Source organism: Mytilus trossulus, unplaced genomic scaffold (genome assembly GCF_036588685.1).
Source record: "Mytilus trossulus isolate FHL-02 unplaced genomic scaffold, PNRI_Mtr1.1.1.hap1 h1tg000463l__unscaffolded, whole genome shotgun sequence".
NCBI classification, from domain to species: Eukaryota; Metazoa; Mollusca; class Bivalvia; order Mytilida; family Mytilidae; genus Mytilus; species Mytilus trossulus.
In genome coordinates, this window is record NW_026963372.1 from 80,738 (window position 1) to 152,826 (window position 72,089).

General features: G+C 32.1%; 2 protein-coding genes across 2 annotated transcripts; both read left to right on the plus strand.

The window, feature by feature from the left end:
- Window positions 1–15,386: 15,386 nt before the first annotated feature.
- Window positions 15,387–43,268, plus strand: LOC134702454 (magnesium-dependent phosphatase 1-like). Its single transcript, XM_063563357.1, has 6 exons — window positions 15,387–15,869; window positions 34,464–34,530; window positions 37,776–37,886; window positions 40,352–40,459; window positions 41,183–41,274; window positions 41,889–43,268. Exons 1-6 carry the CDS (start codon window positions 15,827–15,829, stop codon window positions 42,212–42,214), a joined length of 747 nt encoding a protein of 248 aa, XP_063419427.1. The 5' UTR covers window positions 15,387–15,826; the 3' UTR covers window positions 42,215–43,268.
- Window positions 43,269–54,332: 11,064 nt separating this feature from the next.
- On the plus strand, window positions 54,333–60,766 carry LOC134702437 (ciliary microtubule inner protein 1-like). The gene is made up of 3 exons (XM_063563340.1): window positions 54,333–54,628; window positions 56,043–56,124; window positions 59,923–60,766. Exons 1-3 carry the CDS (start codon window positions 54,546–54,548, stop codon window positions 60,172–60,174), a joined length of 417 nt encoding a protein of 138 aa, XP_063419410.1. The 5' UTR covers window positions 54,333–54,545; the 3' UTR covers window positions 60,175–60,766.
- Window positions 60,767–72,089: the final 11,323 nt, after the last annotated feature.

The following is a 72,089-nucleotide window of genomic DNA, read 5'->3' on the forward strand; positions in this document are numbered from 1 at the left end:
CTTTTACTCAAATTGTATCATAATATAATAAATTATGCTTGTTCATTTTCTGTCAAACTTTGAATCTACAGATGCATATTCTACTCAGACTACTTTTGTTTAAAGTTATAGAATATTGTACGGGTTTTTTGTTTAACATTTCTGACATGGAAAACATTTTGTTTTCTGCGTATCTGGAAATATTTTGTAGAAAACATCCGATACTGAAAGTATCCAATATACACATATAGAAACTGTTTAAGATATGTTCTTAATCACATTTATATGATAATTTTAAAAAAACAAGAATAATATTTGTTTTCTTGATTACGCTAGTCTCTGACAGATACAAGGTACTAAGAAACCTTTTAACTATGCTGTATCTGCACTTGAAGTTCTAAAGCCAATATAATACCACTTCCGTATTTTTGTGTTATTTTATTATAAAATTATTAATTTGTTTTGAAATGCCAATTACATATTAAACAAAACACTCTCTGCATCAAACACTAAAATGCATCTTTCATCTTGCACTGATGAATACCCGTTTTAATTATTTGTACGAATGTACATACGTGTAGCTCCAATGGTCAAAGTAATAGTACTAAATGAAAGAAAACTAAATAGAAAAGTAGCAACAAGGATTCGTCAACGTTACAGTTTTATTTCAAAAATAACTTTAACCGATGTCACTAACTAAGTTCAAGTTTGTTTGGTCACGGGAATCGATGATAGAGACAACAGTTCTTCCGACATGAGAATTTTTAAAGGAAAGTATTCAAGGAACTACACACTGAAAAAGACAATTCAAAATTAGATTAGGAAAACATTTTTAAAATCTTAGAAATAAGAAGAAATAATAGCATTGAAACAAACAACCATAAAAAAACGGAGTTTATTCTAGTTCTCCAGACGAGAAATCAAATTATATTTGAGCATTTAAACAGTCATAATAAAATCTTCATAGATACCAGGTTTTCATTTTTATATTTACGTCAGACGCGCATTGTGTCTACAATAGACTTATCAGTGACGATCAAATCCAAAAAAAAAGAAAAAAATAGAGTACGAAGTTAAAGAGCATTTAGGACCGAAAATTCCTAAAAGTTTTGCCAAATACATCATATTTGTTCCAATGAACATAATATTGCAGAATATTTCTTCTACTCGGAACTTATATTATGAAGTAGCTTCTATTTCATGACAGCACTATAAAAGTACGAATATGAATCAAGAACTGTTTACTAAAATAGGAAACTGTGATTTCTAGATGTTCAAATGTCAAACCCGAGGGAACCGGCTGAAATCCAAAAGGAGCATCATAGAGCGTCGACACAGAATAGTGTCTTCTGCATCCAGACACATGCATAATCTCAAAGGATCCGTGGTGTATACTTTTTTTCTATACACGTCTCACTCATAAAAGATATAATATGCTCATTCACAATTCAAGCCGAAGAAGCAAAACACACAGCAGAAGTTTCGACTTAAAGTAGTGAGAAAAAATTTCCATTGATTAGAAAGCTAACTGAAATAACGATATGTATAACATGTCATACTTGTATTTATTTGTAGAGAAAAGAGATTAGTAAAAGCATATTTTTATTATAAGACGATCCCCGAAAAACCTCCATGAAGGCATAGTGTGCTTCAAAATCCTTGACTTACATAATAATTATCATGTCAAAACATTACCCCTTATGTTTAAGCGCTGTCTTGTACTTGAAACTTAAACAATGCAACTGTAAGTTACAGTGAATGAACTATACAACACATAATGTGATCTAGGGATTATAAAGTGATCATTTCCGGTTTTTAAAGTTGATATTCAGCCTGATTCTGAACTCGAGTGATGATTCGACAGTAATTTAACTGAAATAGGTGTTGATACTATACTTGCATACGTTTTGTTCGTAAGGAAAACTTGGACACATGAACTGTATTTTACTGTCGTACAAAGTGAGAGGTTTAGCGCTATAAAACCAGGTTTAATCCACCATTTGCTACATTTTAAATTGCCTGTACCATGTCAGGAATATGACAGTTGCTGTCCATTCGTTTTTGATGTGTATTGTCATTTGACTTTGCCATGTGCTTAGCGACTTTCCGATTTGATTATCCTCTGAGTTCAATATTTTTGTGATTTTAATGTTTAGTCATATTGAACCGTTATCATAACTGTCATAAAAGTAGAAAGTTTAGCTAGCCTCAAAATCAGGCTTATACCAACCATTTCCCTCGAAAACTACATGTACCAATACCGGAATATTACACTTTTCCCCATTTGTTCCATATGTCGATACAGAGGAGCTTTTATTGAGTTCCCACTTTTTGAATTTTGAACCTTTTTTTAATATAAGTATGTTAATGTGTCGAATAATGGTGTACGATGTTATATATATAGAATGATGAGGTTCATTAAATCAAGATACTCAATTCCTACCTGCACGCGTCCCAAATCTAATTATTAGCTTAGATAACAAAGTAACTTCATAAATTCAAGGGCAAACTCTCACATCCTCTTTTAAAATAAGGATGGCCCATAGCACAGTTGAGTTCAACAACCTATTTAATTATTTAGCTCAAAATTCAAAAGACTTTTATATCATTCTGAATTGATTTTTGTATCCTCACTGTTGTTAAAAGCATTCTGGAAAAAAGTATTTTTATGAATGCTATTTATATGAAACTGGCATTCCAAAATATAACATAGTTATTCAAACTCACTAATTCAATAAGTGAAGTTGTGATTAAAGGTTGTAAAAATGTAAGTTTAGGAAGATTTAAACTTTTCTCTCTACGTTAATTGGCGCAAAATTCTTTTTGATTAACCTGGATACATATGTCTGATGAAGGATAAAATAGTTGACACAAAAAAGCAATTATCATGAAGAAGGGCAATGATCGACAATAAATTGACACATTTTGTTTTCTCTTGATAAATGGGAGTTTTTTTTTGTGACTGAAAGTCATTGTTCCCGTCGTTTGCCAAAGGAGTTCTGTGTTTTTGTTATATTTTTTTCTAGTCTTAAATAGAGTGCATTTGAAAAATAAACATAATTTTCCATCAAAAGAAGCCGACTCCGAAGAGGATACCAAGATGACGTTAGCAACAAAAGATCGAAAATATCGAGGCAACTAACTCGCCTCAATCAGGAAGAACTGTTTGGTCTATTCCCGTCAAATTCAAATCAAGGACAAAACATTATGTATTTTCTGCATATCTGTTAAAGGTGAAATATTTGGAAAAATCCTAGTAGGCTTGACTGAAAAAAACTTGGCCTTGGTAGGTTGACATGCATTATGGTGGTATAGTATGCCCTTCAACTTAACACTTTATTTGGTCTATTTAAAAAAAAAATTTCAAGCGTCACCGATAAGTGTGGATTTGTAGACGAAACTTGCGTCTGGCGCACATATAAAACTTTGATTCTGGTTTCTATGAGAAGTTTAATTATTTGACATTTATTCTGGTGTTATACTGTTACATCTTATTTTGTATAAAGTTATACGCACATCATATTCCTCAATTTTATAAATAAATATAAGATACATTTTTGAACAAATGTTGAACTACAAACAAAAATGTGCAAAAGATTTGATTAACACTAGTAACATTTCAAATGACGTATGGTTTGCATTGTATTATATAAAACCATGTAATTTCTGAAATAACCTACTGTTGGTGTTTTTAGTTTATTTGTACAAGTTTTGTATTTGTTAATTTAATACGCCTGTGTAATGAAGTATGCTTAAACAACATTTATTTAGGGTTGGCATTTCAAACTCATTTTTTTTAATCACAGACCGCCTGGACCTTATTCGTGTAAATTTATTTTCTTTAGATTTTGTTTTACTTTCTTAAACAACGCCTGCATGAATGGAAATATAATCTGCAATATAAAAAATACCATTGTAAAAATGTTCAGCCCATATCAAATATTTCATCATTTGTATGTTCCAAAGTAAAGAACAAAGCAAATTAAAACTGAGCTAAAGCTGTTACAAAAAAGGGGCAAAAGATACCAAAGAGACAGTCAAACTCATAAATAAAAAAAACTGACAACGCCATGGCAAAAAATGAAAAAGACAAACGGACAAATAATAATACACATGACACAAAATAGAAAACTAAAGATAAGGCAACACGAACCTCACCAAAAACCGGGGTGATATCATGTGCTCCGGAAAAGGTAAGCAGAACCCGCTTCACATGTGACACCCGTCGTGTTGCTAATGTTATTACAAATCATGAAAATAGTCTAATTCGGAAGGTCACATTCATGAAAAGGGATGGAATTGTAGTTACAACATTATGAACATATCCGATATCATCTATGAAACGGTTATTCTATAACGGTCAACCAACTCGTGATGTCGTCCGTAAAATTTACGAAGGGATTATTTCAACTATACCATTTGGAACACTTAGTTATTTTTTTTTTATTTTTTTTTTTATTGTTTTTTTTTTATTATTATTTGTTTTTTTTTAGTGTTACCTTTGTATTATAAATCATGTTTACCATTTTATATATGTGTTAGCGGCAATAAGTGAATTTAGGCATTAAGCTTAAATCCTAGGCAATAAGCTAACGCCTAGGCATTAAGTTATTGCCTGAAATTTCCAGGCATTAAGCTTATTACCTGAAATTTGGTGATGATTATTCATCCTATTGCCGAACATGATTTTAGGCAATAAGTGAAATTTTAGAATTCATGTGTTTTTAGTGATTTTTCTTGAAATAAAGTATTTCTTAATTATATTCCTAATATTAATATACGTTTATCTGACTATTCTTCTAATTTTAGTACTTTTCTTATTTAAAATAGAATTAACTCATACTCTTTTTGTGGAAGTACAACAAATAAAAATGATTTAAAAAAGTGATTGTATCCCATAAAAAAGGCGATTCTATACAATACTTATAATAATTATTTGAAAATGGTCACTTCACTGGTCCACTTGGTTTGAACGGGTCAAAAGTAGACAAAATTAAGATATGATTTAATGCTTACCGTTTTATTGGATAAGTAAATTTTCTTTGTTAAAATATTTGTTAAATGCCCTCAGGCCATTTTGTTTTTTTTCACTTCTTCATCTTGATTATTCGCAACCATGTCTATTTAGGAAAAATTTTCTTGAATCTTTGAGGTCTAAATTCGTATCAGGGAAAAAAGGAGCATATACCGTAGAGTAAAGTACCATGATCTTTTGGCAAAGATTAAACTTTTGAAATCATCACTAAAAGAAAGTGACAAAAGTTTTACTACATTTTAAGAATGTGATCTACCGAATAAGACTATTTACCGGATTTGTAATCACATAAGCAGCACGACGTGTGTCACATGTGGAGCAGGATCTGCTTACCTATCCGGAGCACCGGAGATCATCCCTATTTTTTGGTGGGGTTCGTGTTGTTTATTCTTTAGTTTTCTATGTTGTGTCATGTGTACTATTGTTTTTCTGGTTGTCTTTTTCATTTTTAGCCATGACGTTGTCAGTTTGTTTTAGATTTATGAGTTTGACTATCCCTTTGGTATATTTCGTCCACCTTTTAAGAAGGTATGACATTTTTTACATTGGTGGTTTTAAAAGGTTGATAACTGAAGTCAGCGAGGATGACGAGGGAAAATTTAAAATTTATTTCTTCCTAGAGGAACTTTATGGTATTTTGGAAAAGGCACATAAAGAAACAGGTCATGGCGGCAGAGAACGCATGATAAAACAACTAAATAATGGATATGCTAGCATTTCACGTGATGCAATTGAATTATTTCTGTCACTTTGTGAAAATAGCAATATGAAAACAAAACATATACGGAAAGGAGTAGTAGTGAAACCCATTCTATCTAAAGACTTTAACAGTAGAGGACAAGTTGATTTGATGGATTTTCAATCAAACCCAAATGGAAACTATAAATTTATTATGGTTTTTCATGACCACCTTACAAAATTTTGTAAGATTAAAGCCCTTACCTCGGAATGTGCATCAGAGGTGGCTTTTAATCTAATTGATATTTTTACAATTTTTGGTGCGCCCCATATACTGCAAAGTGACAATGGTCGGGAATTCACAGCTTTGGTCATATCTGAGTTAAAATTAATGTGGCCAGAACTTGTTATCTTTCATGGGAACCAAGACATCCCCAATCACAGGGTAGCATTGAGCGATCAAATTGAGATATCCATGACATGCTAACTGCATGTCTGAGGAACAATGAATCAACAAAGTGGTCAACTGGTATCAAGTTTGTCCACATTCAAAAAAATTCAACTCTAAACAACGGCATTGGAAGGTCCCCCTATGAAGTCTTATTTGGTAAATGTGCAGCAATTGGATTAACATCAGAAACCAAATTCCGAAAGAAATATGACCTTAGAAAAGGAAAAGGACTTACTAAAGCTCAAGACATAGTCTGTAAATGATCAACCTGTAAGTGAAAATGAAACAGAAAACATTGTCGATGACTCTGATATAGCAGAACCAAATGTGGAACCTTCTACTTCAATCACTGATGAGTAATATTTCATGACTCTTAATATAAAAACATATTTTATCTGTGATATTATTTCCAGTAGATGACATTTTAAACTTCAGTTCTCGTTATGTTATTATGTAACAAATGTATAATTTTAATTTAATTAAATAGATGTTTTGTATTTACTCGCATTTATACTTTAGGCATTAAGCTTAATGCCTGGACACAATTTTCAGGATTTAAGCTTAAATCCTAGGATTTAAGACTAATGCCTAACATCATTTAGGCATTAGACTTAATGCCTAGGCGTTAGCTTATTGCCTAGGATTTAAGCTTAATGCCTAATTTCACTTATTGCCGCTAACATATGTACCTCATGTAACACATATATGTGTCTGAGCGTTGCTTTACAAAAAAATCTTGAAAATCTTGAAATCTAGTTAAATAGCTTCGTTGTGAGCAGCAACTCTCTATCAAGGAAATCATAATAAGAAATACAAGCCCGGGAATATCGTATCAATTGGGAGATATATACCCCGTATGCAGCACTCTCCAAGTAAGGGGAAATGAGACCACCACAAACACATGTATGTTTACCACCACAACCAAACTTTTTATGCGGCTGTCAAAAACATCGGTTATTTAGCTTTTTATTATTCAATCTTCTATTGATATCGGCCATATGTAATATTATTACCTGTTCATCGAAAGAGATCCTTAACTGTGAAACAACTAAAATAAATTACAATCAATTGCAACAAAAGACTATATACTAGAAATAAAGGCATATTCGACTAGCTTTGTGATGCTTCAACTGATTGTATTCTTCAAACTAGCTTTAACTAATCATAAATTAAGGCAACAGTAGTATACCGCTGTTCAAAAGTCCTAAATCGATTGAGAGAAAACAATTCCGGGTTACTAACTAAAATCGAGGGAAACTGACCAACTATAAAAGGAAATCAAAGGAACAACAGAAACAACATATTACCGGTTTATATTGTTTAGTAACCATCTATCCCGTTTACAAATGTGCCAAGTGTGTTTCAATTACATCTTAGCTAAACTATAAGGCTGATTACTCTCATGTGTCTGGTTCTGGTTCAGATATTTCAGGTACAAAGATGAAATATGATAACCGAGCTTGTTCAGTCCTACAACCATGCACAAGAAAGTCAAAATTTTATATCTTCTCTCAATAATAAAATGGTTAAGAAGGGATATAAATCTGTCATTTCATCCTGATGAGGCGACAGATGATATTACTTAAAACATGAAATACAAAATTGTTGAACTTCAAAAGTTTTACAAAAATTCACAGGCACATGTAGGATTGACTCCCGTCTTTTTATTTTGTTGTAATTAATTTTTATTTTTGAAAAATTCTTTGATATTGTTTATCCTGACTTTCAAGACTTATTTGAAAACCTAGTTATATTACAAATGTTTTTTAAAATATTCTTATTTTAAAATTTATTGAAAAAAATAAATTTCATAAAAAAATCAAAATCACATATAATGGAAAAATAAAGATACGGTTTCCTTGTTTGGTATTGTGTATTCATTTTTATCCCTTCTTGCAACAATTGTCACCTATAGATTGAGAAAAAAAACCATGTGGTATCTGTGAACTATCATAATATAATTGCTGTGACAGTTTAATTTGAAAATATGGTATTATGTAAGTGGTGCAGGAGATAAGTTCAAATTTTCTTCAATATCAGTTTGATGCAAGTTCTCGGGCTGAGATGCTAGACTGTGTTTGGGATTTTCTTTAAAAGACTGCAAAAGAAGAAAAAAGGTTTACAGAGTTACAACAGAAAATAAACTTACCATACAGACTAATCAAAACGATGTTTCCAATAATATGTTTAAAGTGCCGAGCAGGTAATAATTTTAGAATGAAAACATTTGTAGAGTATATAAAGCCAACAGTTGTTTAACGGTTACAAATCGATTACATATGCCTAATTTAAAATGTCACCAGAAAGTTAAATTGCCACAAGAGATTTTGTATGCATACTGAGTTGACGAGAGGTCTTAGAAATTCATCTGCATTAATCAATAGCCTAATAGCGCGATCATAATAGACAAGGATTTTCAGATTTTCTTTATTCTTCTGCCAATACTAAACTGACGCCAAAATATAGTCAAGGTAACTAAAAGTGACGTTAAACACCCTAAAAAACATTGATCGACGATTTATGGTGGTATTACAATTTTATATACGGAAAAAAGTCCTTTTGTTTGTTTGTCTGCTATACTGTTTGTTTCAATTGTTGTTTTTTATAATAGTCAAAGGATACAAATTTCTTTCGGAAAATAATTGATAAATGTATGTTTATAAAATGTTGTTTGGCATTTCTGTTGCACTCTATCATAACATTAACAAACATATATTAATTCTGTGATAGAAAGGAAATAGAAACAGGTGGTTTGCTACTTTAATATGAAATATGTAGATATCAATTAAAGAACATTTATATTTGTTTTTCGCATGAGCGCAGATTTCCCTTCAAACCATTGGTGGTCAGATTCAACTGCCCACACAAAGAGATTATCAAATTTCTCGTACATCCAATATGTTATATTTTTATTTCGAATCAAATAATGTAGTATTTCATGTTTTTTCCCCTTACATTCCATCAAAAAGTTATTGCTTTATAATACTAGACAAAAAATAAAACCGTTCGTATAAAATAATTCGAGGTGCCCATTTCCAATTGTAACAAATGACAATTAAAACATTTGCTACTACCTAAGCTGAACTAAAGCAATGTAAATGAGGATGGATATTTTCATTGTGAGATAAAATTCTTCATTATGATAGACGTTGTTTTTGTTTAATGATTTTAATAATGCTAAAGATAAACAACCGTAGATAAACAACCGTAGATAAACAATCAGACCAATACAGTGTTACTTGTTATAGCTGACTATATGCGGTATGGGCTTTATTCATTGTTGAAGGCCGTACGGTGGCATATAATTGTTAATGTTTGTGTCATTTTGGTCTTTTGTGGATAGTTGTCTCATTGGCAATCATACCACATCTTCTTTTTTATATTACGAATACAATACATTGATATGTTGGGCATCAATCGATATTCAAAATGTTTATTTTTTATGGGCTTGGTCAAATCATGTCTGTTATATAAACAAGAAATCTGTGATTTAAAAAGAGCACGCTAAATTTTCATACATATTAACATGGATTCAAGGTTGCAGGATACCTGTAGATGAACACTTATTACATATTATAGGGTTAGGTTGTCTTTGAAAATGCATTAGCGCAAGTAGATAACTTAATTATATCTAACCTAAAATGTCTTTTTTTAGTTTTATCGTGTCAATCTAATAATAAAATAAATGTTAATGTGTGATAACTTCATTCTACTATATTTTAATAATGGCTCACGATTTCAGATAAGAAACATGAAGTTCATTATCAACAATAAACAACAAACATATTCTAGTATGTATTTAGTTCATAGGATGAATAAAAAGTTGATGGTGCCATCAATTTGAATGAAAGGACAAATATCATTAAGATTATAACATGATGTTGACTGTTAAACAACTATTTTTGACTTGATTACCTATTATGTCTGTTTGTTTTGTCCACACATCGTTGTCAATTTAATGGAATTGTATGCACAGTCATACAAATGAGAGGTTAAGCTAAATTTAAAACTTGGTTTTTCTACATCAGAAAATCCTGTACCAAGTCAGGAATATGACATTGTTGTCAATTAGTTTGATGTGTTTGAGCTTTTGATTTTGCCGTTTGAATATTGACTTTCCGTTTTGAATTTACCTCGGAGTTCAGTATTTTTGTTATTTTTATTTTTTGAAACAATATTCAGAGATCTACATTGGAAAATGTCTGTACCAGGTCAGGAATATGACAGTTATTGTCCATTCGTTTGATATGTTTTGTCATTTGATTCTTATCCTGTGTTTTTCCTGTTATTTGTAGGGATATATTGAATATGATACACCAGCACACTTCTTAACAGTTGTGATTTGCATTTTAAATGTCTTAAGATAAAATAATCTAGATGTTTCAAGGTACAGTAACGTGCACAAAAACAGATAATATACCAAAGGGACAACCATAAATCTAAATTTATTTAAACCAACAAAACCGTTTTCAGAAATTATAGACTATACACCAGGAATCCTTACAATCGAGGATGAGTCCGAACAAAAAATATCTGAAAAGGTATCCAGTCTCACATTCGTCGTGTTATTCATTGCAAGTCCCGATCCTCAATGTAAATATGTAGTAATAATTCAGGACATGATTCACGTTTCACTGGTACTTAACGGGAATTGAGGCAGTCACAAATATTTGAACTTGTCAGTGAAAGCACATTATGTATATAGCGAAACGTGAATGTTAATGTTAATGACAGGAATATGCTAGTTGTTTTACACGTGTTAATATTAATGATTTTATCAGTTTTTATCGACTTTTCAGAATTAACATTTGAGTTCGGTTTTCTTTCCTTTTTACAATCTTTTCACAAAGAAATTCAAATCATATGTTGAACAATTCGTCCCCAAAACAATATAAATACTTTTTGAAACAAAATATCAAACATCGTGATATCAGTTGTGGCATTTTCTATATAAATATTTTTCCCGAGGTGATGGTAATTTAATGTATTGTTTTTCAATATAATATGTCAAATTATAGCATGCATTTGTTTTGAGGATAGAATATAAATAAACACTTAAACCTTGTGCGTGTTAAGAATTTTAACTAATAATGGTGTTCGTCTAAAATTTACAATACTGTCTATTATGTTTAGTATTCACAACATTATTGTCGCTTCCCTTGTTTGACAACGATCAAAATAAAAACCCACTAAAATTGCGAAGGGAACGAAAATCTTAGGCCTATAAAAGTAACAGTAATTGCTGATGAACGTGCTTACGACAGTTCTTAAAAGGATATATTAGGAATAGTGTTGCTGATGACGCAACATAACCATCAAATAAAGATAAAGTACTGTTACGCTAATTGCAGGATACTGTTTGATCGCAAATTATTGAGTTTTTATCCTTCTTTTACTAACTTAAAAAAGTTACATGTATTTATATTTCATAATTTTTTCCTTTATCAAACCTGATATGACAAAACCTTGCGTACTGATATTTAAAGCATACGTTTGTACACTGTTTCTGCTAGTGTTTCGTCAATCCATTAAGGAGTCATTTGCACAATTTACGGTACTGGCATAATTTAAGATAACAGTTTGTTTATGTCTACTTATCCCTTTGATCCGAGCCTGTATCACCAGTCCAGCACTTTGGTGAGTTTTTATAAGATCTGCGTCGATGTCAAGCTTGTGAACGCTTTTAGTCATGAGTTTTACTAGCGCAGTAGTGGGTGTTTTTGGTGCTGATCTGAAATATGATTAAAACGTTTGTTTCCTTTAAATGATGAACGCATTAAAGTCTTTCAAAACACCATAGTTTTCTACCCCATTTTTTGAATACATAACGTCTGTAACGTTTGAAACTCATTGACTTTTAACTTTGTGATTCATTTTGCTGTACAGTGCAGCTAAAGAGACAAATGTATGTATGGTCTATACAATTATTAGCCTGGTATTATTGATATTTATTTTTATTCTACCAAGTTGATATTAGTATACTGCTTTTTTTTTCTATTTTCACATGCATAACTCTAACCAGATGTAGGTTGCACTTACTAAATACAGCTGTTTCGCAAACCTCACATCTTTTGGACAAGTATAGCATATTCATAGATATATTGATTTGGTTATCTATGAGTTCCAAGATATAATCTCTATGTTTCGTCTCGTAGAAACATAACTTTTTAATGTTATACCAGTACAAGTACAAATAGATAGCAGTGAAAATGAGTTCTCAATAAGACTAAGGTGAAGGGGGTGTTATACAGAATTGTATTATACTGTTTAACTCTCAGAAATTCAGAGCATTTAAGTGTTGAAAATGTACCGGACAGCCCTATATTTTGACCTTTCAAAAAATAGTAGTGCGCAGAACACATGTGGTTTCCATTCAAGGACATAATCTCTTTGAACAGCGGTATACTACTGTTGCCTATATTTACGAAACATAGTAATTGTAAATAGTATAAGTCGTAAAAGGAGCTCCTATGGAAAATTGTGTTGTCTTTTTTTACAGAAGTTCGAACCGTTTACCATTGTAATTGATTTGGTCACACATCCGTTTTGATACGTGTACCTCAGAATGAATAGGACAAGTATACCAATGGATGTGCCGTGTACCAACTACAAAGCTTAATATCGTTCATAAGTTTTTACAAAGCGTTAATTGATTGGGGATTGTTTTCCCTCCACGATTCAACTCTTAATTAACGTATATGTCCTTTATTGTTGCCATTGATTGTTATTTTTCTTATATTAAATTTGTAGAGCTAATATTCTGAATATAAATCTCAAATATTATTTGTTTGAATATCGGGTAACAAACATAGCCTCAATTTGTATTACGGAAGTGTTTTTAAAATGTTACCAAGCAGGCTTTAGGATTACAATAACTAATGCAGTTGTCAAATTCAGAATACATTAAAATGATATAAAGATAATAAATGTTATAACAAATCAGACTATCATCTATCTACGAATGTTATATTATAAAATCTAACAAAAAATTATTCTGTTTAAAATGATTCACTTTTTGCCATTGAATGTAAATCCCACAATAATCAGCCAATCAAACAAAACGTTACATACGGTAATACGGTAAACAAGAAATAATTATTTCGCGGCCTCTTTTGTATTTTCGCATATCCTTTTCAAAAACATAACATACATCTTAATTTTTAGCGTAGCAACTATTTTATGTTTCGTAACTGGAAATCAGATCATGCTTTGTCTTTGATGATTTAAATTACAAACAGTTAGTTTTCAAGTATCACTGATATCTGTTACGTTACAAAATGTTAATGAAAATTAACATTCGTTGAACTTTATTAGTTTGTAAATTACATGTTAATAAGAAATGAAAGATATTGGCCGTTTCATTTCTAAGTAACACTTCATAAAATATTGTACTTATATTACACGTCATTGCAATAATTGTTATCTTCAGTGCAGGATCTTTTATTAATTTAATTTTCTTTGAAGTCCAATGACTATAGCAATATGGCTGACAATGTCAATAGACGTATGACAATTGACATCTCCCCTTGAACCAATGATTATGTCAGTACGGCTAACAATAGCTTAATAGACATAGCCTCTTCCCTTTAAGCCTTAATTACTACTTTGTAGTTATTTTTAACTTATTCTTTATGTCAAATTTGGGGAAAAGAGGACGGGATTGTCATTCTCATACGAATAAAGGGACAACTCAAAGATGAAGAAGATCACACAGTTGGTTCCCATTTGATTCCGTTTATTAACAAACACTTGCAAACGTTACAAATATGTTCTCAATAAAAAAAAATCAATCATCTTAATATTGTCAGTTTCATAGTTTTTAATATTCAGAGTAATGTTTAAAGGGAACGATTTCTGAGACAAGATAGTTGCATCTACATAAGCCATTTTTTTTAATGAAACATAGCAGGATGAACCTTTTGAATTTGACTTTTTATTTGAAATGAATACTTGTGAAAAGTGTAGAAAAGTCTAATGTTTTTTAAATACTACCGCAAGATGAACGAGTTTTATACTGTATGTATTCTAACATATCTTTTGAATTTGTTTAGTATCCATATCTGATTAACGCCACCGCTTGAATAGATAATGTCACAATCACTTTAAGTATGGCTTTGACTGCTGATAAAATTGATGTAAATAATCTAAAAAGCGGTCGTTAGGGGCATTTAGAAAACCTAGCAATGTAGCGTTGTGTGTAAGAACACTAACGTACGTTAGGTATCAACTATTATGAGTGACGATTCAGTTTGTCCTTTTGTTTTAAAATTACAAAGAAACATATAACATACATATGATTACTCAGGATTTCCTCCATGGAATGATTCGTGTAGGTATATGTTGAATTTCCAAATGAATTGTCAATAACAATTCATATATCAAGCAATGTATGTGATGCGATAAACATACAACGACGAAATGTTAGTAGCTTTATCTGCGAGGACAACTACATATTTCTCATGTATATAGAATACGTGCTTCAAACATTTTGGATCTTTAAATTCTTATTCAGCTTGGGTACTCATAGACCCATTAAGTCTGTAATGTTGGTTTACATCAACGGCCTCAAAGACTAAGCTTCAATCCATTAAGAAAGAGTAGGTCTAATGAATCCAATGGATTTTGACTCACAATATATAGGGCTTTTGGATTACTTTTATTTCAGGGAAATGTCGTTTACAATATTTAGGTCACCAGACTATCTCAAATAAAATCAGAGGGTTTAGAATTTCTTTTTTGACAATCAGCTGGTCCACTTGTACTCATTTCATCCAAATAGCTTCAATTTGTTAGAAACCACAACGCAAAACAAAAAGCCATCCTTATAAGGAGTAATTATATAGTGAACACGCGATATCATTGCGATTATATGCAATCTACAAATCAATATTAACAATACACGCGATAGTTGACTCATAAATAAAACTGAGGTTTACAGCTCGGTTTGATATGCACTTTTTTCTGTTAAGATTTTCAAACACGTATCATTTTTGATCTTCATTACCAGAAACAGCTATGATCGTCTGTACCATCAGCAATTTTTTGTGTCGAGAATATAGGCTTTTTAAAAATTTCTCTTTATTTGTTTCTTGTCAAATTTATGTATGTTTTCATGTCCTGACACTTTTTCTGCGGTTATTTGCTTATCTGTCAGTTTCTATGTAAACACCATTCAGTTAAATCAGTTAATCGTATCTCCGCAGTTCAATTAGTGTTGATAAGAAGAATTTATTCTTAGCGATGTTTAAGATTTATTTAGTAATATGAACCGCAGGTTTTCAACGGCGAAAAACAAATTATCAATTCAATGTCTTCAGGGTGATCAAAATATATGCACATTGAATCAACGAACCAGCGTTATTTTTCACCACGTGATAATAATATCGGCTGCAACGTAACAAACGTTTTCGCGCCAAATTTTCTACATATACCAGATCGACTACCACTCAATATTCATTTTCGACAGTTAAACACTTTGGTTAATAAGACTTAAATGTGGAAAATAGAGCGCTTAACAAGCATCTGCCCTCTGTGTATACTTGATTGTGTATAGTATTGCCAATCTTACAAATTGAATTGGCGGGCTGTCAATACATCAATATCCAGGGATGAGCGTGTGACAAAAAAATTACAAAGAATTATTCATTTTTTCTTAAATTAGGACACAACTTTTTCAATTTAAAATGGACAGTAAACCGAAACCAAAGCTTATAGTTTTCGACCTAGGTAAGTTATAAAAATTTAATATATAATAATCCAATATAAGTTACACCTGTTTTATTTTATTATTAAGGGGTGCATGCGATTTAATTCATTGACTTCATTTCAATTGGGATTTCATTTTTTTTCTGTCATAACGAAAGATATTAACAGCTGATTTTTAGGAAATAAAGTAAAAGAAACTGAAAATAAAGGTACGAAACGAGGAGTGTTTTCTAGCACCGAAAATAATGAAGAGAGGCACATATAAAATAGATTGAACACTATCAAATGTGTATTACAATATAACTCTGCCAGAGTTGGTTTTTCAAAATGAAAGTCATCGTTCTCATTAGTATTATAAGATGCTACGCCCTGCGATGATAGACTATTGACTGTTACCTCATCAAACATAAATATGCCAAAGAATCTATCACGACACATGACTGATGACAAAACCACATTAACTATCGTCTTGATAGATTATCATGAATCATATGTTTCAAGGAGTACGATTTTTCTCAAGGGATTTCGGATAATAATCATATGTCTAAAGGAGTATGATGTTTTCTAAAGGGATTCCGGGTAATGATCATATACTAGTACATGTTTCAGTAAAAAATGTAGTATATTCAATTGGCAAATGTACTAGTATTTGATGGCCTTGTGTTGTTTTGTTTTTGCTCTATGGTCGATGTGTTGTCTATTTGACTGATTTTCCGTTCCCGTTCTCTAGTCTAATTTTCTATAAAAAAAAAAAAAACTGGATAACTTTTTAAAAATACCACAAAAAAAATATGTATATAAAAAAAAAATATTATAAATTTGCAGATATAGGCCAAATAACCGGTAGTATTGGTCCTTTTTTTTTTTTTTACATCTACGCCGACTTTTTTACTCTCTTTACGTTGATTTGTTTGTTTTGTGACATGAAAGCGAAGTCAAACAGAACAAATTAAGAATACATTTACAAGGAAAGCTCCTGTCGGTTTTTATTTCAAAAACTTAAAGGATCAAGGTGCATAGCGGTTGATACGATGCGAGCCATTATAGAACCATCATAAATGATAACTAATCTCATTATTATTCGAAACAAAAAAATATTTTCCAAAACAATCTTCCGAATACATAATTTCTTAGAAAATCCCGAAAGATCTTTCTTTTTTTTCTTATAATAAATAATCATTTATAGAAATGGTCACAATTCTCTACTATATAGATCTTGCTCATCGAAATTGAAAGATATCAATACACACTTCTTTATTTTTTTCAATGGCTCATTTGTTACTGTCACACGAACGTTTAACTATAATTCTGATTAAAAAGATACTTCTAGTCCATCAAAAGCTCATCATAGATACCAGGATTAAAATTGTGTTCTCCAGACGCGCGATTCGTCTACAAAAGACCCACTAGTGACGCTCTAATAAAAAAAAGTTAAAAATGAACTTCTTATATATGTTTGGAAATCACAATGAGAATACATGTATGTTTATTTGTATGCACACCCTCGCATTAATACAGCAGACTTCTCTTTTTATCTTAGAAACCTTTTTTAAGAGATGTAAATTGGTGATTACTGTAAAGCTGTGTCCATTGAGTTTTTTCACCTAGGGTTCAACTGGAAAACTCAATTTCTTAACAGCACGTGCGATCAAATATCAATTTATCGCAAATTAAAAAAAAAATATATGGTAAACATATTTCAATTTACGCGATCTGGAATGTACATGATAAGTCTTAGATACCATCAAGACATACCGATCTTTATCCATTCATATCTTCAAAAAGTTCAAAATAGTAATGTTTTAAAGTCTAAGTCCCCATCTTAGAAACGATTACCGTTTTAAAAAACTATTTTTTATGTTTACGCTGGTAAATCAGTTGACATAACACGTGCATTACTCAGTCTGTTAATATTGTCTCTCAGTCATAAAATCGCTTCCCTTAATTATTGCAAGACATACCGATTACAACATTTCAGTTATCTATGACAGCTGTTGTTATTTTATAGTTCTGTAATAAGTTAACTATCTGTGTGTATCATAACAATAATTTTTTTCTGATTTCTAAGAGAAAAAATGAATAGTACATTCTTAAATTATTACATCGCACTGGCGGATCTAGAAATTTTCATAAGTGGGGGCCCACTGACTGCCTAAGAGGGAGCCCGATTCAGTCAAGCCTCAGTGATTCCCTATATAAGCAACCAATTTTTTTCCCAAAAAAGGGAGGACCGGTAATTTTAATAACCAAAAATATCGGACACGAAAGACACCACCAGCTTCTTCCTATAGATTTACAATGGGGAAAAACGCATGGCCAAGCTTTATAACACCATGATATGGTTTCAACCAATTGTACGTTTACAGATCTTACCGCTTGCGTCCCTGATAATAGTTGTTGCATGCGATACAATGAGTGGTTATGTTCTTCTAGGAACATTTTGTGAGTTGGCATTGGAAAATCTTCTGGTTTTTTTTTAAATATTGAAGTAAAATTGAGACTGGAAATGGGGAATGTGTCAAAGATACAACAACCTGACCATATAGCAGACAACAGCACAAGGTCACCAACAAGACCTACTTTACATCTTTTCATAGATTGAACAAAACTTTTTTAAATTCATTCATCGATAGATAGATTTGATGAGGAGTTTGGCTGTGCCTGCGGAATTCTGATTTAAAAGAGTTTGACTGTACATGTGGGTTTCTGATTTAAAAATGGATATCACATCCAAATTTATACCGTGATGTTGTTTATACAACCCGTAAATTGAGATACGATCTTTGTTAACTCATTGATCCTGTGCCTTAACTGTTCTCAAAGAGTAGAATGTCAATTTCTACATAAGGAAATGCCTGAATCAAATAAAAAATATGAAAAAAAAATTGATGTGAACAAGCTTTTGATTTGGCTATGAAACTTTCCGTTTAAAAATATCATTAAAGTACTGTTTTTATGTTATGATGCTTTTTCTTACACAGTAATAAACTCTTTCAATATTGTTTTTATCGATATTAATTGAAATTGATTATGATTTTGAAAATTAAAACATAATTCGATATTATATATTGCTGTATATGTAGGTATTTATGATATCAGTATTCTATACATCCTGTCGACACTGTTTACCTATATTTTGGCATTGCACAAGGTTATAAATGCCCAGGTTAGAGTGGGTTTCGCGCTCAAAGCCGTATTTGATCCCGCCACTTTCTGTGTCGCAAGCATACCTAATTTCATTGTTAGTTATTTTAAATTGTACGGAGTGGCTATTTGTCCGGCTAGCCGGACGAATATTGCCAGGGCTATTTGTTCGGCCATTGTAATGCGCATGTCATATAATGTGCGTTCGGAAATGCGTGTAATATTATCTTCAGAAGCACCAAGGGGGCGCGTGTAATCTGCTCACTGATTTTCAATTTTAAGGTCATGGCTGTTTGGAAAACGGTGATATATTAATATTTGTGATAAATTTTGCAGTTGTCGGAATTTGACAATTGAACACGATAAGAATGATATAATCTTATAAAAGGGACTCTAAAAAATTGAAATCACAAGGAAAATAAAAGATAATTGATCGGTTTTACAAAACTATTCGACTCGCTACAGCTATGTAAATGGTGGAAAATATGTTCAAAGCAAGAGTAGTTGAGAAAGAACTTTACAATTGCATGTATAACTGAATGACATTTAGCTTAGTTATATTCCAAAAATGAATCTTGCAAGTAGCCCTCGAAGTGGTATCGATATCAGGGAGGGGGATTGAAGCTACAAAATAGCTTGGAATGGGAATGTTGGAAGTAGGATTATATAAAGTGGGGTAAAAAATGTGGGGTAAAGAAATACACTGGACAACAAAGATGGAATCAGGAGAAAAAAATCCTTTACTTTAACTTAAAATGCATGCCACGAGTTAAACACAACCCAAGTTTGTTTTACAAGTTATTTCTTCTCTCTTCTTATATAAAAAAAATATGGGATGTATATGGTTTTTTTTCTAATTATTCGTTATCCACATATGGACTATATATACTACTACTAGTATGTAGAAAACAATTATTTCAATTACTAGTAACAAGATTAGGCCCTAACACTAAAAATTACAAACATGTGCTACCCCCTGGTGCTTTTGAAGATAATATTACACGAACACACAAATATTATAGTGACATGCGCATTGTATTGGCCGGACAAATAGTCCTGGTACTATTCGTCCGGCTAGCCGGACAAATAGCAACTGCCTAAATTGTAATATATTTATTTGTCCAATTACTGTATTACATATATAGAACTTACAGTTTATTTTAATCATGATGTTTAATTATTCAGAGAAAATATCAAATCTATCTGTAAGAAATATATTATAGATTATTACAAAATCAAAACTAAAATACTTTACTTCAATGTTCACTCATATAAAATATATTGTCTAATTGTCTACGAGTAAATGTGTTGTCTTCGTTTGATATGACGGTCAAGTTATAAAATCTGGCCAATATTAATGGCAATGTTCTTTAGAATTCTAAGCATACAGTCTTTACGATTACGGAATAACGCATGCGTCACTTATGTAACTTAAAAACTCGGGTTTCTATGTGAATTGGAAAATAATCAACTAGTTATTGATGGCACGTAGAAAGGATTGACATTGCTAACTATCTAACAAAATTTTGTGGTTACTTTTTTCTGCATGCCAAGATTATGTTTTTTTGTTGTGGTTTCCGTTGTTTTAAATATGTAGACATGTTGTCACGATCTGTATAAAAAGAGGCGGAAGGTAAAAATCGAAACTCATTATACAAAAATAGATTTGCAATACCTTGATGAAAACAAAAATTAATTAAAAGACAAAATCAGTCATGAACATATCATGAAAATAATAAAGACCAAGCCTCCTGAATATTTCCAAACACAAGGCCTTGCAGTCACTTCACTTAGTGTTCGGAGTACGAAATTTGATGTGTTCAACTCACCAAATCCAGTATTTTGATTGGTTGATTTCTGAGTCCGAGTACAAATGTCGTATGCGAATATTTTTGACCGCGATACGAGGACAGGTTGTATCAGGTTATACAAATGAATATTAGTTTCATTTAAGTATCTTTTTTTTAAATATCATATTTTCAAATTAGTTCACAATAAAGAGGGCTATGTTAAGATATAGTTCAGCGGAAAAAGTTAGAAACCATAAAGGTTTTAATAGAATAGTTTGATAATATAAAAAAAAAAAAAATAGAAAAAGCTAAACCAATAAAAAAAAACACAATTATAACTGACATCAACCTTAAAGTATAATTGTAAACTCCTCCGAATTAAGTTGCGCCGTCTAGTTAAACGTGAGATGGCCAGACACGTTAAAAGTTAGGGGCTGTTATGGATTCGAAATGGACTGTTTAAACCACCTCGATGCCAGTTTACATGTTCTTAAATTTTCTCTTATGATTGATTTAATCATGTAGGATATTTTGTTTTTATCTAATGTCGAAAAGATCCTTTGGTCACCTAATTTATGGATGGAACTTCAATTAAAGAGTTTATGAATATAAGGTTTGATTAATGTGTAACTATATATTAATTGTATCAAGAGATTCGTTTTTAAACCATAAATATCTCATTTCATCTTTTAAATAGCTTTGTTTACCATGTTTTATTTAAATGTTTGTATGACATTTGTACATCAAAAGTTTTCGCTCGAATTATAGCCCATAAAACCATAAAACAAATGCTGTTAATGATTTTTAGTTGGTTCTGCAAAAATACGTAGCTCCTATATACTAGTTTTATAATTGCATCATTGGCATTTTTTGTGTTTCGTAACTTTGATTATGTAAAAATTACACGGTAATTTCATATTACAGAAAGTTCTGTGTGAAATTCACAGACGCGTGGCATCCTTTGAAAGATGCGTTATGTAAATAATCGATAGAGAGTTAAAAGCACCGAGAAGACAGCGAATTACACAACTTGCTAATTTCACAATGTTGTATTTCGATTTGTATATTTAACGGAACATCACCAATAACATATCCTTGTAAGTTGATATAGGTTGAACAATCATTATTCAAACACTTCACGATTTGTCAGATTTGGAAAAAGTTCTGAATCATAAATCATTCAAGAGAAATTTCATTTATTGCATGCCGAGAGAACTTATGTCAGCAACTTACATAGGCATATACGATTATGGTCACTTAACTTTGCTATACGATTGGATCAATTGTAAGTTATACGTCAAGTGCCTTCTAAATTTTAGGGTATTTGTATTTGAAAGACTAGTTAGTCAAAATATATGAGGTCCGCTTAGTATTTAAGACTGATAATGTAATAGTAATGCCAAAAAGACAAGCTCTGTACGATAAGTGGAAAAAGACGGTTTGATAAGTACTAATGTCATAGGACAAGGTCAGTACGATAAGTGGAAAGACTGTTTAGCTAATAGTGATGTCATAGAACAAGGTCAGTACGATAATTGAAAAGACTTTTTAGCTAATTATAGTCATGTCAAAGGACAAGGTCAGTACGATTAGTGAAATAAAATGATAAGTCAAAACTTTATCAAATACAAGCAGGCTACACTAATTAGAAAAGACTGGTAAATCTATAGTAATGTCAAAGTACAAGGTCAGTGCGTTTAGTAAGGAGACTGGTAAGTCAATAATGACATATCGAAGGACAAGGTCAGTACGATGGCAAGTCAATAGTGTTGTCAAAGGGCAAGGTCAGTGTGGTAATCGAAAGCAAAACGATAAGCCAATAGTTTTGTTAAAGGACAATGTCAGTACGATAACTGATAAAGACTGGTAAGTTAATAAGTATGTCAGAGTGCAAGGTCAGTGCGATACCTGATAAAGACTGGTAAGTTAATATGAATGCCAGAGGGCAAGGTCAGTACGATAAGTGAACAGACTGGTAAGTCAATATGTTTATCAGAGAGCAAGGTCAGTATGATAAGTGAAAAGATTGGTAAGTCAATATGTTTGTCAGAGGGCAAGGTCAGTACGATAAGTGAAAAGACTGGTAAGTCAATATGTATGTCAGAGGGCAAGGTCAGTACAATAAGTGAAAAGACTGACAAGTGACTTACCAGTCTTCTCACTTATCGTATTAAAGTCGAGATGTAAGTCAGAGGCAAGGTCAGTACGATAAGGGAAAATACTGTAAAGTCAAAAGTAATGTTAAAGGACAAGGTCAGTACGATGAGTGAAATAAACTGCTATGTCAATTGTTATGTCAAAAACTATAGAGGTGCGCTAAGTGGAAAGACTGGTTAGTCAATAGTTATGTCTGATCCTAAAACAATATCTTAAGAGAAGACAATGTGTGATGATAATCGGGTTACCGTGATAATTTGATCACCACAAACAAGTGTTGAGAACAAAAACCTCGTTAAAGCCGAGAATTCTGTCAGCAGCTCCTCCTTAAACAATTCGGATAGAATCAGACAACAGAATCTCGACATCTTCATTGAAAACAGGTGAGAAAATAATCACCCTTAATCGCTCTCTATCAAATTTGTCAGAAAAAAAATTAATTACTGCCACCATTAAATATTCATTATATTAAAAAATATCCGAAATTAATAGACTTGTGTTTGACTTCTTTGTTACGCGATTAGAACGTCTAAATCAGGAAGACTTTGATCTATTTCTAGAAAAATAAGTCAAGGTTAAATTCAGGTTCTTGATATTTCGATTAAATATTTGATGATATTTGTTGGATCATATATTTGATTTATTTGCACATCTGTCAATGACATATTTTCCGCTGGCACTCTAAGTACATTCGATGATTGTTTGTCTTGAAATGAGAACATAACGTTAAACATGACAATATTTGTAAAGGAATATGGGGTCATTTTTTAACTCAGTGGCCTGTTTCCTCTTCTCCTGTTGGCTCGGGAAATATAAAGCACTGCATGCAACGGAATATGGGCCTATATTGCCGGTGAAAATTCCGAATGCTAACATATAATCCCCACAAATTTTATGTTATTAGGTACAATGGCGACATATCATTGTAAATATATTTTCAACGAAGAATATAAATTATATGTTTTATAGGACGATAAATCAAAGAATGTTGCGAATGAATACCGTTTACCAAAACTATAAATACAAAGAACAAAACTATGCATATAACACGAGTATGCACTTTGACAATACGATTGGCAACCTTGTGTTCCATAGAAATAATGTTGCTGAGTTTGTCCTTTTAGATAGATTAAAAGCACCATTATATTCTAAAATGACAGAAACGTACTGATGTAATATGAAATTAACTCTGTATTCACACCTGGAGTTGTTGTGGTCTGTGTATAATGCCTGTCCGCTGAAGATGTTCTTGAACTTTTGACTTAACACGATTAAGGTGGAACCCTGCCATGTGAACATGCTAAAATCATTATTGGTTACCAGTCAAAAAATTAAATATTTCAGTCAGCCTTGAATGATATAAAAATGGATAATATTTGATGAATGGCCAACACTAATAAAATGTACTATTCTGTTAGAGTTGAACCAAGGCAATAATTTGATTTTAACGTGTTCTTAAGTCCTCTGATAACTATTTATCAAAGTTTGAATGACATATATCATGTTAAAGAAAATAATTGTAAAACTTAGAAACTGTTTGTTTATCTGTAACGTTATTTGAAAAAAAAGCTTTACCGAACAAACACACTATGGTGCCATCTCAATATAGGAGGATCAAGAAAGAGGCAAATACTAGATAATTACTTCCTAATGCAAAGGCATACACATTATTCATGGTTGACGGTGGTACGATGACCTATGGTTGCTAACTTCTGTGTCATGTTGGTCTCTGATGGAGAGTTTTGTCATTGGCAATTATACCACATCTTCTTATTATCGTCGGTTTCCACTACGTCATACTACAATTTTAGCAAAAAAAGTTAGCAAGAGGGAAATACAATTCGAAATTGAAAACCACCGATATGATAGATAAACGAAGTTTCTATTATGGAGCTAAAGACTGGCCAATAATGTACCAACCAAGTATCTGTGTAGAGTCAGGTTCACTTCAAAAGTGTAATCTGGTGGATATTTGTCACATTGGTACCATCATATCACACTGCCACATTTTTATATGTTGCATTTCTAGATGCGGCGCTAGTCGTGCTTTTGGTATATTAAACCCTGCTGATTCATTAAAATAATACTTTCCATCAACTAATGCTTTCTTACAGTCAGCGGAGCACACTATGCAATTTACATTTGTGATTTTTGGTCCCTTTATAGCTGACTATGCGATATGGGCTTTGTTCATTGTTAAGGGTCATACGGTGACCTATAGTTGTCAATGTCTGTGTTATTTTGTCGCTTGTAGAGATTGGTCTCATTGCCAATCATACCACATCTTCTTCTTTACATGTTAGAAGACTAATAGAACATTATAATGTGTACATCCTGTAATTTCTTGATGTGCGCATAAAATACTACGATTTATTTCCATTTCTATAAATTAAATGCAAAAAATCAAATAAAATTTTTACAATATTTCCACAAAAAATTAAGTTCCTCCATCGATCCTTAACCTAAACTATTAGTTTATTGATGTACATTGGTTAATCGTTCAGGCATCTTGAAAAATGTAAACATCCTGTCGATATTTAACAAAACCTTTTTACAGATTAAGAAAGGCGTCGATTAGCGTGTGTTTTTACAGTTGTCAATGAAAGGCAGAGCTCAAATTGATCAAATATGTAAGCAGAACCCCGTTGTAAGCGTGAAATAAATTGCTGTTGTTTAGTCTGTTTCCCGTCTTCTGTATCTTGGATGTGTTTTATCTCTGTAACTTTAATTACTTAAGAATTGTCGCCCTGGCAATATTGAAGATAAACCTTATTTTATTACAAAAAGGCATTTGAAGGCAAGTCTGCTTTCAATACTAAAAAAACTGTTCTTGCTCTGCATAAGGCATTGAGCTGAGTATTGTGGGATGGTTCCTCAACTTAGGTTAAAACATTTAGAGACTGATTAACAAACACACACCTGCTGTGTATAGATATGTATTTATAAGATATAGTCCTTCGCGGCATGGTGGGGTCGAGTCATTCCGATATCATTTGAGTATAGATTTGCCAGTTGTCCTTCCGAGGGTCAGAGGTTTACTCCGGACACTCCAAATTCCTCCGCCGATGCAATGATATTGAATAAAGTGTTGAACATGGTCACCGTGTTAAAAACCAATAAGAAATGAAGCAACGTATATCATTAGAATAGGGAGAAGTTTGATGAAGCTTCTGATTGAAATTCTAGCAAGTATTAAAGTCATTATTTTTGTTTTATACATGGAATTTAAAGTAAACCTACCATTGAAAATAACAATAAACTGAAAACAATTTATGATTGTTTTATTCTATCAGATAAGATACAAAAAGAATGACGAAAACATAAGTTTTTTTATTGTACATAGTTCCCTAACATTAACATGATCTTACTGTTTGGAATTTGATAGAAAAAAAACCTCAATACAAGCATTCTGTAAATGTTTACCGAATTCTTTAATAAAAAAAATCATAGTATATGTATGTCGACTATTGGTGAGCTGACTGCATTAATAATGTTTGACATTAAAACGTTTTGTTGATCAACTTGTCTGTACAATTTGCTGGGACAACAGTTATGTGTAAACTTCAGAGAATTTCAATATAGACATTCTTTTCTAGCACTCTCGCATACTCCCTTTTCCTAACTGTATAAAAGCCTTGTGGCTTCTCAGAATCGTAACTGATTGTCTTTGACATAAGCGGCCCTCATATCGAAACAAAGATGTCTGCCTTCCGATGGAACCGCGCTAATTACTTATTATTACAGACATGATTGAAGATAAAACACGTGTAAACAATGTTTCAACAATTACTTTAACAGTTTTATCGACATCAGACGAAATACCAGTCAGGATAATTGGGTTGACCTTTACACTGTAAGGTCATGAAGATTTCATCCAGTATTTACAGGAGTTATAAAACTTGTCCATATCCAAGTAGGAGGTGATAAAAAACAAAGAAACCTTAAGAGATCGAAACTGTTTCATTCGTATACATTTGTACACGTTTAAAATGCATAGTTTTCGGCTTTGCACCACGTAAACTTTAATTTCGCTTGCTTTTCTGCTTTAAACAGTTTAAATATTATTCTCAGTCGTTTTGTCCCTTTTCATTTGTTTCTACGTGTCAATGCATGACCTTGTAATAGTTTTATGTATGGTATATAAAATACAATGATTGTAATAACTTCACAAAAAAGCGCATGTTTTACATACAGTACTTTCCAATACAATTGAAGTTGTTGTTTGCATTCTACTTCATAATCTGCGAATTGAAACCAGCCGGCAGGAGGGGTGTAAACACGTAACCTTCTGTTATATCGAAAGTTTTAAAATCATGTAAGTTCAAAAATTGATTGACAAAATGACAGTATTGCAAAACTGCAAACTGGAGAGCAGAAAAACAAACCGTCCAATATTCGCAGAAAAATAAACTTAAATCTAGTCAACTTTTCGCTTAAGTATTGCTGTGTTTAAATAACAAATCCTTCCGTTACAAAAAATAACTCTTAAAAAATGATAATTTAGTTTTTGATGCGAAAAATCCTGTATCTACTATATATGTATATGAGAATTAATTACTTCATACGTGTATGAACACAATGTAATGAATAAAGTACAATGTATATTCTGTTTTCCATCGAACAACTAAATTGTTGTCGTCGTAGGAGTACACTCACAGTACTTCAAAACAATAAGTATTCAATTGAGTTGTCAGAAGTCTGTGTTTTATCATGTCACGTGTACACTTGAACACAGCTGATATCTGTGGTAGGATGACACACGAGTACGTGCATGTACTAAGTTATAATAACATTTAAAGTTATCACTTTTTAATACAAATTTAATCAACCCAATCAAGATCAATTAAAAACGCAAATCAAACAAATAGTTTTTTTCATAAATGTATCGTTCCCGGTTTTTTTTTTTTATATCTATGACCGTTGGTTTTCCCGTTTGAATGGTTTTACCCTTATCATTTTTGGGGGCCTTTATAGCTCGCTGTTCAGTGTGAGTCAAGGCTACATGTTAACTAAAGACCGTACTTAGACCTATAATGATTTACTTCGACAAGTTATGACTTAGATTGAGAGTTGTCGCATTGGCACTAATACCTCATCTTCTTATATCTAATAGCTGTATACATCCAAAGTAGAAACTTAACTGGGTTTATGAATAAGATTTTTATAAAATACCGAACCACAAGGAAAATTTAGAAAGGGAAATCCATAAAAACTTACAGAATCAAACGTTACCAACCAACGGAACGAATGATAATCAACTGTCATATCAGACATTTTCATAGAAAACGATCATGGATTAAACCTGGTTTTATAGCTAATCAAACCTTCCACTTGTATAATAGTCTTCTATAGTAACTTTATGTTAACAAAACTAGTACGCAACCCAAATATATATTAAAGGTTAATATGACATTAATTCAAACAAAATTACAACATAAAAAAAATGGACAAAGACTCATACACCTATTCGAGTATCCACTTTTCACAAAAGGAAACAAATATCTAGCCGGCATTGACGTGATGTCAATAACCGTGTAGAAACAGAACACAGAAACGCACATCAAACTTATGGTTTTTTTTTGTCTGTGAGAAAGAATAAGTGGATGAGGCATGAGGCATTGAATAATATTAACAACATGATTTTCTCGTTGAGAACACGGTTAGAAGAAATGATTGCCATAAAGTAGATTCTTCAAGTTATCTCAGAGATCAACAGAAACTAAGGCACCAAACATTTTACATTGAAATGCCTTATCTTGATAGATGCTACCGTTAAATGAAAAGATGATAATAAGACACTTCAATATTAAGCATCTGAATGCTTGAATATTTGCAGTTTATAGTCGTATAAAATAACAAATTGGATAACAATGTCAAATTCATTGTATAAACCTTTATAGTCATACTCTTAAATAAAAGGTAAATCGTGAATGAAATTTTCAAGACATGATCTATCTATTCAAATTTTCAAAGATACGTAATCGATTGTTGAAAGGGGAAGCTTATATAATAGGACTGACGTCTCTGAAATTTATGTTCTGGTTTAAGGATTAAAACAAAACTCGTGATACCCAAGAAACTTATCACAAGCCATTTGAAAACTTTCTGAATATTTTGATTCACAAGCCATTCTAATGCAACAACGTTTGTAACGTTCAATTTGATAGGATAACGTCACTTTTTTACATGGCATCAATTCACAATTGTTGCTATGGGACGTACGCGCAAGCTCAGACGACATATGCCAGATTTTAATTTCATGTTTTAACGTTGTTTGCTGTCAGTTTCTTTAGAATGGTAAATTTAATTTGCGACCATCAAATCCCCAATTGATGCCGTCGGAGCTTAAAATACAATACATTTATTTTCTAATTTGAAAACTTTCTGAATATTTTGATTCACAACCTTGGCCTTCTTACGAAGAGAGAATTAAAATGTGAAGAGCAACATACACAAAATAAGAACAATGTCGCCAACAGTATAATCTAACTTAGCTTTTCGATTTTCAAGAGATTGCAGAAAGGCTGAAATAAAAATGCGTCAGTTAACACTGAAGAATAAAACAAATGAAGTCGATACAACAACAGCAGGATGAAAATTGACTACATACCTCCTTTTAACTCGAGATGACGAACAGCAATAACAGTGATGTTCCATAAAAATATTGCTTTAAAGTTCAATAGTGATTATGCATTTGTATTATGCATTAACATTCTTATGTATAAAATATAAACCTTGTTGGTAGGGGTTGGGTAATCGTAATATAGAAAGCTCAAGATTGAGTAACTAAAAATACATCAATACACTAGAGGTAGAACCAACCTTCTTCATGAAGGTGGTGACAAATCAAAACTTTCAGTCTGATTAAAACAGGCAACTCCATGAAATGAAGTTAGTTTGTAATCATGATCCAGTTAATATAGATATTCTGGATTATCCTTTTCCACTAGAACAAATATTTCAGTATTTGTTCCCCACAGAATAAAGGATACAGATTCAATAGCAGATGATTTCTTATTGCCACAAAATAAGAACGGGGACAATATGTAACATTTGTTTAATGCAATAGTAGAGCGCACGTGTGTCAAAAACACAAAACCAAACCAAATAAATGGTAATGAATGTAAAGTAATACATTTTTGAATGACATTACAAAAGCATAATGTGCATACATCTGTTTCTTATCCTGACAAGTATGATCATTAATGTATACAATAAAGAAATGTGGAAGCAGAAAGAAAACAAATAGGTGTTACGCAACAGTTATTTAATGTTCACTTACATCACACAAAACTTAGAGATTACTCATTATGTAAAGATATGAATAATGTTCTATCTGAAATTTGAATAACATGATGTCAGTAATATTGATCAATGCGTTTAAGCAAACTTTGTACTTTTGGAAGATGAAATAGTAAGGGTCGGAAGTTATTAACAGCTTTCGTCAGTATACAACATCGTTGTGAGCTAAATTCCTTGTCAAATGATGGTAATGTTTTACGATGAAATAGTAGATTCCCTTAAAACCATCAGACAAGTAGAGCTCATGGGATACCAAGTCATAGTAATGAGTAGATTTCGTTTCTGTGTGTGTTGTATTTGTCGTTTTGATTTTTTTTGTTACACTTCAGTGATTCTGTTGTTTCGTTGCTTTCCTCTTATAGTTGATGTGTTTACCTCAGTTTTAGTTTATAAGCGAATTTGTTTTCTCTCAATCGATTTATGACTTGGTGACAGCGGTATACTACTGTAGTAGTGTAAAATGAGTATCAAACATAACTACAAACTTTAAAGCGTGTAATTTTTACTGACTACGTTGATCTGTTTAATGAGAACATTGAATGTCACTTATGGTGCTTAATGGGTGTTATAGTCTGATTTGAGTGGCATTATCTTAACAATTAACTTGAGGTAGTTGTCCTCGTTGAGATGTTATAATACAGTTAATGCCTACTCTTCTTGTCTAGATTATTTTGCTTAAAGTTAATGGGTGACCCGATAGACTTTATTCATATAATTTTCCGACTGAATTTTGTTATACAGAATATAGAATTTTTGACAGGTAATCAACTCTGTGGTATGACATTCATGTACTTGAGCAACTAAAAGAAGTAAAATCAAGCTTACAATCGGTGCAATTTTGGTGAAATTGTAATAGAAATAAAAGAATAAACCAGACTTATTCTTCGAATTGCACTACCTGTAACTACTAAGTTTAAAAACTTTAGCTGTATTGCTTGAGACGAGAAGATGGCCAATCTGAAGATGAGATGAAACGATGATATTGACGACCGATATAATGCATATGGTTCTTATGATCTGAAGAGACAACGTAACATTTAACAGAATATAAAACGAACCACACCATCACCTGTTCGGAAGAATAAGCAGTTTTGAACGATTATTGATATCCTCTGTCTGATATGTTGGTCGCCATTAATGGTATTTCTGGACTTTTGACAATTCTGAGCTTGACATGTTATTTAGTGGTTCGTGTTTCGTTGAAGACTGAATGTTTCCCCTATAGATGTTCTGTTGTTTGTGTCGTTGACGTATTCATTCTCTAAATCATATTTTATTTAAATCCTAGAAAAAAAATTTAAACAATAAATCTACAAAATAGATCAAAACATCACTTTTAAGTTCAGTAAACAATATAATAAAACAATGCTCAAAGAACTAAGAAAAAGATAAAATATGACAATCGTACTTAAAAATGATGAATTACTTTGTACTTTACGTTGTAAAAAGGAAAGCTGGTATTTAGATTTATCATATCATTAAAATTCAAATTTTTATCAAAATGAGTGTTACTAGTTCATGAAGGGCGATTGAATGTTGATAATTATCAGTCAAAATTCCAAAAATAACATACAAGCTTCCTAAAATATAAGTTAAACCAATTTATCTGTTTTTTTAGTCAGATTGTGGCATGTAAAATGATATTCCATACGGTGTTTAAACAGACTTATCTCATTCATACTATGTTATATCTATATTCATATTTAAATAACCCGTAAGTATATTTTGAAATTATTCTTACTAAAGTCAAATGGAATGCAACATAGAAAGCCAGAGGCATCTATTCTGGTTAGTGTTTCAAATAAATTACCCAAAATTGTCTATTACTGGATACATGTAAGATAATCAAGACTACGTCAAAACATTTTGAAAATCAATTTACGCAAATTAGTGTCAAATTATTTTTTCTTTGTATACACTTTTTGCAATTCTTTTTATATGATAACATGCTAGAAATAATCAAAGGAAAAGGCCTCAAATTGATTTTGCACGATAAGTGATACAAGCAGGCGAATATAGAACTTTTGTGTGTGCATATGTGAAAATACAGTTTAGAAGAAATAAGTATGAGTGTGGTTTGTAAATAACTTTAAAAAACGCATAGATGGAGAGTTGTCCCATTGGCACTCATATCATATCTTCTGATATCTATATAGGTTAGGAAGTAGATTAATAATTTGATTTGAAATCTCAGATTATTGTTTTCAATGTGACAGGAAATGTTGTCCTATTGATGACGACGAAATCTTATAGTTTGTTTCCGTGTGTGTGTTGCATTGTCGGTTTTTTTTTGTTGCAATTTTTTGTTTCTGTTGTTGGTTTTTTCCCCCTTTATATTTAATTTTATTGTCTTTCTCCAATTTTTAGTTTGTAACGCTGATTTGTTTTCTCTTAATCGATTCATGCCTTTCGAACAGCGGTTTACTTCTGTTTCCTTTATTTCTCTATTTTTATTTGCTAATTAATCATTCTCTTTAATCCTTAATTTTTTTTAATCTTTAAAACCCCAATCCATGACCTCATAGTCAAAATGTGTTTAACTCGCAATTGGAGAAACTGGTTCTATTGTATCTTCAGTGACTATAGCTGGTATTAGGGTGTGGTGTTCGCATGTTTAAATTGTAATGGAAATAAATTGAGGAAAACGTTGAATGTTCGTTAAAAGTGGAAATGCCCTAAACTTTTCCAATAACTGTAACACGTAAATCACTTATAATAAAGGTCGAGGATACTTCGTTAATTACCAGATATTTTGGGTATTTCATTAACTAAGAAGGAGAGACAGAGATCAGAACTAATTGTTGTTCATATTCCAAGATACCATGACTTGCCACTAACATTCCTCTGGTGATCTATATGTACAGGTAAACCATGCCGATTACATAACAAAAACTAATTAAAGTTCCACACAAAAATAATAATTAAAACAACAGACGAAATTTCAATCAGCGTCAAACATGCTTCACAGCTGTTTGGTCATGTGACATCAGCTTTAATTATCTTAATGATTATTACTTAACGAAAGGCATGATGTATTTGTTTGTATGTAGAGTGATTTTATGAATGAAAAGAAATTTCTTTTGCCATGTAATTCAAATTACTGCTTCTGTAAATAAAAAAAATGTAAGCATGAAGGAGAAATCCATTTGGTCTATAAACGATGATTACACTTGCATAACTTGTGATGAACTCTGGTTTACGTATTGTTTATGTAAAGCAAATGTGTTGAGGTAGTTGAAAGCTTTTGATGGTTTGATTTTTAAAGAGGGTTGGATATCCTGTGTCTCATTATATTAAGTTATGGCGGTAATTAGCTGATTTTATTAACAGATTATTTGTACTACAGATCTGCAACAGATTCCTGTTCACCAGAAAAAATACAATCTACAATTTATAGCTCTTTTCAAAATGCCAAAAAAGCCATACATTTCTGTAAGTCAGGAAACTAATTTTTAACGTAATGTGCGAACATATCATAAGTTTTTTTTAATTAACCTTATTTCAATTTAATCATTCAAACTTCATAGCAATACAACGACAAAAGCATAAAGTGCGACACAAAATCAAAATTACCACTAATAAATATGGTAAATACATTCCCACAAACGCATTATAATATGAATGGACCTGATCTATCTTAGAAGTTTTTTTTGTTAATATTCTAAACAATTAATATTTTTTGTACCATCTCGATAAACATTTAATAAGTGTTTGATACATACGCACAAACACAAAAATATCAAAATGCAAACATACAACAAAAAAGTACCAATATAAGGCGATATTGTGTTTATATAGGTAAACAAAAGTTGTTGTATATACATAAGTCAATGTCAATTCAACCAATGCAAAAACACATCGCAATGGTTATCATAGGTACCAGGTTTATAATTTAATACAACAAACGCGCGTTTCGTCAATATAAGACTCGTCGTTGACACTCATATCAAAATAGTTTTAAAGCCAAACAAGTACAAAGTTGAAAAACATTAAGGACAAAAAATTCCACAAAGTTGTGCCAAATACGACTAAGGTAAATTTATAATTTTGTAAACAGGATTTTTAAAACAAATCACCTATAACAAAGATTATCTCAGAAAAAAGGTGTGTCTAAAGCTATGTAGATAATATTAACAATATTCACTGCATGCGATTTATGACACTACTACATTTTTGTAATCTGATGTACAATATTAACTTGACAATTTCCTTTCCATTTCAGATTACACATTGTGGCCATTTAGGGTAGACCGAAAAAATAATGTAGAGCCTCCATTTAACCGAACGCCGTAAGTATTTACAATTCTTCCCAGCTGTTATAAAACTCTGACTAATAAAACCACAGCTATAATGAAATACTGATCAGTTAAATCACAGCTATAATGAAATACTGACCAGTACAAGCACAACTACAACCAAATACTGACTCTAAAATAAGAAAATATCAAATACTGACATCTAAAATCACAAACTATCAAATTATGACCTCTAAAATAACAATGAATCAAAAGTTTATGTATATGCCTTTATTTTCACAAACCAAATTACAAATTTTAAGATAAAAATATAAGTATACATATTTCATTAAAAATTACATAAATAACGTACGAAAGTTGATAGAGACATTCACAATTATTCACACAGAAGAGTTAATTTTGTTGTTTATCTCCTTAATGACGGCATAACGTGTGAGATTATTGTGCATTAAATTGATGCATACCTATTCACAACTGTTCTGTTTCTGTTTGTTAGAGGTTTTGACAATGATAAACTGTTCTGTTGCTTTCTTCATTAGAGTCTTTGATTTATTTTTTTATTAGGTGATAAAAATAAGGTATTTCATTGTCTCACTGTCTGCTTTAAACTTTGAATTTTTGAATATTTCGAAATACTCAAGATACTCTACACCAGGAATAGATTATCTTAGCTGTGTTTTTCAAAAAATTTCGAACCTCTTCAACTTCGAACTTGTTTGGTATTGATGATTCGAGTCTAATTGATAAGTCTTATGTAAACGAAATGTGCGTTTGGCATACACAACATTAATATAACAGAATAGAAAACTTGATTTTGATTCAGCATAGTATAAATAAAGGCAACAGTAGTATACCGCTGTTCGAAATTCATAAATCGATTGAAAAAAAAATCCGTGTTACATACTAAAACTGAGGGACATACATCAAATATAACAGGAGAACAACGACACAACAGAAACTCTAAAATGCAACACACACAGAAACGAAAGTATCATGTCATTGTTATGACTTGGTACAGGACATTTGAAGAAAACATGGTAAGTTGAACCTGGTTTAGCGGCTAGCAAAGATCGCGTTTAAATTTCAATGTTAAATAGAACACTATAATAACAACATTTCTTGGCAGGACTACAGTACAAAAAAATGCAAGAACATTCAGGACAGAGATATATACTAATAAACAATTTAACAAAACCTAAAACATACAAAAATATTTAGCTTTGGTGAGCTTTTTGTTGAATATAAAAAAGCATATACAAAACAAATCAAGCAAAGCAGCATATAAATATAAAGCATATTACTGAACAAGCAACAAACAAATTTTCACATTTATAAACAATCTTAAAATAAGAAATCGATTTAAAAATTCCAATAGAACGCGATCTTTCTTTTATCCTGGTACATGTATCTATGCTGAGCTTATTTTTCGAAATTATGTAGAGCGTTGTTGGTTTTTTCTTCTTCAAAGCAATAAAATCCTATACATGTCTGATTATTTATCAATGTCTATTTACAAGTTCTCTACTTCAAAGAAGCAACAATGTTTTAAGCGTTTCCCTGTATAAGGGACAGTATGTCGATATTTAATAAATTTATCTCTATATGTATATGTTTAGTGATGGAAAAGTGCTAAAATGAGTGTGTTTTACTTCAAACCATAAACTGTTTTCACTCCTAAGCTATAAAATCCCTGAAACCAATCTTCTGAGATACGCATTTCGATATTTTATGTATTTAGAGATGACTCTTGCTAAAGTATTTGAAAATAGAAAATCAATGACAAACGTCGAATATGTGATTTTTAAACAGTCTTTTCAGTTGTACAGTGTTGTTGGGTTTTGTTTTCTTCTTTAAAATTCAATAATATCATATACAGTTCTGATTTTTTTTCAATGTCTTTTTTCTATTTCTCTAGTTCAAAAAAGAAAACAATGTGTTAAGCGTTTCCATTTATCAGTGACAGTATATCGATATATAATAAATTTATCTCTTTATGTTTATTTTAAGTGATGGAAAAGTTCTTCAATGAGTGTGTTTCCCTTCCTAAATCATATAATTTTTTCATTCAAAAGCTATTACATTACTGATACCAATTTTCTGTGATGCACATTTCGATATTCTATGTGTTTTCATGCAGAGATGCCTCTGGCTAAATTTTTGAAAATCCAAAATCAATTACAAATGTCGAATAGGTGATCAACTGAAAAAATATCAATTCTAAAGTAACGTGTCTTATGTAGGAAAAGTACATTTTATTTCAGCATCTACTCACTATTTCTTCTATTATATTCCAAATAAATGTTTCACAGGCGACAAGTTTTTTGCTATGTCTCTTTTATTTTCGAATTTTAAACTTGTTGCCTTTTGTTAGCTATTATTCGTGTGGTTTTTTTTTTGTCAATTGTGTTCTCCTATGTATTTATATTGTAGTCCTGTAATGTTGTGTTGTCATTTTAATGTTATATTTCAAATGGTCATAAAAGAGGGAGGTTTGGCATAACACAAAACCTGGTTCAACCCACCATTGTTTTCTTTTAAAATGTCCTGTGCCAAGTCAGAAATATGGCCATTGTTATATTATAGTTCGTTTCTGTGTGTGTTACATTTTAACGTTGTGTTTCTGTTGTGTCGTATGTTTTCTCTAATTTTTGAATGTGAATTCACATTACTATAAGACATGTCACGGTACTTATCTATCCCAAATTCATGTATTTGGTTTTGATGTTATATTTGTTATTCTCATATGATTTTGTTGAATGCTTAGTCCGTTTCTGTGTGTGTAATATTTTAATGTTGTGTCGTTGTTCTCCCCTTATATTTAATGCGTTTCCCTCAGTTTAAGTGTGTTACCCCGATTTTGTTTTTGTCCATGGATTTATGAGTTTTAAACATCAGTATACTACTGTTGCCTTTATTTTTCGTTTTAGCGTCGATGTCAAAAGTTTTTTGCTACACTTAAGAGTGTTCTGTATGAAATGTTTTGTTTACGATAAAATAATCCCTGTGAGAAAGTGTCTTCTCTACGATAATTTTTTTTATGATATAATAAAGAGTTTTCTCTTCGATGAAGTGTTTTCTGTACAGTGAAATGTTTCCTCTAGGACGATTCTTTTTCTCTCCGCTTGAATATTTTCTCTATTTCAGTGACGATAAAGTATTTATTTCATTTCAGTATTTACTCCTATGAAAGAGTGTTTTCTCTATATTTCAGTGACGGTAAACTGTTTTTTTTTTAACATTGTTTACCCTATGAAAGTTTGTTTTTTTGTATATTTCAGTGACGGTAAAGTGTTTGACGCCAACAGTAGGGAGATCAAATCATTTCCAGATATTGATCATATTTTATATAAACTACACGATGAGGGATACAAATTAGCAATCGCATCAGAGTAAGTTAATAGAAAAAATAAACGAAAGCAGAATATTGATTATAAAATAATCAAAAGTTGCAAAATATTACCTTACTAAATTAATGTTATTTCAATAAAGATTTGACAAAGGTAATTTTAAAATGATGTTGAACATTGGTTAATTTCTTGTTTCTAATATTTCAATAATATAGACTATTTGTTAAGTCATGTTAGAGCTAGGATACCAGTACAACTACATAAGTTATCCTATTTTATTGCTCAGCAATTTGGCAGGGCACGGTACATCAGCAATACTTTATTGTCATATGCATTATTGTATTATGCAACGCATATGTCTAGCATACCACAAACATTAGGCTGAAATGGATTTTTAATTTATAAACAGATTTGAGGTGCAAAAAAGATTGGATATAGAATCCCAGATTAAGGTCAAGTTACAGTAAATGGGCTATGTCACAGACTTCAGTAAAATTTGGTATACAACTCTGGCTCGCTGAACTTCAACTGAAAATCGAAAAAATAATGCATTTATCTCAATTATCATTTGAAATATTACTGATTGAATTCTTACAAAATGGGTGAACATTTGTATAGAAAGCACATAAAATCGGCGAAAACCCTTCTAAAATTTGTCTTAAAATCACCAAATCTCGTATTCTACTCCATAGATTTTTCTTAAAAAACTATATGTTGTTGATACATAAATTTTCATTATAATGATGCAAAATAAAGATAGGGTCACCGACTTCGTTTTTACGGTAAACTTCATTTAAAGTTGCGTTCTTTGTGAAAAAATCCAACAAAACGTCGAAATAATCGTAACGTTATCGCGTTGCAGGCCGTAAAACGTTTATATCATTAAAACAGAAATTTATGTGTCAACAACATATAGTTTTTTAAGAAAAATCTATGGAGTGGAATTAGAGATTTGGCGATTTTGAGACAAATTTTAGAAGGGTTTTCTCCGATTTTTTGTGCTTTCTATACAAATATTCACCCATATTAAAAGAAATCAATCTGCAATTTTTCTGATAATAAAAGAGATAAATGTATTATTTTTTCGATTTTCAGTTGTAGTTCAACCATCCAAGGTTGTATGCAAATTTTAAGCAAAATCTGCGACATAGTCCATTTACTGTTCCTTGACCTTAATACGTTAGAGTATATACTTATTTACAAAGGCATTAGAATGAATGCATGCACCGTACATTAATTACGTTAGGGATACTTACACTATACCATTAACCTACACTGAGCAAAAGACATTGTAGTACAAATGTCAAACAAAAAGATGAGGCGAAAGATGCCACAGGGTCATTCAAACTCACAAGTCGAAAATATTAAACTGACAACGCTGTGGGTACAAAAGAAAATGACAAACTGTAATTTCTGTTAATTTAGTCGTTTTCGGTCAAGTTGCATTGATGTGAAAACAAATCTGCAAACAAACTGCAATACTGCATACGTTATTTATTTCATGCAACTGTAATAACTAACCATTTTATTGCCCGAAAAGGGAAACGAACTGTGTCTTTTTTTAAACTGCAACAAATTGTGTACTTTACTTCATGGTAATTCAAAAAAACAAATAGGAAAACAATTTTTCAGATAAATTTCATTTTTTAATTAAATTACATGCCACAACCTGACACTTACAAATGTATATAAATTTGGCGCCTTTGGTTATATCTTTGATGCCTTGGGGGATTACTAGCATTATATGATCTTATATTTAACATCCGATGGATTTAGACAAGACCACCTATTTTCATAAAACCGAGTTTCATTATTTTAGAAAGCTTATTCATGTTTTTCATAACATTCCTTTGATAAATACTAAAACAACACATTAGTGTTTAAAGATGAAGTTTATTTTGATTAAATACTATGATATCTTTGAAAATGATCACTTGCTATCTATTTTTTACAGCAGATAAATCTTGATTGCGGATGATTTAGATTTTATTATGATAGGAAAAGATGCTCTCTTAACTTCTTTCATATAACTCTACCGTTTTGACAGTTTCTTTTATATAAAATACGTTAGATCATGTTTAATGGCCTCTCTGAAGAATGCTCAGGTGTAGGTTTCAACACGTAGATCTGTGATGATACTAAACAAACAATAACAAAGCGTTTCTTTGCCAGTTTCGTTTTGTTTTAAATCTGAATAAAGGCAACAGTATACCATTGTGCAATTGTCATTAATCAATTAAGCAAAAAAATTTCCGGGTTACAAACTAAAACGGAAGAAACAATGGTACAACAGAAACACTGCAAGAAAAATAACATTTTTCGAGACCATTTATTGATTTCGTAGTAATAAATAATTGGAGTTGTTTGTATATTTCCAGTGTATGAGAAGAATTTGGCTTTTTTTTCTCAATTCGATATAATTTTTTAAGTAATCTCTAATAATCATGCAAATGTAAATCTTTAATATCAGTATGATAAACATTTTTCCATATATGTTACTTTTGTAGGGCATTCTATAAAGACGAAACTAGAAGACTTGTATCTTACTTTGGATGGGATGAATACTTTGACTACATAGAAATCTACCCCGGATCAAAAATTACTCATTTCTTACAGTAAGTCAAACACTGATTTTTTTAAGTGATTTTTGTAAAAAAAAATTAAGCCATGTTTTCCGCTTAAAATCGTTATAAATTGATTGATTGATTAATCGTTGCTTGCTTGCTTGAATTGGTGCTGAATGGCAAATATTAAATGCATACTCATGGCAAGGACAAATAAACAAATTATACAAAAGGTTTGTTATGCAAAGTGGTTCGGCTGCATGCATAGAGAGTAAAAGGCAATAAAAATTTGAGAGTATTTTCGATTAGAGCAGACATTTCCTTAAAACCGTATACGACATTGGACCGGACATGACGTAATTTAAGAGGTTTAGTATGATGCTTAATCGTATAACTGTTCTGAATACAGCCAATATATATATAAGAAGACGTTGGATGAGGGCCAATGAGACAACTCTCCATCCAAATCACAATTTGTAAAAGATGTCTGATTTGACGTTAAAGAAAAAAACATGTCGTTTTGCCAATGGTTGATTTCTTACTGAACACTGACATTTAGAGAAGATCGTTTGCTTATTTTTTTATTGAAAAAATTACAAACTTAAAAGAATTTCAAGTTAATGATCCTGCGCTTATTTGATACACAAGATACGAATACTGACCTTAAAACCAAACAACTTGTACATTAAGATAATAACTGATATCAGAGGATCTTATTGATTTGATAGTTATTACTTATTTTCTTTTAACGAATATATTTAATGTATTTTGCAGAATTAAAAAAGAAAGTGGTATTGAGTTTCCAGATATGATGTTCTTTGACGATGAGAGAGATCACCTCTCTGAAGTAGCACATACGTGTTTAGGTAACGCATTTGTACTCATTTATATTAAATCAAAATCGTTTCAGTTGAAACAATATTTTATTTTCACAAAATTGCACGAAATATAATTATTCAATATAAATACTGGGATTCGGAAATTTTAGTTTTCAGATCAGCTATACAATCAAATGAATAACACAATAAAGCACAGAAAATTATTAGAATGATAAAAGTACAAAAAAAACATTAATACCCCTTCGTGTAATAAAGCAAAACTTAGTAAAATGGATACATTTTGCCTTTTGATAATTCTGCTTCAATGTATTGCATCGTTTGTATAAAATCAATAAAACAGAACAAACGCCAACAGGTAATACAACTTACTGGACAGAACAACAGAAAACAACTGCCTCTTCCGAAAACAAACAACAGATGCAAAAACAGAAAAATCACAACGAACAAATCATGGTCCAAATTGTTACCAAGAAAGGAAGGACATGTAAACACTCAAAGAAAATGAAATTGAAGTTTTGAGTCACCGCTATTTTTTTTAAAACAAATCTGATTATAGTGGTGCAAAACTTCCTGATATCTGGTTTGTAAAAAAGTAGATTTTGTTTGGACGAACTCTTTATAAAGTTAAAATGTTTTTTCAGGAGTGACCTGTATCTGGGCCAATCGTGGAGTGTCAGAAGAAATTCTAGATGAGGCTTTTCAAGCTTTTGTAAACAACCATTCAGACAACATTAATACCAGTACTCTATCTATAAACAGTGTAGATTCTGACGAATCACAAAGTGAAACAACTGTGATTTATTGTCACAGACGTAGGGGGTCACGTGCGTCCATACAATATGACGTCCCTCCTGTCATCGATCGGGCAATACGACTACGCGGACGAAGAATGTCAGCGCCTGCTTTAAGTATAAACTTGAAAGACAACAAAAAGATGTTTGCCTGTCCCGAAATTATTGAAAACTAAAGTTATTAACCAAGAACAAGACGTATGAAAATAGAGTAGAACATAATCCAAACGCTGATGACGCAGTCGACACTTTTGAAAATCTGACTCTTCCAAGCGTTTGATGTAATATTTGACGACTATATATTCATAGAAATCTGAGATAACCTTGACTTCTTGAAGAATTCAGGAATGTGTTGATAAATATTGGTGCATTAATTGTTTGACTTGTTTGTCGATATTGATGTTAAACTTGATGGATAGTATATCAATCACTCATCACTACACTTAATGATCAAGGCAAACTAGAGAACATTCATACAACACCTAGTTGAAATGACCATCTGTTTACTATCAAGACGCCATTAGATAATCGCTTGGGAGATTGTCCAAATAAAAAAAGGACATCCAACTATTCAATCATTCATCTTCTATCCCATCCCTCGTTTATGATATGTTAGGTATCTGGTCATATTGCCAACATATTCTTTTTCTGCTTTAAGTTTAGATTGTATATAAAACTACGAAAGCCTGTACAAAACGCAAAGGATATATATGTTTACTTATTTTGTAAAATAAATAGTTTAATTTTTAACGGTCTAGACACATGTTTCATACTTAATTTTTAACGGTCTAGACACATGTTTCATACTAGATACATTTTTTTGTATACATGCAATTAAGAAGCATAAACTACTTAAATAGATACTTTTTTTTCAAAATGCACACATGTCCGTCATTTTAAGTATTTTTATAGTTTTTTTTTTAATTGTTCACATCCATACTGGAAGAAGCTGTCTGAATCACAGGGAACAAATATCTTTATTGTAAGATCTTTTTCGTACAGAAAAGAAGTCGGGAATGGGAAGATTTAAGTGACCCATAAATAGAGGGGAAAAAAAGAAAATACATGTATATGAAAACCAAACACAATTTGTGCCAAAAAGTTCCACCTTTAGATATACAAATTGATGTAGACGTTATCAGTGTATATATTAGCATGAATATTACGACCAGCTGAACATTTTTTCTTATTAATAGGTATTCATATAGAATAAATAATATATTAATTGTTTATAGTTCTAGTTAATCATGTCAAAACAACAGTTAACTTGTACACACAACATTATATGGAAGATACACAAACATTAGCAATTCACTTTGGTTACACATAATTGATGTTGTTGGTGGTTATCAATGGAGTAATTCTGTCCCATACATATTCATACAAGTCTTGATCGTTACAAGGAAATGAAAACCGAAATAAATGTATAAATATAAAGCTATAGGTCACCGTACAGCCTTTAACAATATGAAAAGCCAATATCGCATAGTCAGCTACAGTATAAAAGTCCACGAAATACAATGGTTAAACATTTTTTCGGTACGTGTGCATAGATATTATCAATGATTTTTATACATCTCTAACGACATTTTTTAATATTATTCATTTATGTTCTAAACAACTTTTTTTATCAGTATTAATTGAAGAGATGTATTGTTAAACGATAAGGAATGCTATTTTGCACTCGTTTATGTCCGCGTATAGTAGTTATCGTGTTTATAGATCGATTAAAAAAACAAAACGAATGTTACGTAATGGAATTCTAGGCTATAACAATACACCGGAATGCCGTCACGGGTAGCCGTTGTAAAAATCATTTAAGAAAGGCTCAACTCATCAAATGGATGCAATTAGAAATACATATAACAAAAATACAGAGTGGACGTGGCCGGGTACTTTTACATCCAAACAACAACAAAAATAATAAGTACATATCTGAGATATCTTGCAGTTACAGACAGTCCTTTTTAACAGATTGTTATGCCCCACCTATGGATATTATGTTTTGTTCGGTTTGCGTCCGTTCGTTCGTCCGTCCGTCGATCTGTCAGGCTTCAAGTTAAATATTTTGGTCAAAGTAGTTTTTCTTGTGTACAATTTGGAAATTAGTAAGGCGTTCATTATCACTGAACTAGTATATTTGTGTTAAGGGGCCAGCTGAAGAACGCCTCTGGGTGCTGGAATTTCTCGCTACATTGAAGACCTGTTCGTGACCTTCTGCTGTTGTTTTTTCTATGGTTGGGTTGTTGTCTCTTTGACACATTCCCCATTTCCATTCTCAATTTTATCTGATGAAGTTCAAGTCCAATAAACTTGACACCTAATACGCATGTTCTCTAGTATATAATCTTTTTTATGTTTAATGCCAAAGTAGAGTTTTCACGGTCCACGGAAAATATAAAATGATAGTGCGAGTAGGGAATCCGTGTACTGTGGACACATTCTTGCTATAGTCTGTTCTGATATTTTACTATTATATAACTGTCTCATGTGATTGTGAGTCCAATAGTTTGGCGCCAGGGAACAAGTTAAGTATTTTAAACTTATTGAAGGACTTTCGATGATTTATGGTTGTAAGCTTTCATTTTTTTTCTCTGTTGGAGAGTTGTCTCATCCCAATGATGCCACATCTTTTTATTTTTATAATGTTTTCGTCTTTTTCAGTTCAATTTATATTCGACTAATACATTTTAGCTACAGTTTTATATGTCCTTTTATTGTATTCCACCTCTTTTCAATACAAGAGTATTACCCTAGAATGACAAACGCTAGAAACTAGACGGAAATCCAGTAGACTAAGCATGTTCTACAAAGCAACACATGGAAAGGCGGCAGTCAACATACCATCATACGTGAGAAGACCATCTACCTCAACAAGACAATACCATCCAGAAAAATTCACTCAGATCAGTACCTCCACAGAGGCCTACAAATACAGCTACATACAACGCACCATCACCGACTGGAACAGTCTGCCTCCTGAAGCCTTCCAAGCTACATCTCTGGAATGCTTCAAGGAGCAACTTCGGAGACTGCAGCTGTAAACATAAACCACCTGTTTTTATCCAATTTTAATTGCACTTGTAAATACTGAGCACGCAGGTTGACGTTTGCACAGCAGTATCTGCGTTATGGATTTCCACTGCAGATCAATAGTAAAGATGTAGATGAAGAGGAAACCCCTAAAGAGGTCGTAAATGTCACACAGTATTAAAACGAATTAGTAACTCACAGTTGCTATCTAGTCACGAAAATCGTTCTCAATACTGATGTTAAAAATTGTTGGAGACAAAAGAAGGGGGGTTACGTCAATGAGACATCAACCCCACGTAGACCGTAGACATTTATAATCAACATGCAACGAATATTATACAATTGGATATAGTGAAAGTGTATATTGATAATTATATGACGATTAATTTTCACATGAATTACTTTTTTTATCACAATAATACTTTAACAAGGACTATTTTAAGAAAACTTAACGTAGCACTTTCAACGAAGAGCTATCTTATTACAAATTAGCACCGTACTTTCATATTAAGGACTATTCAAAATAAATTTGACGTAGTATTTTTCAGTTACTATTTTTTCATTAATTTCAAACGACTGATAACTATTATACAATTGGATATGATGCTTTCCCGTGATGGACTTTTTCCATAAATGTTGAAAAAGTGCATGGGTTAACATTTAAGACTTTTTTTATATAAAATCTGACACATACATTTAGCCTCTGGTGGAAAGTAGTCTTATTGGCAATCATATCCCAACAGTTTATTGTTATATAAAACTTATTTATGCAGTTTGTTGAGAGAAAAAAATATTGCAGTATTGTTAGTTTATCTTTTACTCGTGTAAACATGTCATTCTTCTTCTGCATGCATCATTACATAGCCACCACCAATAAGCTATTTATTCTGTCACTTTTTGGTGCGCATGCAAATAATCTAGGAGGAAAAGAAATCTGTATACCTTACATTCTACATACAGTGGTGTAGACGGTGGTAAAGATTGTTTCGTGGTGGTGAGCCTTGGTACAGTCAAAACTGCCTTCACTCGTGGCGGCATGTGATAGAACGGTGTTTCTTTTGTTCTGCTGGATTATTTACTTTTACTCGAAGGTTGGTCTAACTTTAGATTGGCATTCAGGTTCCTTTATAGTAGTGTTATTAATATTGAGGTTCAGTTTCAAAAATCCGATGCTTTTGTTTGCCGTGTTGCATAATGTTTTGACTATGATTGGATATGAACTGCTGGAATAATCTAGCATCTCTGCAAAGTTTACAAAGTGTAGGATATGGTCATGCAAACTGCCTGCACTTGTAGCGGCATGTGATAAAACGGTGTTTGTTTTGTTCTGCTTGACTATTTACTTTTACTCGAAGGTTGGTCTAACTTAAGATAAGCATTCAGGTTCCTTTATGGAAGTGATGTTAATATTGAGGTTCAGTTTCAAAAATCCGATGCTTTTGTTTGCATAATGTTTTGACTTTGATTGGAACTGAACTGCTGGAATAACCTAGCATATTTGCAAATTTTACAAACTGTAGGATAAGGCAATGCAGTGCGTACTTTTTAAAAGATTTCCTGTATTAAAAGTGCTTTGCATTTATCGGAGGGAAGGCCATTAAGCATTTTGTTTCCAAGATTTCCAGTTTATTGAGATCCGCTGGTAAGTTGTCATTGTCTGTGTTTGTGTTGTACGTTCATTTACACTATATGATATCGTCCATAAATTCCTATTCTAAACATTTTGTCGATTTCTTTGCACAATTAATTATATATATATATATAAGTAAGCTCTTTAAATTAGCAATAGAATATTGTGCAAGTCATATCCATATTGACAATGCTTGCAACAACAATTAACAATCTGAGAGTTCATAAACACTTTTACTTCTAAAAGTGCTTTTAAATTCCCTGGTAAGTGGTTTCGAGAGCAGAGATTACATCAATACTTAAATTACTCTCAAGAAATGCATTTTCAATTTTGTTTGGGTTATCAGTCTCACTTTCAAATCTTTTGTCTCCAGAGCAGTCTTTATCCGTATTATAAAGCTTAGTGTCAGGTACTATATAGATGTTTAGGTTCACAGTCTTACTTTCTATACCTTTGTTTCGAGAGAAGTCTACATTATTATTATATAGCTTAGTGTCATGTACTATATATAATTATATATAGATGTTTACAGATTTAATCTGATGCCATCATGATTGTAGATTCTATATTTTTTTGTAATAGTATTACAGTTAGTTTTTTTTAAATAGTATGTTCAACCATTTAAAATCTTTGAAGTTGTGTTTTCATTGATTGATGTCTCAGTGTCTTTTGTCATTGGCGTATACCCTAAATCTCCTTTTGTCATTGGCGTATATCCCAAATCTCCTTTTGTCATTGGCGTATATCCCAAATCTTCTTTTGTCATTGGCGTATATCCCAAATCTCCTTTTGTCATTGGCGTATATCCCAAATCTTCTTTTGTCATTGGCGTATACCCCAAATCTCCTTTTGTCATTGGCGTATATCCCAAATCTCCTTTTGTCATTGGCGTATAACCCAAATCTTCTTTTGTCATTGGCGTCTACCCCAAATCTTCTTTTGTCATTGGCGTATACCCCAAATCTTCTTTTGTCATTGGCGTATACCCCCAATTTTCTTTTGTCATTGGCGTATATCCCAAATCTTCTTTTGTCTTTGGCGTATACCCCAAATCTTCTTTTGTCATTGGCGTATACCCCAAATCTTCTTTTGTCATTGGCGTATACCCCAAATCTCCTTTTGTCATTGGCGTATACCCCAAATCTCCTTTTGTCATTGGCGTATACCCCAAATCTCCTTTTGTCATTGGCGTATACCCCAAATCTCCTTTTGTCATTGGCGTATACCCCAAATCTCCTTTTGTCATTGGCGTATACCCCAAATCTCCTTTTGTCATTGGCGTATACCCCAAATCTCCTTTTGTCATTGGCGTATACCCAAAATCTCCTTTTGTCATCGGCGTATACCCAAAATCTCCTTTTGTCATTGGCGTATACCCCAAATCTTCTTTTGTCATTGGCGTATACCCCAAATCTCCTTTTGTCATTGGCGTATACCCCAAATCTTCTTTTGTTCATATTGAGCTTTCAGTTATAAAAATATCTTTGATACATAGCAAATCTAAATCGGTTTAACATGTCCGTTCTTTCAAAGTAAGACGATTGAAGTCAACGTTTATTTATACTAATGCATTCAATTAAGATCTAAATTTATTTACATACACCATTATAATTACATAAAGTGCATATCTTAATCACAATGTCTTTTACATGTTGAAAGATATTATATGAAAAAATGCCAAAGATAAAAGAAAAGTGGTACCATCAATGTTAAGTATGTGTAACTCGTGCATTTAATCGGAATAACTAAGTCTAATCATAAATATCGGATATAGAAATAGAATTAAATATTCAATATTGCTTCTTTTAAAAGTACACTTATTTTCGTCTGTCTGTCTGTCTGTCTGTCAAAAGATGGCCAATTTCAGTACATTTACAAGCCATCTTATGGCTTCTAGAAAAGAATAAAAACAGGGTTCAAATTCATATATATGAAACAACATCCTATACCTCGGAAAGTTAAAGACAACCAATGGACAACTCGATTGTGCACACAACTTTAGAGAAAATAGCCGTTAATAAAAAATGTTGCTGCATTCTATTCACTTTATTGATTAACCATCATTTAGTCACTTTGAATCTATGCATCCGAAAGCTAGGGATATGTGAATAATAGATTCGATATTGCTGTAATTAGAACATTAAAAGAAAAGTCAATGCCCGAGAAGGTCAAGTTTAATATGGAGAAGTAGAACCTTACTCACTGTCCTTATAGTTTAAAAATTTCTAATTTACTATTTTTTTTAACAGGGAAATTTAATTGAGATCAGATTCCGCATCAAATAAAGTAAAACAAAGATTAGAAATATATCGACTTTAGAGTACAGAAATGTTAACATGTATTGCACACTCAATTTCACATATTCCAGCATCATATGGGTTTTTCCCCTTGTAGTTTCCTTAAAGTGGAGGCCTTTTGTCGTATTGGGACGTATATAGAAATGCGTCGCAATATGTGATTGGTTAGTAGCAATAAAGTAAACGTTAAAGTGTGCCGTGCACTCTAGCTGAAGATGGACTTTCAGTATGTTCGTTTCGTTGTGTAGACATACATAGTCAAGCATCATTATGGATAACTTGTAAGTATCGATTGGGATTAAAATTGTACCGTCGTTCCGTTGGAAGATTTCGTGCTCTCTGAAAATTGATCCCGTCCAACATTTGTGTTTGAATTGCCGGATCTGGACTGTAATTAACTTGCGCATTGGATATTTTCCACGCGGTTGGTGTTCGTCAACTGTCAGTCTTATTGCGGATTGGACATCTGCCGCGCGGTTGGCGTTTGTTAACTGTTCACGTTACGCTTTTACATATTTTTTTTATCGTACGGTTTGCCAGCTAGTTATCAGTAATGCCCGCGTCACACTGTCCCGATTTTTATATACGATGGACACCCGAATGCGAAAATAGTAAGTTCGTACGAAGTTGGTCCCGATCTCGTTAAAATACCAAAAAGTGACATAAACAAGTACGATGAATAACGAAGTCTATACGATGGTGCCGAAATTATATACGATAGCAAAAGATGGACATACGTAGGTTAACAGAAGACGGGTATTTAAGCTTCATATCTCAGCCGAAGCCTAAACGATGGATAACGAAGGCTACACGATGGATTACGAAGACTACACGATGGATTACGATGATGGCGCGATGGCCATACGATGTCTAAAAGATACAAGTAAACAAACGATCTAAAAATGTGTTCTACCTGTTTTGAACTTTTTATGATACGAACAGAATTTCGACAACATATCGTTTCTGTACAAGTCTGCCATGCATGGCGGGAAATCGATCTTTTGTCTAATTCTTATAAAACTTAGTTTATTATCCCCTCGCCTACTACATGTAAGTTGCGTGTAGATAAAATTGTTATGGATATTGACTTTAAAGTTCAAAAGTCAAGGTCAAGGTCACAGTGGCAGTTGTAGTACAAGGCAATATCACCCTTGTTGGCACTCTAAAACCAATATGCTTCAAAAGATGTTAACCACATTTGGTATATTGTTCCTCCTGGTAATGATCTGCCATTTTTTTACGTTCAAGGCCAAAGGTCAAAGTTATGCAGATGGATTTTTTTTTTCTCTCCTTGAAATAGCATAATACAAAGGAAATTGGTTGCTCATTTTTTACCTGCTGGTTCTAAAGACAATATTAAAGGTATTTCCAGTTACTGAATGTTTTGGATGATTTCTAAAAAAATATGCATATTCAATTTACCATTTTCTATATGTGTCCCCAATATGTTACATTCGAGGGGATTCCACACTCGGCATTGCCTTGTTTGAACTGTAAAATGTGTGAACTAGTCTGAATAACCACCCATACTTATGCCCATGTTTAGTGATCTATCTTCAAGGTAAGGTAATGGGTTCGTTGATCCCTTTTATTAAAAAATAGCTCTTTCCAGGGGAATATCATAATAATATAGACAAAAGGAAGGATGTGGGAAAAGCAACCAATGCGGCAAAATATGACATATAGAAACAAAATGGTTATTGAGTAAACATTCGTGTGACAACAACTCAGACGATACATTAAAAATCAGAATAATGAAGAAAAAGTTGGTTTCCCTATATACGTGTACCTGAAGTGTTGGTTTATGATTTTCATTATGTTACTTAATATGAAAAATTTACAAAAAGTAATAGTTTACTTGTAAAAGTAAATCCTGAGCCCGTAATAGCTGCTCTTCTTGTTCCATTTGAACTAATATAAACAACGCTGTTGAATCATATGATATGAGCACCATGTTTTGTGAACTTCTTTCTTAACTGTTGTATTAGACTGACCAGTGCAAATCGCGCATGGCACTTTAAATTTATTTTAGCGCGAAAATTAACTTACATTTAGCTGGATTTATTGCCGTCGTAGTTCCATCTTGTCGCCTTCGTACTTTTATTCGATGGCAACACGACGGGATTACGAGGTCTTCACGAAGTCGTGTTGCCATCGTAAGACCTTCGGGTAGCTTCGTTATTCATTCGTGTAGACATCTTAATGTCAAAACTGCCCGATGGAAACGATGGAAACAAGAATGCAATATGATGTTCAAAGATGCATTCCCGGTGACATTACGATGGTGAGGATGGTGAAACGAACTCAATACGAACCCTCAACATCGGACGCACCTTCGGGGATTTTTTAACATGTTAAAAAATTTAGAACCCTTCCCGAAGTTGTCCCCGCAAGCTAGAAAAAGTAGCCGATGGTTCTAAGATGTTTTAAGATGGCACTACGAATAGCCTGATCTGGATACGATCAGTCCCGATTTTTAAATTTCCATAATCCTGTTGCCATCGGCGTAAAAATCGGGACACTGTGACGCGGGCATAAAGAGTGAACGCTTTTTGGGAATGTACTCTTTAGAGTTTGTGTTAATAGTAAGACGGTGTGTTATGTAATACTAACATACGTTCCGTCGTTGTAATTATATCTGGATTAGCATTGGCTATTCAGTGTTTAAACCATGTAGCCATGGTTGTTAGTATTTATTCTTCGATTTTACAATTTCTTGAAACTGGAAAATTAATTTTAAGCAGGGAAATGACACAAATAGTTTGAAAATTGTTTTCATCGCAAATCCCGGGAAAATAATAAACTTGGGGAGTTCAAAAATAATTAGTACCTCTATTTAATGGATGTGTTTTTTGTTGTTGATTAAGTTTGAAAATATGTCTGTCTTGAGGAAGAAGCATGTCCCCTCTCCACAAAATAATTGGATTACAGATATACAACGAGAGATAACTTCAGCTGAAAAGTTTCTTTATTACTAGACTGGTACCGAATTGAATGTCCAACTTACGCGTTTCTCTCATCTGGATAATTAGCAGGCATAATCATTATCCAATGAACTTTTAAGGACTGATTCAGGATCCCTAAATTGGTTAAGTGACAGCTAAAGAGAGGGAATCGATTTAACTCTTACCGGTTAAAGTCAAAACTTAGCCTTTGCCAATTTTGAAAGATAGAAGCAGAACATTTTTATACCTTTGTATAATTCAGCAGCTACAACATAGCCTTGAATCCTACATTAAATGACACTGGTTATGAGTGCTGAGGTAGTTTCCCAATTATTGTTTAACCATTGTGAATGAACAGACAATTAAAGAATGCTTGGCACTCACATTTCAAAAGAATACAGTTTACATCTAACCAAGTACGTTATTTATATTGTGGGTAAACTATGGAATCTTAATTTTACTCTTTCGTAAGATGTTTTTTAATTAAGCGTAAATAGTTAGAACATTTTGTAGCTTAAAATATCACTTCAAACTCATTTTGCCAGTACTGAATGCTAATTTAAGAATTTTGGGTGTAATTTGTAAATATGTTCTCTATAGTACAAAAGTTCAATATTCATAAATCAGTACATTCAGAAAGAATTGATGTATATAGAGGTTATTATTTTTTCGCAGTGTTAAAAAGTACTCGGGTTGAAAACATTACAAAAGTTTAATTTAACATTACGCCATGGTGTCATTGACATTTAAAAAAATGAGTCGCAAATACGCTTTTACTTAAACAAATTCTTGTTCAAAAGAAAAGGTGAAGTGGTTCACCTGAACATAAATGAGACACGCATGTTAAAAATCCGAATATGCACGAACAATTGTAGGACAATCAATGGGATGAGAGAAAAAAATCCTTTGTGATACGTGCATGATGCCAATGATAATTCTAAAACGGTAGTTAGAATAAATTCAAAGGACAAATCATGGCGAACAGAAGCTATGAGACAGGTATATACAGATTATCAAAACTTTCGGGACAATACTTTAATCGAGAGTGTTTAATGTGACCCAAACAAAAAATGAACAGACAAACTACTTTCCACTGAACGGAAACTAAAAAGTGAGCAACGTGAACAAACATTGCGACCTGAGCTGATCGCAGACGAGAAAAGTTGTACAGCTCTTGCTTCGCTGGTAACACCCTTGTTTCTCTTGGCGTTAAATAAAAAATCGTGGTTTATTTGTATAGATTTCTTGATTTAATTGTTTTACATTAATTTTGTTTTTTGAGTCTTTTATAGCTCACTCGCATTGGCTAAAAAAAATAATTTTGAAATACTAACGCTTTTCTTCCATAGGAATAGATTATCTTAGCTGTGTTTGGCAAAACATTTAAAAAAAATTGGTCCTCAATGCATGCTCTTTAACTTCGTTTTTTATTTGGCCTTTTACGCATTTTTGATTCGAGCGTCACTGATGAGTCTTTTGTAGACGAAACGCGCGTCTGGCGTAAATATGAAATTATTATCCTGGTATCTGTCATGAGTTTATATATACCACCTATTTTGATTTTTATACATTTTATCTATCTCTGTAAAGTCTCGTACGTACGTCTCTCCTCATTTTAATATTTCGTTTTCGATATAAATAACTTCTTTCTTTCTCCCTTTTGTCTTGTCGTTACTAAGAACATAAGTTTTGTATCCGTAAAGTTAGTGAATATCATAACAGCTTCACCTGCATTGTATAGCATTGCATAGATATGCTGTTCTTGTGAGATGGTTTGCACAAAATGAAATTATTTTCGCCTAGATATTTAAAGTGAACTGTTTTCTGCATTTATAATTAAATCATAGCTTATTTATATCTAACTAGACAAACACGTTATAATAAAGAAGTGTGTTCTGTAGAAAATGTCAAGTATTTCACGTGCGGAATGTTATTATGGTGCACATCAGTAATTAATTGCATTCGAATTTTTAGTTTGCTCACATCACAGTGTTTGACATAGAATTGTATGGATATTCAAATATCTTGAATAATTTATCACAAGTTTGGACATAGGAAAAAAATGTTAATTTTATTTCAATGCCTTAGTCTTTAAAAAAAAAGAATTTTACGCCAATTAATCGTGATTGTTCTCGTTTTTTTTTTCAGTGTAAAATATTCCAAAATTAAATCCGTTAGGATAGTTAATCGCCGATCTCTATTACACACTGTTAGAATTGTATAACTGTTTGTTTAACAGAGACAATGACGTCCGATCAATAAATTTGATAAGCCGACATAAAGTCCTAATCAAACATTATTGAATGTACCCAAGTACTGTTGTTTTATGTAAAGTAGATTATAGATTATTGGTGTAAAAAGCGAGAGTATTTAAACTGATAAAGACTTTTTATACCCAACCGGGTTTACTTATTTATCACACACCTGAGTGACACGTCTCCAAGGTGCGATACACAATTACCATATAATATGCATTCAAGTCGTCATGGCGCTTCTCACTCAACCGGAATGAGACATTACTTCCGTTAAAAACGTATTGTCAAATATTATTTTATTTTAATATTTAAAGGTTTATTGTAGTAGTGGTTTAGAGGAATTATATATGGCCGCAGCGGCCAAAACAAACCAGCCACCCACAGGACGTGCGGTCGCTAATTGTAATTTTGTTGCACAGGATCAGATTTGGTGAGTTAATTGTTAATTGATTAATTTCTTTAATTAAAACGTCTGATGTTTGATTACAGCTACACACCGTACACGAGTCTTTTCCTGCCTCCATTGATTGACGTAAGATAAAGTTATTGTAACTTTTAAATATCTTTAATTTGTAACGGATAATATTTCCTGAGTAAGCAGAACGTGTGATAATTTGTACAAATGATGAATTTAAGAACCTGAACAATCAGATAAGATACGTGTATCAGTTTACTTACTAATTGTGTTATTTAAACGTATCTTTAGTAGTACTAGTGTTGTTAGAAAAATTAGTTTGCATCACTGCGATTTTTTTTTAACTGACATGCAATCCTACGATTTCAGCTGTTCGTAAAGTTTTAATTTAAGATTTAGATTTGATATTTTATCAAAGTCTCACCAGATGTTGTATCTGAACTATCTAAATTTGTATATATCATGTCAAATCAATTGTCAATTGTATCTACAAATTAACGTATGATTTGATTATCATAATATAGATATATAACCATTAAATATTCATATTTACTTGGGGGTATCGCCTATCTAACGCGATCTGTAACGGTAATGATGCTATTTTCTTTGATTGTCAATAAAGATTTGCATGTTATCAATTCAATCTATAATATTATTTGATAAAGATCTTTTATGGAAAAAGTACTTATAACTTGTATCTTGTGAGATTATTGTAGTCTATTGTTGCATTAAAGGATTGTGTTGTACCTAATCAATATAATGTCCGTGTGGTTTCTATCCAACTTTACATTGGAATTAATAAATCATATATTTTGTCTGTAACTAGGCTGTAATAACATTCTGTTCTATTGTATAAAGGAGAGGCGAAAGATACCAGAGGGACATTCAAACTCATAAATCTAAAATAAACTGACAACGTCATGGCTAAAATAGAAACAGACAAATAGACAAAAAAGTACACAAAACACAACATAGAAAATAAAGACTAAGCAACACGAACCCAACCAAAACATGAACGAGAGAGATTTGTATGAACATATTGAAATCATTTTGAAAAAGATGTCGGAATCCTTTTGTTAAATTTGTTTTTCAGATTGTGCACTGCTTTAAATCTAAATTCTAAATAACAAAGTAAAACAAAGGCTTCTATATAATAAAGCATTGCTATACACATAATATATAAGTGTGCATTGTGCGGAGTCAATGCTGTTTTTAACAAATATTGTTGGTTGTTTTAGAATTTAGTCTGTATTTCTATTTTATGCTGGAGTTGGTTGTTGGTTGTTGGTTTGAACTGTTTTATCATTCAATATTTTTTGGGGGTCCTGTTTATGTGTTTTTGTTGTAATTTTAGTTCTGTTGTCCAGAATTTAAGAACTCTATGACATATCATTTCTGTGTTTAACATAACGCTTTAATTTTATTTTAGGAAAGACCACGTTCACCATGAAATGACCGCCTCTAAAACATGGCCAAACAGCTGGGGTTTCTTAACAACACCATACGGAGAAGTAAGTGCGAACAATAGAGTTAATTGGTGTTAAATTAACAATTGACGTAATTAAATTAAGCATTGATTGACGTTAAGTTTACCTATAATAATTAGTTACATACTGTCAAACTGACACACATTGTGACCTCTTGTAGTTCTGTTTTACCCTGCAAGATATATCCTCCTTTTTTTAAAGACGAAATAAAATTTACGATGATAGATGCATCATACATGAGATGAATTTTGACTGTGGATCTTAGAGACTATATGATGATTTTAATAGTTTTAGTTAGGTTGTTCTGAACATTTTAACCTGTATTAAGTAATTTTTGATAGAATATACTAATTTGAGACATAGTGACGGCATTTATATATAGTTATGTTATATTAATTAATAAGACTTATAGAGAGTTTCGCTTTGATATTGTTAGGACACAGCATGATAAGAGTTTAACCAGATTCACCGAACAGTTAAACTCTAAATGTTGTACGAAATTGAATATTCTCGTAATCGGCTTAAAATATAAATTACGATAATCGAAATGAAACTGTGCATCACGGTGAAAGTGAAAACGAAAATTCCTTTCTATTGATTATGAAACTTAGATTTAATATAGTTACAAAAAAGGGGGAAATGTGGGATAATTGGTTTCTCAACGTGAGAAATGACATCCAATTTGATTTAAAATTTCATTTTGAGATATGTAATTGAGCTAGTTTTTTTTGCCATTTTCTTTGTTAGTATATTTAATTTTAATCTATGTATGTATGATAATGTAGGTTCACGAGTGTTGATTTTATTGGGTATTTAAATATGAAAATTTCGAGTACCAATCTAACAATGTATGTACACAAATTAAAAGTTCTCCCACCTTTTATTCAAACAAAAGATTGAGAATTATTTAGAAGTTAAACTACAATTTCGATCGTATGTTATTTATGACCGTCAATAAAATGTACTAAACAAATCTAAAGTGGGCGGTTAGGATATGTATATAAATATGGCTTTAATAATTTGAGTTTCGTAACTTTAATATCTTTTTTTTTTGATACACGATATATTTGTTTGGTTTCTTGTTTTTTAAAGTTGCCTTCTCAGCGGCGTTTAAAGCCTTTACCAGTTTATTTTCCATTTATGAATTTGACTGTCCCTCTGGTATCTTTCGCCCCCTGTTTTTAACGCCTGAACTAAGTCAGTTGTGTCGTTGGATTATACAGTCGAGTGTTTGATTCAGGTTTTATATATATATATACTCGTTCTATTTTCAATTTACCTTAAAGTTCTGTATTTTTGTTAAAACATTCTAATATGCGGTATGGGCTTTGTTCATTGTTGAAGGCCGTACGGTGACTTATAATTGTTAATGTTTGTGTCATTTTGGTCTTTTGTGGATAGTTGTCTCATTGGCAATCATATCACATCTTCTTTTTTATATAACCATGTATTTCCTATATAATGTACCTCCATAATAGCCTTTAATAACTTTTAAAGATGACTATGCGGTATGAACTTTTGATGGCCGTACGGTGACCCATAGATGTTATACCCATTGTGACTGTTATTTCTGTGTCATTTGGTCTCCATGCACAGAGAGTTGTCTCATTAGCAATTATACTACACCTTCTTTTTTATACTCCATAATGTAAGAACTGTGAAATTTCAGTCCACAAAAACCGTCTGAGGGAAAAAAAGAGTAACTGTTACTATTTGACCTTTGACTTAAACCTCGAGCTCTCTTAATCAAAAACGAAATACGTTATCAATAAGTAACACTGTATATTTACTTTCTATAACGACTATATCGATGGTCAGTATATATGGGTGGTATATTTTGGTCACTGGGACGGTTTGTTTAGAATGGTATGGTAGGGTACGTAGATTTGGCGTGGTATACTAGTATATCGAAAAATATAAAGAGTAGATATTCATAAAACAACAAAAAGAAAAAACTAAAAGTACCAGTGAAATTGAATTAAAAAACGTTACAAGTAGTTCTGGAAAATCAAATGTAAATCTTCTATTTTAATAATATGATACTATCATATGGCAAACTTCAGGCGGTCTTTGGCAACATTCATATCCACTTAAGATTATTTTGTCAACAATACTAGGAATAAGAACGTATACACTTGATATCGTGATTCTCAATGTATTGTTTAAACAAAGAATGGTTTTAATTTTACTGCAGATGCAACAGATGTGAATTTCGACAATAAATGTCTCTTAAAATTATTTTACACTCGTCGATACATTGAATGTTTTTGGTGCATTGAGTGCAAACTTTAAGTCTTATTCATCTAAAAAACTGAAATTCTGTTTACTTTTTTGCTAATTTTACCCTTATTCCTTATTAGATATAAAATTCTGGAATGGCTTTCGTGTAGCAATGTTTTCTTTGTCATTAAACTTTGTTTACGATTCTTTTTATTGTTGCATTTTCTGTATAAGAAGTAATTCAACAGATAAGGAAGATAAGTGACGATCAGGTGTTTCCAAAATTACTGTAGCCCTACCTCTTCCCCAGTCCCAATATATTACTTTGCATGTCACGTGTCAGGAACCTCCTTACCAAATGGCAATCATACCACATCTTCGTATTTTGTATGTCTGTTGTTATGAACCAATTGATTTCAAATTTTCTAAATCAGATTAAAATTTACTTTAAATCTTTTAAAATATACTTCAGAATTTCGAATTAATGTCGGATTTCAATCAAAATACTGCGCCAAGTTGGAGACATTTATAAGTATACAAATGCACTAATTTAACTTTTCCAACGTATATAATGTACTATCTATGACCCGGAACTCAGTTTGCCAAAGTGTAACTATAAACGAAAATATATCGATTGTCAGTCAATAAGTTTAATAGTTCATACTTTGTATTATATTGCTATTTTCATTCATATTTTAGACACATGCACTCCTCGTATAACATGTACTTGTTGGCCTTGCCAATACGTAACAGTACAAATACTAACATAAACATATGTATCTATTTCTATATATGAATACTTTTAAAGTTTTAAGGTTGAACTGAATGATTTTTATACGACCGCAAAATGTTTTATCGTATATATAATGGTATGAAGTCGTCGTCGTAGTCTGTGGCGTCCAAATACACATTTGGTGTCCGGACAATAACTTTAGTTTAAGTGAACGGATCTCTATAATTTTTTTCAATACCACTAAATGGAAGATTTGGATTGATGTTTGGCCTAACCGTTTTGGAATTAGGGACTCAAAAGGGGTCCAGAACAAGCATTTTTCTAGTTTATTTGAAATGCTCTAAAATTGTACCAACATGGTTAATACCACAAGAAGAAGGTTCGGATACATTTTGGGGGTTATGGTGCCAACAGTTTAGTTATTAGGGGCCAAACAGGGGCCAAAAACTAGCATTTTTGTAGTTTCTGGACAATAACGTGTGTGTAAGTGTATGGATCTTTCTTACATTGTACCACAAATTTCCATATCACAAAAGGATGGCTGTGATTGAGTTGCGAGGTAGTTGCCAAATTCATGTGGGAATTAGGTACCAAAAATAAGCATGTTTATAGTTTCCAGACAATAACTTAGGTTTAAAAATATGGATTTCTTTGAAATTGTACTACAATAAATGGTGTGGTTTTTTTTCTATGCATCCCATTTTCTTTTTAGCAATGCATTCACGATACGTACTGATGTGTCTCTTTTCTATGGCTTTTGTATCGGTGATGTGTTTTTTCGATGTTGTTGTTGTTGTTGTTTTTGTTTGTTAACAGTTAAAGTATTATTTCATGCATGTATTTTCACTGGTTTGTTTTTACTTTTACAGCTGGTTAAAGATGATATTCAAAAGAAAGAGAAAAGAGAACCAGTAGACGTTTTACAAATCCGACCTGTTACCCCTATAGAGGAATATATCAAAGTGGAACCATCACCACATCCGTTTCCAAAGACAACATCACAAACAGTTGGATGGCGATCTACATCTAAAGTACATGCGCTAGAAAAATACGGCAAATATGCAAAACCAAAAGGTGGACTTATTAGACAACTCAACTGGCCAGCAGAGGCAATTGATTAACTATAAACGGTGCTAGTTGTTTATTGTTTTTATGTTAATTTTTATTCACGAGACTTTTGAAAGAGTAATTATATTTAATATCAGTATTAAAAGTCTGTTTTTGAAGAACTAGTCTGAATTCTGAAAAGATAGACGTCACGTGGCTGTATTTTTATTGAATTTTGTGCTTTATTGTTTTAAATTTCCACGTGGAATATTTTTCTTCGAAATAAGACAGAAATACATAAGCAGACGAAAGTGTTTTATTGGCTCGTTAGAAATAGGTGCATTAATCGAAATTTCTGCTGTTCCATCATGCGATTGCTAATTAACAGTCTGACATGTTGCTGTGAATATTGTTATACAATGTGCAATAATTTTGTAAACATGTAAGAAATGCATTTTTAGAATTATTTATTTAATTATACTAGTAATACTTTCTGATATACTTATGTAAGGAGTAATATTACATAGTTTCTGCTCAATATTTGTATTTTTCAACTAACAGTATTGGATCTATAGTCAGTATTTAGCTTTGTAAGGCATTTTAGATGTAATGTTTCAGTTATGCACATTATTGATTATTTTAAGTAATAAAGTATGATGATCAACATGGCTGTAGTAATATTCTTTGTCAGACACAGATTCTTCTACAACAAATTACCCGAACAAAAGTTATAATCGAAATTGCTAAAGTAATGGAAATAAAATTCGCATTCAGGAAACGAATTCTAGTAATTAATTAGAAAGAACAAAAATACATAATAAAATGGCTGTCAGCCTGTTCCTGTTTTCAGTAGAAACGGCAGTTATCTAAGAAATAAATGGAGTACTTGTTCATACTATAGTAGTATTATTCCGATATTTGGTCTCGTTTACGATAATTATCAACAATCTGCTTTTGAAGGCGTTTAATGGTTTGGAATAATTTACATCATATTGATGTTGAATATATATCAAAAGACTAGATTTAAAGACGCACATCGTATTGAAAACAAATTTGCTGTAATACAGCTGGAGTAAGCTTAGATGTGTCGACAACAATTAAAAATAACACAGTGCAGTATTTATATGTCATTTTAGGTCTGTTTATAACATGCATAAGGCATACCATGTATTCAAGTTTTAGGCTTCCTTGATTTTTATTTTGGGTATGATGATTCTTGCTGAAGGTAAATCCAGAAAAGTGATTGGTCATATCAAATTTAAGTGTTCCAAAATTCTTCAACGCACTGACATTATTAACGATATGCAATCTTTTTTATACGACATCATGTCAGTAAACTACTAAGTACATGTTTAACTCGAATTAAACTGTGTGGTGGCTATATAAACATAATACAAATTTGACTAATCTCAAGTGGCAGTTGTTTGTTATGCTAAAACAGTATAATATTGTCATCATATACATCACATTCATGGTAGACTCTGAGATGGAAGATTTTAATTTACAACGTCTAGAGGGAACTATGTTACATTGTGTTTTGTTTTGACAACCGCTGAACACGTGTACACATGTCTTCTCTTCATAATACATTTTTTCATATCGTCAAGTGTCTATATTATTTACTCTTTACTACACGAGTATACCATAGCGAATACATGATTTGACAGGACATCAAAATTGAACACTTTCAATAAATCTTATTATACAGATCTCTGTGGTATGGCTTGAAAAGTCTTGTTTGTCATTTTTAAATAAAATCAATGTCGATATCACTGACAGACGTATACTCTTAACTCAAAAACTTACATCAAGATTATCAAACAGAATAACAGGAACTATCACATACACAATATTTACCATAACAATCATAAATTCGGTTACCAATAGAATAGGCTTATAACAATTTATCTTCCACTTAAGAACATTTTAACCATGTGATATTGTTTTATTACGTATATTTTGTCTGTGTCGGATACCATGTCTTAATGCGACAACCGGTTTATCGCCGTCACCTTCTATCTAGAATAAAGCAGAATAGTGTGATGCACAGCATATATATTGTTATTGTTATATTCTAATTACATGGTCCTTTATTAAATGGCAAAATAAAAAGCTCAAACTAATCAAACGAATGGGAAACAAGTGTCCTGATTCGGTACAGGCATTCACTTATGTAGAAGGTTATTGCAGCGTTAGTAATAGTAAAAAGCCAGGAGATGGCATGGACCCAATCACAAATGGAAAACACTCCCACAAAAACTAGTAATAAATAAAAGCAAGTTTAGCAATAGCCGATGGCCGAACGCACAGGATTTAAATTATTTAAAAAGACAAATGTCAGTGCTATCAGTATACACGATCAAATAAGTCAACCTTAAGTTTGTCAAACAATTATCTTGTAATCAAGCAGAGAACACGTGAATATTGTTCAATGTACCCTTATACTCAAAAGATAACATTATATTATATATACTAGAACTATTCGCAAACGATTCGCACAATTAAAGCTACACCAAAAATAGTGTCCGTTAAATAATAAATCTCAATAATCATAATTAACTGATAACATTATATATTTACGAGTTGTTAAGTAGGTAATCTATTATCTTATATTGAATATTCTTATGACAATCTCTGAGCTAAGTTTAAAATTATTTCTAATATATTCGGTCAGCAAAATTGACATATTAGTTTTTGTCAGTCAAGTCTTATACGTATATATATATTATACAACTCGTCTAAACACCAACCCAACGATGTTAGATCTGTAAATTTTCTTTCGCAAGTTTTTTGTTCTTTCCTCGCTGGGATTCGAATCCATGCTACTGAAATATCGTGACACCAAATCGCCTGCACTGTAGCCGTCCCGCTAGACCACACGACCACCTAGGCTTCATATAAATGAAGATTTCGGTGGCCGTGTGTTACCTTTTTTCGTCAGTTTTAATTAGCGTCGTACTACAGTATATGATATATAAGGCATGAAGATGTTATTTTCACAAATCAGCTAAAATATCTATAGTGAAGGATCCTACAAATTAATGTAAGATACAGTCACAGAAAATAATTATATTTATAAGTAAGTCTGAGCCAGTGACAACCCTACAACATATTGATCTATCGGATCACCATCAATGATGGTGGTACATGGCTGTGTACATTATGTATATACAACTCGTCTAAACATCAACCCAACAATGATTGATCTGAAAATTTGCCTTCACAAATATGGGTCCTAGGTAAAGTGTAGTAGAAAGTAAAACAACAAATATGCGAGGGAAATGGTAGATTGTGCCTGGTTTTATAGCTAGCGTAACCTCTCAATTATATCGTCATTTAATACTTTCGAAATGTAATCAAAATTGTGTTGGTAGCCAGGATTACCTCATATTCTGTTATCATATGCATATCAATTTGAAATTGGTACATCTTATCAGTATGATGATTACGCGATCTTAAATTTGTCAAAATGTTTGACTGGGTGGTCCAAACACTTATCGCCCTATAAAATTTGGGCCCCTTCAAAATACTCTTGATACGGGCTGATTTACACCCTATTTTGCACATTTGTCTAAACATTATAAGCTCAACTCAATGAAATGCAGTTGTTTGTGAAACCACAAACAAACAAAGTTGAACCGTTATGAAATACTACAAATACTGTAAATAGAATATATCTGTAATTATATCAAGTGTCACGACTTTAAATAGGTACTCTGAATGGATTATCGCTGGTTAAATTGTTATCGACTAACAAATATCAAATACCTACCCTTTAACGACTTTGGCTAATGCGTTAAATCTAAAGTCCATCACTACTTGCCCTTCAATAATTTTATTTAACATTTTGTGTATTTAAATATAGAAATATAGAAAACTGAGTTGTATTCTTCCATTTAGAATTTGCACGGGATTATCAGTTTTTATTCAAATGAACGTTATGTCTTTTACTATTTTAAAAGTCTTTAAATACTGGAAGACTAGGTTGCGTTTGCAAAGTTCCTCTAGAGGGATGGGAGTTTCTGCTAGCTATAATACTAGGTTTAACCCAACATTATCTTTGGAGAATGCCCGTACCAAGTTAAGTTGTTTTTCACATGTTTTGTTGCCGATTATGTATGACTTTTTTGAGTTTTTATGGATTTCCCTATTTTCATTTTACCTTGTAGTTTGGTATTTTTGTTACGAAACTTGCGCGCGTTTCGTTACAAAAGACTTTCCAGTGATCGTGAGGTAAGGAAAAGATCGACTTAAAATTATAAATAGGCACAATATATCACATATAACTTGTAACAGACATGTTTGCAAAAGTATGAATTATTCTAAATAATAGGGATGTTCTGGTAACTAACAGAAAAACCTTGCCGTTTTTGGCACAACTTTTTTTTTTATCTTTTGGTCCTCGATGCTGTTCAACTTTGTACTTGTTTCGGCTTTCAAACTTTTGTTTATTGGTGTCACTGGTAGGTCTTGTGTGGACAAAATGCACCTCTGGCGTATTGAAATTTTGAACTTGTTGCTTTTTGTTGGGTGTTGTTCGTGTGTTTCTTTGTCAATTGTGTTCTCACATTTATTTATATTGTAGTCCTGTGGTGTTGTGTTGTCATTTTGATGTTATATTTCACATGGCCATAACAGAGGGAGATTTGGCATGCCACAAAACCAAGTTCAACCCACTATGTTTTCCTTTAAAAATGTCCTTTATCAAGTCAGGAACATGGCCATTGTTATATAATTGTTCGTTTCTGTGTGTGTTACATTTAAACGTTGCGTCGTTTGTTTTCTCTTATTTTTGAGTGCAAATTAACATTGTGTTAAGACGTGTCACGGTACTTGTCTATCCAAAGTTTATGTATTTGGTTTTGATGTTATATTTGTTATTCCCGTGGAATTTTGTCTGATGCTTGGTCCGTTTCTGTGTGTGTTACATTTTAGTATTGTGTCGTTGTTCTCCTCTTATATTTAATGCGTTTCCATCGGTTTAAGTTTGTTACCCTGATTTTGTTTTTTGTCCACGGGTGTATGAGTTTTGAACAGCGGTATACTACTGTTGCCTTTATTTAAACAAATTAACAGATGTATGATAAAACTTTTAAATTTTAAATTTTGGTTTGCAATTTTAAAGGTATTTTTTCACATATATAGGTGTATACAAATATTTATTCACGGTTAGAATACGACAGTCGTTATCCATTGATGTATTTGGGCGTTTGATTTTGGAATTAGATTAGGAAATTTCCATGTTCAATTTTCCTCAAAGTTAATTAAGTATTTTTGTTATTTTACACCGTTTTAGCGGTTTCAAATATTCAATGTACGCAATCGTTAGCAATTTTGTTAACAACAATTTCTTTTCAATTATTAGTTGTCTTTAACTCATGTTTTGTCTTCAATTCAACCTTGTTTGTTTGAGAACATTATCTTGTAATCCGCGAAAGACCACGCGTACATTGCTTGATATATCATTCTGTTCAACAGATAATACGATCATAGGACTTACACCATCAAACTATTTTATAAGACTCGCACAATTAAACATACACCAAATACATTTTTTTGAATCTTTTTATCCAAGCAATAAATAATAAGTCTGATATTATTTAACTGGTGTAATAAATAGATAATCAGTTATTAATTAATAACCAATTAAATATTAATTTAATAATTATATTGATTAGTATGCAAACTAGACGGATTAGTAAGTTACAATTTTCATTCCTAGACCGAGTATATTATTAAGAAGTAACAGAATTAACAGCGCCATGTCTCTTTGGATATGTTCGAGACCAACCAATGGAAACGTTCTAGCTTCATACAAACGTTGACAAGGAATCTAAACCATTTATTTTAAATTATTATTTAAAAGAAATGGAAAAGACTTTTTCTAGATTTACTTCTATCAGGTACGTCCCAAGTCAAGCATTTGATACACTACGACTTAAAAATACCGAAACATGTGACTAATAGGCGCCAGGCAATTACTGTAAAATCAACTTGGCTTAAAAAAAAGTTAAAACCTCTGTAAATTGTTACCTTCAACATCATAGTAAACGCAAAAATAAATAGTTTATGAATCGTTTACTGTTTCTCTGTCCTATATTTTCTCCCATTTATTTGTATTGTAGTCCTGTCATGTAATGTTGTCATTTTAATAATATAATTAAAAGTGCTATTAAAAAACGGGATGTTTGGTATGCAACAAAACCAGGATAACCCACTATTTTATTCTTAAAATACCCTGTACCAAGTCGGGAAAATGGCCTTTGTTATATCATAGTTCGTTTCTGTTGTATCGTAGTTTTCTTATATGTGGTGCGTTTCCCTCAGTTTTAGTTTGTAACCCGAATTTGTTTTTTCTCTATCGATTTATGAATTTCGAACAGCATTATCCATGTTATACTACTGTTGCCTTCATTTACGAATTTTGCCAGAAATTGGCTAATTCTGTACCTTCAGATGGAGTGAATTGGAGTCACAGGAGGTAGGTCGATTGCTTTTAACGACATTCGGATTTCTATTAAAGTGAGATATCAATAAACAGATCAATTTAACAAAACTTTAAATGGATACAGTAAAGTGATTTATGGCTTTCCTAATTGTTATCGATCAACAAGTATGAAAATATTATCCTTGGATGACTTTAGGCTAATGGGGTTCAGTTCAATATTTGGTTCTATTATGGCTTGCCCTTTAACTATCCCATACAATTATAATAGATACGTATTTAACTTTAAATGAAGGAATTCATAATTTAATCATTTCAATTAGCTTGGGACTTCAACATTTTATTTCAAGGGAATCTAATGCATTCATAAATAGTTTATGATATTGGGAAACGGTCTGTGAGAACAATTTAACTAGAAAAGACATATATAGAACAAGATCTAAGAAGGGAAGACAAAATTATAACTAGAACGTTGTTTGTAGGTTCTACTAAGTTGAAAAGATAACATTTGAACAGGAACAGGAGTTTAGATCTAGAATATTCATGGCTTGAATAACCATGATTTTTCTACTGACCATCTGGACCAAACAAATCAAAATTAAATTTTTTTGCAATGTAATCCTCCAGAATTACTAAAAAAAGTTCTAAAAAAGAGCACCATAACCTCAAAAGAGCCGCTGTCTTTTGTCGTTTTTTTGGTTTGTGTTTTTTTTTGTTTTACATTTGTTGCTGTAACTTGTCTGTAAATCTTCGACTTATGAGATATTAATTTCTCAAAGGTATTTTTTCGTCAGTACAGTAAGGTTATACACTCATAGACTAAACAAATTCATAATAGGTACAACGATTAAGATTTTGTACGCCAGACGTATGTCTACAAAAGACTCATCAGTGACGCTAAAATAAAACAAAAGCTGAAAGCCGGGACAAATAAAATACAAAGGTACCAATATATTATCAATTAAACTTCTTATGTATGAACATGATTTAAGGCATTTAAACTCTGACTTATGTATTTATTTATTTTTAAAGCAAAATGAAAAATATGTCTTATCAATAACCATGCTGAAATAACTGTTAATTGAATCGATCGTGCATTATTTGTGTATTGGATTACTTAATTTTCTTCTTTCTATTGTAATCTATTTTGTTTACTGACTCATGACGAAATAATGCAATAGTTAAAATTAAATATATTTTACAAAACCGTTGTCATTATTAAAAGATTAAAAGCGACGGAATAAATTGAATAAAACGTTGAAATTAGCCGTCAGTAATAAACAGTCAGTTAGCGTCAAAGAGAGAGCTAACAAAGGAGAAGGTCCGGTAAGGACCGATTTTGGCCCCAAATTTCAGGTTCATCTGACGAAAGATTTTGACCACTTTTTAAACACTTAAGTGTCAGTTTCATTTGAATCAACCACTTGATGTGAAAGATTTTAACTGGTTCAGTCATTAAAAACGATCCGATTCAAGCTCAAATATGAAAAATCTACCAAATATGCCGAAAAATGTCACTTTTCAGATGGTTTTTGTCAAAAATGAAAGTGGCCGCATCCGTGTTCATCCTCAATCTTTATATATGTTATGTATTATCATAAAATGCAACTTGCATGTTAATATTAAGGATGAACACGAATGCGGCCACTTTCGTTTCACACGAAAACCGTCTAAAATTTGACTAAAATTGTGAAGACTTCAGTAATTTAGCATGACTTAATGGTTCTAATACCCGATATATGTGCAATGTATTGTCAAAAACCGCCTATATTTAGGTAGCAGAAGCATTCTACTGAACAATAAATAACTAAAAGTTGACATTTTAACAAGGGATCTTACTAGACCTACTCCTTTGTTTATTAAGTATGTTCAAAGTATATGATGTATATTGTATATAATTAGCCCTTCTGTAGTTTACTGGTTTTTTTTAATTGATGCAACAAATTTCTCTTGTCCAGGTGTCAATAACGGTTACATTGTTCTTTGGTATATTTAGAATCCGTAATAAACCTAAACTATCTGGAAAATGAGATAATGAATTATCTGACGGTATTTTTTATATGAATAATCTGAAAAATGAGATAATTTATCTGGAAAATGAGATAATGAATTATCTGACGGTATTTTTTATATGAATAATCTGAAAAATGAGATAATTTATCTGGAAAATGAGATAATGAATTATCTGACGGTATTTTTTATATAAAATCTGGCATACGATTGTCGTCCAATTATAACACTCATTACATGGTTATTTGGTATATATAACTCAGGATTTTCTTATACCAGGAATAGATTACCTCAGCCGTATTTGGCACAACTTTTTGGAATTTTGGATCCTCAATGCTCTTCAACTTCGTACTTGTTTGGCTTTATAAATATTTTGATATGAGCGTCACTGATGAGTCTTATGTAGACGAAACGCGCGTTGGGCGTACTAAATTATAATCCTGGTACCTTTGATAACTATTTAAACCTAAATTATCTAGAAAATGATATAATGAATTATCTAAAATTCAGATAATTAGTTCTCTGGAGAGAAATTAGGATTATCTGAAAATCGTTCAGATAAACCTAGATTTTCTTAATATTTTAAAATAAACCGGGATTTTCTCCAGATAATGAATTTTATGTTTTTTCTGAGATACTAGGATTTTTTCAAATTTGAATTAAGCTGAGATAATCTAAGAATAATTAATAAAAGTGGTTCAGACGTGCCATAAACATGGTCCCATTTTCGACAGGTGCACAAGTCTATTTAGCATTATAGGTGATACTCATAGGGTATTGGTAGTCATTCAGTCTGAAATCTCTCTCGGGTCTGTTATTCATGCATTTTTTTTACGAAGCAGGAACATAAACTATTCCAACGGACTCGGACTTCTCTTAAATTGAGTTTTACTGTTGTGCGTTTGTTTTTTCTACATTAATTAGAGGTATATGGGGAGGGTTGAGATCTCAAAAACATGTTTAATAAAGACAACACTAGTATACCGATGTTCAAAACTCATAAATCGATAGAAAAAAAAACAAATCCTGGTCATAAACTAAATCTAGGGAAACGCACTAAATACATTAGAATGACGACACAACATTTACATGTAAGACACACAGAAACGAACTAAGCACAATCCGATGAGAATAACAAATATAACATCAAAATTAAGTACATAAATTTGGGATAGAAAAGTACCGTTACATGTCTTATAATAATGTGAATTCACACTCAAATATAAGAGAAAACCAACGACACAAAAGAAACACAACGTTAAAATGTAACACACACAGAAATGAACTAAATTAGTATGGCGTTCATTATCACTGAACTAGTATATATTTGTTTAGGGGCCAGCTGAAGGACGCCTCCGGGTGCGGGAATTTCTCTCATCATTGAAGACCTGTTGGTGACCTTCTGCTGTTGTTTTTTTTATTTGGTCGGGTTGTTGTCTCTTTGACACATTCACCATTTCCATTCTCAATTTTATATAATATAACAATGATCATATTCCTGACTTGGTACAGGACATTAAAAAAAAATGGTGGGTTGAACCTGGTTTTGTGGTATGCCAAAGCTCCCTCTTTTATGTTCATGTTAAATATAACATTTAAATGACAACACAACATTACAGGACTACAATACAAATACATAGGAGAACACAATTGACAAAAAAACACACCAATAATAGGTAACAAAAGACAACATGTTTAAAATTTAATACGCCAGAAGTTCGTTTTGTCCACACAAGACTTACTAGTAAAGCTCAGATACAAAAGTTTGAAAGCCAAAACAAGTACAAAGTTGAACAGCATCGAGAACCAAAAGTTCAAAAATGTGTTGCCAAAAACTGCCAGGGTTTTCTGTTAGGTACCAGAACTTCTATATTATGGAACCCCGCCGAAATTGTGAGCCTGTTCCAAGTCTGGAACCTCTGACCTTTGTTAGTCTTGTATGATTTTTAGTTTCAGTTTCTTGTGTATAATTCGGAGTTTAGTATGACGTCCATTATCACTGAACTAGTACATAGTTGTTTACGGGCCACCTGAAGGACGCTTCCAGGTGGGGAGTCTCTCGCTGCATTGATGACCCATCGGTTGCCTTTGGCTGTTGTCTGCTCTATTGTCGGGTAGTTGTCTCTTTGACCACATTACCCATTTCCATTCTCAATTTTATGATGTTGCAGTTTTCTACTGTTTCGTTAAAACAAAACCAGATATCTGAAAGATGGAATAAGTGAATACAAAACTCGTAAATTTCATCCAGGAAATTCTCACGACATTTTCTGCAAACATTGATGAATCAAAACGGGTAGATACAAACATAGGAAGTATGTAATTCAAGCTGGTTGTAAAACACTAACGTATAAACGCTGCAGACTTCAATATGCGAATCAAAATTGAAAGTATGTGCCGCGAATGTACATCAAAATCATTAGTACCGAATGTTTCCTCTTGTGGGAAGAAATTGCTAGAGATTTGAAAACTTATTTAAAAAAAAATAGAATAAGAATATGGTTGTCTATTCGTTTGTTGTGTTTGATTTTGACTTTCCGTTTTGAATTTTCATCAAAGTTAGTATTTTTGAGCTTTTACTTTCTGGTTTTTTTTTTTGTATATACATCGTAGTTGTAGTAATAAACCTAGTAGCTAAACCCCAGCACAACAGAATGTGCATATTTACATTTATGAACTACGTCACATCGGTTTACTTTTTTGTTGTTAGTATAAAGCATTTTAGTTAGCTTATCCAATATCACTTTAAAAAGTACAGAGTAGAGACACCAAACCTTTTGGTTCTAAATTTTTCTCGGTATTCGGAAAGAAAAAGAAGGAAATACAATACAACAACAGTACACAAAATACAACATACAAAACACAAACCCCACAAAAATTAAGTGTGATCGCTGGTGCTCCGGAAGGGAAAACAATCCTGCTCCATCGTGTTACTTCTATGAAATACTTTGATAAACTGTTGATGACGTCTTTACACTAAATCCATTGGATGTTGGATGTGTACAGATTAATTGTTGAGTCATTTTTATTAGTTGTTAGTGGCTTTGAACTAGCTGTTAGTTAACTGCGAGTACTCTCAGATCTGTTCATTGTGTCTTTTTGTGTCGGGATGTATGAGTACCCGGCCATGTCTACTTGTATATTTGTCCATCTGATGAGTTAAGCCTTTTTCAACTGATTTTTATAGTTCGTTCTTATGTTGTACAGTTATATCACTGTCCCAGGTTAGGGGAGTTTTAGGATCCCGCTAACATGTTTAACCCCGCCACATTATTTATATATATGCCTGTCCCAAGTCAGGAGCCTGTAATTCAATGGTTGTCGTTTGTTTATGTGTGTTCCATTTTTGTTTTTCGTTCATTTTTTTTTATATAATTAAATAATGCCGTTAGTTTGTTTAACATTGTCTATCGGGGCCTTTTATAGCTGACTATGCAATATTGGCTTTGCTCATTGTTGAAGGCTGTGCGGTGACCTATAGTTGTTAATGTCTGTGTCATTTTGGTCTCTTGTCGACAGTTGTCTCATTGGAAA

What these genes read in the sequence shown, in the direction of transcription:
- LOC134702454 (XM_063563357.1), top strand. Translation starts at nt 15,827, where the DNA reads ATGGACAGTAAACCGAAACCAAAGCTTATAGTTTTCGACCTAG. An exon ending in AAATTAGCAATCGCATCAGA is followed by an intron (nt 37,887 to 40,351) that starts GTAAGTTAATAG and finishes TTACTTTTGTAG; the next exon opens with GGCATTCTATAAAGACGAAA. An exon ending in AGTAGCACATACGTGTTTAG is followed by an intron (nt 41,275 to 41,888) that starts GTAACGCATTTG and finishes ATGTTTTTTCAG; the next exon opens with GAGTGACCTGTATCTGGGCC.
- LOC134702437 (XM_063563340.1), top strand. Translation starts at nt 54,546, where the DNA reads ATGGCCGCAGCGGCCAAAACAAACCAGCCACCCACAGGACGTGCGGTC. An exon ending in GTTGCACAGGATCAGATTTG is followed by an intron (nt 54,629 to 56,042) that starts GTGAGTTAATTG and finishes ATTTTATTTTAG; the next exon opens with GAAAGACCACGTTCACCATG. An exon ending in TAACAACACCATACGGAGAA is followed by an intron (nt 56,125 to 59,922) that starts GTAAGTGCGAAC and finishes TTACTTTTACAG; the next exon opens with CTGGTTAAAGATGATATTCA.